A 72,089-nucleotide genomic window follows, 5' to 3' on the forward strand; every position below is an offset into this window, starting at 1 on the left:
AAGAGCCATTACTTCAAGAAAGAAAATACTACATTGAATTAGTAAGATTTTAGTTTTATAAATTCATTATGTAAGAATGAAGGAAATCCCAGTCTTCATGGCATCTTTCTTTCGAACTCCAGGTCTCTCTCTCTCTCTCTCTCTCTCTCTCTCTCTCTCTCTCTCTCTCTCTCTCTGCTCTCTCTCTCTCTCTCTCTCTCTCTCTCTTCCGACAAAGAAAATGAATAAAGTGAACCTTGTGAATATCCTAATTGATGCATTAGGAAAAAGAATGCCAAAAGCATGTAACTGTGTAAGGTGTGGTGTAGCATAGTAATCCACAAAACCTAATCAGAAAATGTGCTGCATGCAACATTCCGACCCATCCACAGTGTGCTGAGGTAATGCAAGATATGAGAAAAGAAACAAGAATTTTTTGCTCAACATGTCTACCATGGATAGACAGTGTTATTAAATCAGATTGAATGTACAAATAGTTGAGGATGAAGAAGAAGAAGAAGAGGAAGAAGAAGAAGAAAAGAAGAGGAAAACGTAAGAGAAGTAAACAAAACTGAAATGACAGAAAAAGATAAGGAAAACAAAGAACAAGATAAAAGTATGGATGCAGAGATACTCATTGATACTACATATGAGGCTATAAAGCAGCATACCTACGAAGAAATAAATTACGATATGACAACACAAAAGAAAATGCCGAAGAGGCTCTACCCAGATCTACACAATGACGGGAAGAGGAAAAAATATATACAAAAAAGACAAAGTCTGCAACCTTTTGAAAAGAGGGAATTGCAGATATGGAGAAAAATGTTACTACAAACATCCTAAGGTATGTCACAACTATGAAATATATGGTAAATGTGCATACCTAGATGGATATGAGGATGATTGCAGAGATCTACATCCAAAACATGCAAAAACCTAAAAGAAGGAAAAGGATGTAGTTCGACAAAAAATGTAAATATATGCACCCTGTAGCCCATGAAAAATAATCAAATAATAACCAATCAAGCAATAAAATCCAAATAAGAAAGATAATAAAGAGAAGAATGAAGAATATCAGGTAAAAGAAAAAAGCAAGCCATCAACGAGATATGCAGAGGTGTCAGCAAAAATTTCAATGCATCAGCTCCAAGATTCTACTCAAGAGATAATAACTGTTTTTATTATGCAAGAGGATATTGCAGATATGGAGAAAATTGCAGATTCAGACACAAAATGAATAATTATGATGAAGGAAGAACAAATATTATGGAAAAGTTGGATTTTGTAATGTCAGAATTTCTGGAAATGAAAAAAAAGAACAACATACCAGAACAGGAAAGAGACATGGGAAAATCCTTATTATTACCAATATTAAAATGAAGGAGAAAACACGCAAACCATCATAGTGATGAATGCGCAGGGTTTAGTTACGAGTAACTCAAAAAGAAAAATAGAGTACTTAGAAGAACTAACTCAAATTGAAAAGAAAATAGATATGTGAATATAAGTGAAACCTGGTATTCCCAGAGACTGGAATGATGATCAAATAAAAGGGTTTCAACTTATAGATCAGATAGAAAAAATAGGAATCAAGGGGGAACCGCAATATATGGGAAAGACAAAAAACAAGGAAAAATATATAGAAATATAGTAACTCAGAATGTGAACTAATAGCGGTAGAATTTGAATCTGAAAAATTAATGAACATAGTAATATATAGACCTCCTAATACTAAAGAGTTTGACTTAATAATAGAAAAATTGGATGATATATGTAGAAATCACAAGGACTGGACTATTCTCCTATCTGGAGACTTCAACTTTCCTTTCGTAGACTGGAAAGAACGAATAGGAGATTGTGGATGTAATTATACATATAAAAAAGAGAGTAATAGTAGTGCAGAAGATAAGAGGCAATTCGAAAAAGCTATTAGATATGCTACTAGAATACACATTCAACAATAAATCCCCTGCCAACAAGAAAGGAAATACTTTAGACCTAGTATTTGTGAACGAGATGAATTATGTTAAAGAAATAATAGTTTATAATGCGAGTATTTCAGACCATAATGTCATAGAATTAACAGTCCATTCCAAAGCAAGTGAAAACAAGAGATAGCAAGAAATGAAAAAGTGGGAAGGATATGGAAAAATACAACTTCTACAGTAAAAATATAAAATGGTCAGAAATAAATGAAGAATTAAACAAAGATTGGGATAACATTTTCGTAAGTGATGACATAAAGGTAAATACGGAGATATTATATAAAATATTAGAGAAAATAGTTGATAAATATATACCGAAGAAGAAAAGTAAACTCAGTCATGCATACCAAGAGACAGAAGGATCTTGTTCCAGAAAATCAGAAAGTGGAAAAAAGGTCTAGCAAAAAAAAAAAAATGCATGGAAAGTTATAGAACTAAAAAGTAAGATAGAAAATGCAGAACAAAAGATTATACAATCAAAAGAAAATGAAAAATGGGACTTGGAAGAAAAAACCCTATTAAATATCAAGCAAAATCCGAAACTATTATACTCATATGCGAAGAAGATGAATAAAAGAAGAATAGAAATAGGCCCTCTAAGAATTGAAGGGAGATTAACGAATGAAAAAAAGGAAAAATTTGCAACATACTGGCAGAACGATATAAGAGAGAATTCCACCCCTAGAATAGATAATGATATAGAAGTAAGGGATGAAAATAGTGAATATTTAGACTGACATAGATATTAATGAAGCTGATATTGTGCAGGCTATTAATGAAACTTAAAAATGGAGCTGCTGCAGGGCCTGATGGAATTCCTGCTATTTTGTTAAAGAAAGTAGTTCATTCTATCGCAAAGCCACATGCAATATTATTAAGACAAAGTGTAGATACAGGCAAGATTTATGATGAGCACAAATTATCATATATTACCCCTACTTTCAAAAGTTTTTGGGGGGGGGGGGGGGATCAAGACTAGAGGCAAGTAATTATAGGCCTGTGAGTCTAACATCACATATTATGAAAGTGTATGAAAGGGTAATGAAGAAAATATTATGAAACATTTAATAAAAAATAATTTGTTTAATAAAGGACAACATGGTTTCGTACCCGGAAAAAGTACACAAACCCAACTGTTAGTCCACCGTGAGAACATATTCAAAAATATGAAAAGCGGAAATGAAACAGATGTGGTTTATTTAGACTTTGCAAAAGCTTTTGACAAAGTAGACCATAATATATTAGCGAAGAAAATTAGAAAACACAATATCGTGGATAAAGTAGGAAGATGGTTAAAAGAATTTTTACACAACAGAAAACAGATAGTTATTGCAAACGACGAGAAATCGGATGAAGCCAAGGTAATATCCGGTGTGCCGCAAGGTACGGTGTTAGCTGCAATACTGTTTGTTATTATGATTGAAGACATAGACAATAATGTTAAGGATTCGGTAGTGAGTAGTTTCGCAGATGACACAAGAATAAGTAGAGAAATTACTTGTGATGAAGATAGGAACGCTCTACAAAGAGACCTTAACAAAGTATATGATTGGGCAGAGGTAAATAGGATGGTATTTAACTCTGATAAATTTGAATCAATAAATTATAGAGACAGAGAAAGAAAGCTATATGCATATAGGGGACCTAATAATGAGAGCAATCACAAATAAGGAAGCCAGTTAAAGACCTTGGTGTGATGATGAATAGGAACATGTTATGCAATGATCAAATAGCAATTCTGTTGGCAAAATGTAAAGCAAAATGGGAATGTTGTTACGGCGCTTCAAAACAAGAAAAGCTGAACACATGATTATGCTTTATAAACATATGTTCGTAGTCCACTTGAATATTGCAATATGATATGGTACCCACACTATCAAAAGGATATTGCACAAATAGAGTGTGTACAAAGGTCCTTTACAGCTAGAATAGAAGAAGTTAAAGACCTTGACTACTGGGAAAGACTACAATCCTTAAAATTATATAGTCTAGAAAGGAGAAGAGAATGCTACATGATAATTCAGGCATGGAAACAGATAGAAGGAATAGCAGAAAATATCATGGAACTAAAAATATCAGAAAGAGCAAGCAGAGGTAGATTAATAGTGCCCAAAACTATACCAGGAAAAATAAGGAAAGCACACAGGACATTAATCCACTACGCACCAGCATCGATAATGGATAATGCAGCGTCTATTCAATGCGTTTGCCAGCTCATCTGAGAATATATCAGGAGTGAGTGTAGATGTGTTTAAGAATAAGCTCGACAAATATCTAAACTGCATCCCAGACCATCCCAGATTGGAAGATGCAAAATATACCGGAAGATGTACTAGCAACTCTCTGGTAGACATTAGAGGTGCCTCACACTGAGGGACCTGGGGCAACCCGAACAAGATGTAAGGTCTGTAAGGTAAGGTCTCTCTCTACTGAGATGAGAGATTTTTATGGTACACTATGTATACTATGTTTATTAATATTTTCATATGATAATAATAATAATAATAATAATAATTGTAATTACAAAAATCATATGTGAAAGTATTCTACAAAAGCTACGATAATCTCTCTCTCTCTCTCTCTCTCTCTCTTACAGAGATGTATATTTTTTGGATGATGATTTACTAATTTTCAAAAATCAATATTAATGTAAACAGCATTAATATAAATTCATTAAAGAAAATACTAAAGTGAATTAGCAAGATTTTAGTTTATAAATATAAAATTATGTAAGAATGAAAGAAAATGCATTTTACCCCGCGTCTTTGATTTCCTGGGAGCCAAGCAGAGTTGGCTGGGGTCCAACAACTGTTGCCCTCTCGATGGTCACGTATTTTCTCTCTCTCTCTCTCTCTCTCTCTCTCTCTCTCTCTCTCTCTCTCTCTCTCTTTTACTGAGATGAGAATTTCTATGGTACATGTGTATGTTTATTAATATTTTCGCATAATGATAATAATAATAATATAATTAATTTCAAAATTCATATGTTATAGTATTTTATAGAAGTACAATAATCTATCCATTTCAGTCTTTTAAATAAGGATAACCCTCACCCCCCCCCCCCCTCTCTCTCTCTCTCTCTCTCTCTCTCTCTTTTGCCACACGAGATAGTGTGTCTTAGTGATCACTCTCGCCCTCTGTTTGGGCTGGAAATGTATGTAAAAGTGTATCTTTAAGGACATTACTACATTTTATGGTAAAATAATAATATACAGCACTAGTTTACAAATAATATTTAGTTTCGTGAGATTAAGCAGTAACAATACTATCTCTCTCTCTCTCTCTCTCTCTCTCTCTCTCTCTCTCTCTCTCTCTCTCTTACTTACGTATGTTTATTTGTTTTGTAGTATAAATAGATGATTTACCTTATAACTAATTTTCAAATATTAATAAGATTAATTAAAAAAAAGCTATTCCCAGTCTTTTTTATCCACTTGGAGGAACGTGGGCGGAGGAGTATATGACAGTTTGATATACGTATTGGCGAAGGGGAAGGAGTCGGAGTTTAGGAGTTATTCTCTCTCTCTCTATCTCTCTCTCTCTCATTATTAGTCTCTCTGTCTCAGAAATAATTCCTAATTCACTCTTGATGGTCAGATATATGATGTTGCCATTCACTGGTCTCTCTCTCTCTCTCTCTCTCTCTCTGTTATTGGCTGTAGGTATATATTTTTAATGGTAAAATGTTTAAGATGACTTTGAAATGATATTAATAATATAACTTCAAAGATTAATACAGTAATAAGTTAGCAATTTTAGGTATATTTGAAGTAGGATGTTATTAAAGGTATACATTTGGTATCTGAACTTTCAAGATAGGCAGTTATAAGCATTTTTAATGATGGTCCTAACTATTCGCCGGTTTTAACTATTCACAGGGGTGTCTGGTACACATCCCCCGCGATACGGGGGAACACTGTATATACACACACATATATATATATATATATATATATATATATATATATATATATACATACACATATATATATGAATAACTTGATCACGAAGTATATAAAACATGATGCTTTGTATAAATAAAGGTTTTTGCCATGAAGGAAAAAATGAAAAGCGAGATAGCCAAGCACTATCGGTCTAGTACGACCCTTTACTCAGGCACAACTGATCGTACAAAGGAAAAACATAGTCAAAGTAGGCTTAATATCCAAACTGACATTAAAAGATTTTTGCAAATTTCATGGTAATAATGTGTATATGCCTCCTTGCTTTTTCAAAATGTATTGTTTTCTGGACGAATCATCTGTTGACCGCGTATGGGCTCCTCCAAGGTGTGGCTGCTTAAAAATAGCTTATCCTGCCCTCAGGCGTTTCCTCGTTTCTGTAGACTGAACACGACCTTATTGCTAATCTTGTAATGTCAGTTTGGATATTAAGTCTACTTTGGCTATTTTTTTTCCTTTCCTTTGTGCGATCAGTTGTGCCTGAATAAAAGGGTCGCACTAGACCGAAAGTGCTTGGCTATCTCACTTTTCATTTTTTCCCTTGTGGCAAAAACTTTTATATATATATATATATATATATATATATATATATTATATATATATATATATATATATATATAAAAGTTATTCATATAAGTTATATATATATATATATATATATATATATATATATATATATATAAAAGTTATTCTATAAGTTATATATATATATATATATATATATATATATATATATATATATATATATATATATTATATATATAAAAGTTATATATAAGTTTTATATATATATATATATATATATATATATATATATATATATATATATATATGTATATTATATATATATATATATATATATATATATATATATATATATATATATATACACACACACACACACACACACACACACACACACACACACAGGCGGTCCCCGGGTTATGACGGGGGTTCCGTTGTTGAGACGCGTCGTAAGCCAAAAATCGTCGTAAGCTGGAACATCGTCAAAAATCCTAAGAAAACCTTACTTTTAATGCTTTGGTGAATTGAAAACTATGTAAACTGCATTCTTATGGCATTTTTCTTTCAAAAACCTTCAAATATTGATTATTTTGCATTTTTGGTGTCATATTCATATCCCAGATGAGCGTTGTAGGCGTGGTAACCTCGGAACGTCGTAAGCCGACACCGTCATAATCCGGGGACTGCCTGTGTATATATATATATATATATATATATATATATCTATATATATATATGTGTGTGTGTGTGTGTGTGTATAATATATATGTATATGTATATGTAAATGTGTGTGTGTGTGTGTATACACATATACACACACATACTATACATATATATAACCTTTACTTTTACTTCTTGCCATATCAACCTATGAATTTTCTTTTTTTTCTTGGGATTTTCTTGAAAAAATAATGCAGCTCTCTCTTTAGCCCATGAACAAAGAGTTTTCATCACTTTATCATTAAAATAAAAAATTATATGCATCCGCAGGCGTAAGGAAAAGTGCATCCCCAAGCACTTGATTTATCCCTGAAAAAACGTCCCAAAAGTCTGGCAACATCGTTGGACGATGATCCTCGAATATGTTGGTAACATGTTAACCCACCTTCCACCTCTCGTTCTTCCACTTCATTATCACTTATTGCATCACTTGAGAGCTCGTCACCACTCATACTTTTCCTCAGAAGGAACGTATTCTTCGGAAGAGATACCACTGTTCTCACTCATAGTTTTGCAGTAAAAATGCAAATAAAACGAAGAAAATTATCAGAATAAACAAAGAAAATCTTGAAAAAACATGTGCGAACTCAACCATAACTGTGCATCATCTGATAAGGAGGCTGTGATGTCATAGCCAAGAAGGTCCAGGATTGGCTGAAAAAAATGTAGGAGTAGCTTATTGTGTGTTAGTACAGCCTAAATGCCTGCTAAAACCGATAGGAGACATAACCCAACACTTCGAGCTTTCCTATTGTGCTATGAAGTTATGACGGCATATATACGTCACAGGGAGCATCACTCCACCCTCCATGACGTCATAGAAACGTCAAGGTCCCGAAGGGGTTAACGCTAAAGTACATGAAGTGAGAGCTGTAGCGACTTCTCTTGCTTTTAGGTATAATATGTCCTTAGAAGCTATTATGAACTCTACATTCTGAAAATGTAGATCAGTTTTTTCAGTTCATTTATCTTAAGGATATCAAAATAGTTTTTGAGAATTTTATTATGAAAATGTCATTTGCTTAGGACATGAAAATAAAGTTTCAGGTGTCTGTAATAAAGAAATTCCTGTAATTTCAATTACTTCTTACAGGTATCTTGCTGAGTTTGAAACCCCAGAAGTCTGTGGAGAAAATGCTATGGTTGTGTATCCAAGACTTGACCCTGCACTTCAAAAACAGTGGAATGGAGCTCTGACAGATAAACGCAATGGTGACTTAACTGAAAAGGTATTTAATATCAAGTTTTCTTTGTACCAAATGCATAATATATATATATATATATATATATATATATAATATATATATATATATATATATATATATTATATATATATATATATATATATATATATATATAAATATATATATATATATATATATATATATATATATATATTATATATATATATATATATATATATATAATATATATATATATATATATATATATATATAATATATATTATATATATATATATATACCATTTCATTTGCCACAAAATAATTTCCAGAGATACTTTCTCTAAAGAAAAAAAGAAAAGGATCATTCTCTGACAAGTAAATAGTGCATGTGTACTATTATACATTACAGTAAAATATGATGTATCAACCTAGTTCCTTTGTCAGTTTGTTTGTGTGCCCACTTCATCCCCAGCTTCTTAACAATATGTCAAGGATTGTCTTCTTTCATTTGCACTCATTTACATAGTACATATTTTTTACTGTTGATTGTCATATGGTACATTCTAGGGTGTACTGTTATCACTTGAAGAGTGTAAGGACAAGACTTTCCTCCAAAGGATAGTTTCATGTTGTGTTTTTGTTTATTTATTGTACTTCTTTTATAGTACAAGTTTTCTTTGTGATAAAACCCTTTCTAAAGTTAGCTTATATTAGTAAGGGTTCTGTTTTTTTTATTAACATTAATCATTGCCATTCAAGTTGTGCTAGTGAATGTGGTTTACTGATTCATATTTACCAGTTGTGTTAATGTATCTGTTATAATTTATTTTGTGTAAGGATTCTTCTTATTTATTTAAATTCTCGAGTGAGGTAATATATTTTGTTTAGCTCATGATGTTTAGCAGTTAGCTTTTGTTTTCCCTAAACATGCTAGTGTAAATGTTAGTGTCAGACATATGTCTGTTTTACATTTGATTAAGTCCAGAAAAGTTACCAGATATTAAACAGTATGGCAGAATTTTTTAGACAATATATATTGCCTTATATAGGAGGGTTGTACTACCAGTAATAATAATTATGGAAAAAATAAATCCTTCTTGAACAAGAAGGGAAATTAATGTTGACATTGAGGTAAGGATAGGTATTAAAATAGGTTTTTTATTCCAAGTTATATCTGGGTTTGTTTTACATTGTCCTAATTAAATTAGTATTCGCATCTGGTGTCGTAAAGTTCCCTACTTTGGTTCCTCAATCTCTAGTTTCTCACTGGCTGCATGCAGAGCTTTAAAACCTGAATGTAGATTTCATAAACCTTATATAGGATAGGCAAAAAATAAATCAAGAGTGGATTAGAGATTAATTTTTTGTTACACTTTAAAGTTGTACAAAGATAAAAATTGATTAGTTGCTACACTTATGCTTTCAAATTCTTTAAAGTAAAGCAATTTCTTTTTTATTTAAACTTAAATCCTATCAAATTTCTCATCAAAGCATGCACTTGTAGATGAATATTTGCATATAACGGTAACAAAATAATTTATTTCTCTAATGTATTTATGTATATTTATTTTCTTGCAGGGCTATTATAAGGAACTGGAGCATATTTTCACTTTGGCAGGTTTACTGCTACCATCCAGTATCAAGACATCTCTTATGGACAAGGCAAAAGTAGGTACTTTATTTGAATATTGTCTTTATTTTAATGAGTTCCAAACATTTTCTCTTTTTATTTCAGATAGAATGAGGTGAGTGATTATCCTTATGAAATTCATTTGCTATCCACCTTCAGAGATTCTTATTACACACTGGTGTGTCATGTGCATTTTCAGTTTCAGAGATTCTGATGCCACATTTGCTTCATCACCAATTCATTATAAATCATGTCAGTATGTCTTACATAACAAAAAAATCTCTGGGTAACCTGACAAGATGATTGTGTATGCAAGGGAGGTAGCGTGCTAGTGTATGAGTTACATGCACTACAGTATATATGTGGCTGCACACTATGATATCTTGCATTTCTTTTTGCATAATTGTCTTGTAATAAACCAGTCAGTCCTAGTAAGCCATATTTGCTGTGTTGAATTCCTGCGGACACATATCTTCTAATGTCTTGTAGACAGAAGAAGTAGAATAGCTAAAACCCTGCAGAAGACTAAGGCCCTTTTCACGTGGCGGAAGCCGCAGTGGAATCCGCGCCGATGCAAACAGTTGTGACCACACACATTATGGCAGTTATTCACGTGGCTCATTTGGTATTATGGATGTGGAAGAAAAACCGTGTATATGTTCAAAAGACTGTATCCAAAACTGAGAGAATATTAGCCAAGAATCATCATTTATTTCAGAATGATCATAAAATAATTTGAAAACTTACTTACACTGAATAAGGATAATAGTTCATCAAATAACATAATGCAGAGTGTATTCATTCATATGTACAGTTGTACCTCGTACTTCGAACTTAATCCGTTGTAGAAGGAAGTTCGAAATACGATTTGTTCGAAATATGAAACAAATTTCCCCATAAGAAATAAAGGGAATCAGGATAATTCGTTCCAGCCAACCCCCCAAAAAATCCCCTTTCTATTATTGATGTGTTCAAAAGTTAAATTAGGAGGGAGGAGAGATGGGAACCCTTTGAGCAAACCGAATTGGTTGCAGTTTGCAAAGGTTGATAACAAAATCAGTTTTATTCACCTATTAGGTACAAAGGTAATCTAAGGAATCGATAGTGTGTGTTGGATTGTGTTTCAGAGAGAGATCAGCGTGTTTACATTTGGATTTTAGGTGTACAAATGAGATTAATTATGCCACAGTACATCAACTTACTGTTGGCAAATGGCAGACTTTTAAAACAAACAGGAGGATTTTGTAAACAAATAAGTAATAAGTCAAGAATGCAACAAAAGGAAAGAGAGATAAAATAAATTTTCACAAAGAAGCTGTTTCAACAAACAATCGAAGGCCCGAAGCTGAAAGTGGAGCCAGTTTGTTTATTACAGAGCTGAGTTACTTTTACAGTTGTAAAAAATCGTAAAAAGCAATTGTCACTATATTGATATTTTACCGTAACAAAAGTAAAAGTGATTTGGGCAGATTGAGTGTAATTGAAAGAAATGGGTGAATTATCATCCCAGATCAGCTGATAAGTTAGTGGGAAGCAGAGCTGTTCTTTCTCTCTCTCTCTCTCTCTCTCTCTCTCTCTCTCTCTCTCTCTCTCTCTCTCTCTCTCTCTCTCTCTCTCTCTCTCTCACACTCAGCACACCGAACGCTTGACTCGAGCAAGCTTTATTTTTTTTTGATTGAATTCCATTTGTTTTCATGTTTTATCATCATGTTAAATTTATTGTGAAATAACATTTTATTTTTTGTGAATTGGTACTGCTTTTACGTGCATATTATAATAAAGATTTTACTGTTTCTTCTCTCCTCACAATACCACGATGCATGATAACTTAAAATCATTCATTCATATTCCTCAAAAATATAAATGCTCCCTCCTTCTACCTTAAGTTAGCTATGTATCACTGCAATGACGAATGATTTTGTTAATCATTTGAGCTAAATTTTATTGTGAAAAGCTTTCTTCTTTCATTTACTATTTTGTTAGTATTGTTCAACTAGACCGTCTCACTTGGCGCACCGAACACTGGTTCAGTTAAGACAATTTTTTTTTCTTTTTTTTCTGTATTGCATCTGATTGTTTTCATGTTTTATCATTGCGTTAAATTTATTGGGAAATTTCCTTTTTATGTGAATTGTTATTGCTTTTACATACATACAGTAATATTTTAACTCTGTTTTCCTTCTCTCCTCAACATATCAACGCTCTCTCGTTCAGTTTCAAGTCAGCTGATGATGTCACTGCAGTTACGTACGATTTTATATATCTTTTATGCTAAATGTTATATTGAAAGCTAAATTTTATATTAAATGATTTATACGTTTATTTATTTTGTCGAATATGGTTATCATTAAACTATACATTGTAAATGAAAAAAATATAATACAATTTAACCTGTAAGACCCAGTAGGCCGTCGTATACAAGTATAAACTAGATAATCAGTCAGTTCAAATTACGAGCATTTGCTCGACAAACGATACAAAATTTTCATGAACATTTTGTTCGGAAAACGGAAAGTTTGACATAAGAAACGTTCAACAATTATGAATACACACATCCACACACACACACACATATAATGTATATATTACAGTAGTACCTCGAGATACGAAAGGCTCTACTTACGAAAAACTCGAGATACGAAAGCCAATGCGAAAAATTTTACTGCTCTACATACGAAAAGTTTTCAAGATACGAAAGGTTGTTGCTGTAAAGTCCCGAGATTCGCCCGGACCACCGAGAACAATTTTAAAACTCCCGCGCCGCCAACTGAGTAAACTCGCCACCATCCTCCCGCTCTCCCATTGGTTCCTGATGCTAGTCACCCCATAAGGTCCTGCTCTCCTATTGGTTAGCATCTACCCCTTGTGCTTTAAGTATTCTATTGGTAAAAGGTTGCTGTAAATTGAAAAACTTATTCATGCAATACATTTAATAAAAAAAAACATTAGGTAAAGATAGAATAAAGAATAGAAATGAATGGTTATCATACTGTTTGGTAGTTTCAGTAGTTGAAGAGAGATAATGAAAATTTATGGCTTACTGTGTAAAAGTGATTGCTTGGCGATCGTTCGATACTAGTAAGTGCTGGATGTAAACAGACGTTTGGAAGTTTTTTTTTTTTGTTTTGTTTATTATAGTTAATGGTTACTTAATAATTATTTGAAATGAGTACATGCAATACATTTAATAAAAAAATTGTGAATTAGATATCAGATAATATAAAATAAATCAGTCTGCCAACAAATAGGTATTTTTTAGAATTCTTCTTCTGTTTTATTATTACGTTACGTATTACGTATGTTTCATTACAGCTGTCAGTAACTCGGTATCTCCATTAGGTAAAGATAGAATAAAGAATAGAAATGAATAGTTATTATACTGTTTGGTGGTTTCATTAGTTGAAGAGAGATATTAATGACAATTTATGGCTTACTGTGTGCTAGGAAAAATGATTGCTTGGCGCTCGTTCGATACTCGTAAGAATGTAAACAATCGATTGGAAGGTTTGTTTTTTCTTTGTTTGTGTATTATAGTTAATGATTAATTAATAATTATTTGAAATGAGTACATACTGATTATTTATACATTTTATTGGCATATTCTAAGCTTTTAGCTCTTAGGTTTAGATGTCAGAATCATAGACTAGGCTACAGTAGCAACCGCTAACATAGGCTAGGCTTATTGCTAGGGGACATATGCTAAAGCCCTAATATATGTAGTAAAAATGGGGTTGAACATTATATGCAGTTCAATATTACTCAAGTATGTACAGTATTTTGCCTTTTTGGAGACATATTTCTTCTGTCGTAACCCTAGAGCATGTGTTTTAGGCCTGGAAATAAAATTTACTGGGGTGTTTTTGGAGGGCTTGGAACGGATTAGCCATTTTACACATAAAATGTGTTCCAAGATACGAAAAACTCATAATACGAAGGCCGTCTCGGAACGGATTAATTTTGTATCTTGAGGTACCACTGTATATATAATATACAGTAATACCCCGAACTTACGTGATTCGAGTTGCACGAATTCACAATAGTGCAAATTTTTCATTGGAACCTAACTAATTATCATACGCGAGTTCTTCACAATAGTGCGAACATTTGTGAATCCTCCAAAAACACTGCAAACCCCTGCAAAAGTGCATATTTAATTTATTATGTAAATTTTTAAGTTTTAAAGCCTTTCTGTATAAAATCTTTATTAAAAATGTATTATTTTTATTTTTGTACACTCATAAAAAGGATTTTGACGTAAGGAAAAAATCTATTTCTGGGGGCGAGTTGGCTCGTGCGCTGCGCGAAATATCCTTTAATCTATTATTTCTAGGGTAAATGTACTAACAACATATACCAGAGAATAAATAAATAAAGAAAAAAGGTCAGTATAACTGACTCGCTCACCCTCCAAGAGGGTGTCGGTATGAACACTATGGCGAGTGAGACCACTACCACGAGCCAAATGCCAACAGAATTCTCCCACTACAAAATCCCTCCAAGAGGAGAGCCGACCCACAGAGTGGGCAGCAACTACTACTACTACTCCATCCCATGCTGCCGACTGCTGCGCCTCTGGTGGCCATCCTGAAGTTAGCAGACAATCTTGGGCGATGGGATGGGTAGGGCGGGATTTCGCTGGGCGACACGAGCCCAATCGCCCAGAAATAGATTTTCCTTACGTCAAAATCCCTTTTCTGGGCTCAGCTCGTGTCGCTGCGCGAAATCGTACCAGAGAAATAGCACAAGATTGTAAACACAAAATCAACAAATAAAAAGAGGTCTCAAATAAAATGTAAAATAAAATTAAAGAATATAATTGCTAATAAGGATACATATACACATGATACAAAATAGAAATATTGCTTAAATTACACTTAATTCTAATAATATTTCTTAACTTAAGGTAATTTACATATATACAGGGGTAATAAGGCATATGTACAAAAATGGTATCTGTGTAAAGCTATGTATCAGAAATCCAGAGCAATTAACATAATAAGTTGAACAAAACAAACTCAACAATAATAATATATAAAGGAATGTATATAACTTAATATACAAAACCCGTAACCTTTACAAATAAGATGTATCCCCTAGCATAAAAATAAGGGGATGACATCCAAGAGATCAATATCCATAATCAATTGTGAGTGCCCCTAGCAAAAAAATAAGGGACACCCCACTACATCATCATCAAAGCAGCTAAGACACAAGGTGACCGTAGATGAACAAGGCAGAATAGACGAACTGTTGGGTGAGGCAGGTAGAAAGGAGGACTGGTTCTTCTACTAAAGATTAGGTGAGTCAGGGGAACTATGTTACCCGCTGCTACTGCTGAAAATTTCAGAGCTTCCAAGGACTTTAAGTAATGAACGTTTGAACACTGTCGGCGATTTCCATCCAGTATACTTTTTCAACTCATCGAAGTTCATATGTTGGAAATAGTTAATTGAGGTGGCTACTGCCCTGACATCATGTGCTTTTGGGAAAGAGTCAGGATTGGCTTTGTTTAATGAAGTACAGGATTTGTTGCCTGATGCCTTTAATAGATAAAGTACCACCTTTTTCTCTCTTAAAGAGAGACCCGATGAGGATGAGGAGGTCCTAGACAGAAAGCTCGTAAGGTTGAAACTGGGCAAAGAGATACATCTTGTGGAAGGGGTAGAACCTTCCATGGTTCCCACCTCATCAAAGGATCTTCCAATTCTTACTCTAAAGCTACGTTCCGGAGAAAGTAGCACTTCCCCTGTGGGAAAGGAACTGAATATGATCCGGATCTCTGGATAAAGCCGACAGTTCTGAAATTCTAGCTCCTGAGGCCAAGCTTAATAAAAATATAGTTTTTCTTAAGAGCATTATAAACGAGCATGTGTCATTATTGGTTTCTGAAGCCAGCTTAGAACATCGTTTAAGAACCATGATACTGACGTAGGCCTTACAGAAGGTCTAAGTCTAGCACACGCCTTGGGAATAGACGAGAAGTAGGAATCTGTCAAGTCTATGTTGAAACCAAATTGAAAATCTTTTTCAAGGCTGACTTGTTTGTCGTAATTGTGCTAGATGCTAAGCCTTTTTGTTTCAAATAAGGATCTGAAAAAGGATATAGCTGAATTGGTTGTCATGATCCTAATATCTGATTCTCTCAGGAAGGTTGCTAACTTTTTGACAGCAGCATCATACTGTCTCAAAGTTGAATCTCTTTTATCGGATTCCAAGAAGAGAATATTTTGAGGGTCAATATTCGCATCCCTTTTCGCTGCAAACTTCATGAAATCCATAAAGTTAGGGTTTTGAGAATCCCTGAGGAAGCGAACACAGTCTTCGTTTGTACTGACTGGGAGAGCCTGGGATTGGGGATCCGAAGAGGGCGAAGACCCAGTTCCAGAATTAGAGGGTACCAATTGCTCTTCGGCCAGTCTGGGGCTACTAGAGCCACTTGACCCTTGAATGTCCTGAGTTTGTTTAACACCTTCATGAGAAGATTCACTGGAGGAAAGACATAAATCTTCTCCCAGTTGTTCCAGTCTAGAGCCAGGGCGTCCGTGGCATAGCCAGAGGGTCCAGGTTGGGGGCCACATAACATGGAGTTTGTGGTTCGCTTGAGATGCGAAGAGATCCACCTGTAGACCTGGAACTCTCTGAAGAATCCATTGAACGAAACTGTTGTCCAGTGACCATTCCGACTCTAGAGGTACTGATCGGGATAGAGCATCTGCTATGACGTTTCTCACTCCAGCTATATGAGTGGAGGAGAGATGCCAACTGAACTTGTCCGCCAGGGAGAAGATGGCTACCATGACATGATTTAGATGACGGTGATTTGGGAGCCTCCTCTGTTTATACAATGTACTACCACTGCGCTGTCCAGACTAGCTTTATGTGGGAGTACTTTGGCGGATGTAACCTTTTTAGAGTCAAGAACACTGCCATTGCTTCCAGTACGTTTATATGGAACTGACGGAACTGTGGTGACCACGTTCCTTGAACCTTCTTGAACTGGGAATATCCTCCCCAACCGCTTAATGAAGCGTCCGTGTGGATGGTGATCCCTGGTGGAGGAAACTGAAGGGGCACTGACACCGATAAGTTCTTGACTTTCGCCCACGGCCGGAGTCGATTCTTTAGAATCAGAGGGACTGAGGATAATTTGTCCCTGGACCTGACATTTGCTCGTGAGCGCCAGATTCTGGTTAGGTCTTTCAGTTTGGCTTTCATTAGGATGTTCGTCACTGATGCAAACTGGAGTGAACCCAGGATCCTTTCCTGAGTTCTTCTTGACGCCAGTTTGTGACTCAGAAATTGCTTGACTGACTTCGCTATTTCCTTCCTCTTGGTTGATGGAATCGACAGAGTATGGGAGGATAGATTCCATTGAATGCCTAGCCACTGAAAGTTTGACTCTGGAGTGAGTCTTGACTTGGTCCTGTTTATCTTGAAGCCTAGATACCTTCCAGGAACTGAATCACTTTCAGTGTTGCTCTGTTGCATTCCTCGACTGTTGAAGCCCAGATCAACCAATCGTCGAGATACGCTACTACCATAACCCCTTGCGATCTTAGTTGTTGAACTACTACTTCCGCCAGCTTCGTAAACACCCTGGGTGCTACGTTGAGCCCGAAAGGAGCTACCTTGAAGGAGAATGTCTGGTCTCCTATCTTGAAGCCCAGATACGGACGGAAGTGTCTGAAATAGGGATATGATAGTAAGCGTCGGTAAGATCGATAGAGGTGGTGACAGCCCCACGGGGAAGTAAGGTCGCACCTGCGAGATCGTGAGCATCTTGAACTTGTCGCAGCGAATGGCTAAGTTTAAAGCGGGACAAGTCTAGATTACCCTTCTTTTTTGTGAGCCTTTCTTTGGCACGCTGAACAAGCGTCCTTGAAATTTTAACCTTTTTGACTCTCGCTATAGCTCCTTTCTGAAGGAGATCCTCCGCATACTCCGTCAATTCCTTGGAAGGAAGTTGGCGGAAAGGTCTGGATGGGGGTGGGTTCGCTAACCAGCTCCACCCAGGCCTTTTGACACAATGCTCTGAGCCCACTTGCTGAAGTTCCACCGGTGGCGAAAGTGAAACAGCCTCCTCCTACCTGAAGTTCCTCATTGGTTCTGTAGCCTCCTCGGCCTCCCCTGAAATGTTTTCCCTATTAAAGGGACCTCCCGATCCTCTCCCACGAAAGGATCGCTTACCTCTGCCTCCCCTACCCGAGCGGTCATACTTCTGTGAAGCTTGACCCTCGAAGACCTGGTTGTAGCTGGAGAGAGGGCGTAAGAGGTGGAGGGCTGAGGCTGAGGGAGATAACATAAATCGGCTGCGACTGAGCCTTTGAGGTGGAAGGTTGGGCTGTTTGCACCAAGGGTAACAGCCGGAACTTGCTGAGAAAAGCGTGGCTGCTTCTTCTGGTAGGGCTGGAAATGTCTAGGTTTCCTTGAGCCTTACCCTTACCGGCTTGATCCTGTCGTCTCTTGGCCGTAAGACCCCAACGGTCTTTAAGGCTCTGGTTCAATCTCGTAGCCTCTGACTGAACCTCCTTCACCATCGCTTCTGGGAAGAGGTCTGCTCCCCAGATGCTTGACGTAAGCAACAATTATTCGGCTCGTGTCGAATTGTCCGCTTCTTGTAGGACATGTTTCCTACAATTCGTCCTGGCAGTGGCGAACTCAAACATATCCGACTGCACCGTTTGAGTCAAAGATTTGGTAAGAAGCTTGAAGAGTGGCTCCGACCCATAGGCAATGGTAGCCACCTCGGTCATAGCATGGAATTAATAGACCTGGCTAACCGTGATTTGGCATCGAATTCTGCCTGAATAAGGCTATCTGGAAGCCTAGGTAGCTTCTCACCAAACTGCTCCATAGCACAGTCTGGTTTGAGTTTGCCAGCTGAGAAGGGTGTTAGGTAAATCTTCCCACAATTCACCGGCTGAAGGAAGTAAAGGAGATTGTAGGATTCTGCTTCCTTCAGTTGAGGCATGGAATCCCCCTTCTGGGCTGCTGGAATAGTAGTTGTCGCGATCTTGTCAAGAAAGGGAGCGGGGTACTCTCTTCCATCGTAAAGATCGTAAACAGACTCTTAAAAGGTTGGATTTTCGTGTTGGAACAATCCATGTCCTCTAGACACCTGAGCCATTCTCTGTGACCTGGTCACGTGATTAGAGGACTGTCTCCTTTGGTACTTTATCATCCGAGTCATGGCTGAGGCGGGTGAGCCTGGCGTAGCCGATGAACGGAGGCTGAAGGTCTTCCGGGTAGAACTCGAAGTCCTCAATCCTCCGAGTTCCACATTCCAGGATAGAGATAAGCCCGTCCTGGAAGGGGGCGTATGACGCTACTCTCCAAGGGTTGTTCATTGAGAACGGAGGTAGAGAGTCATACGGGGGTAGCTGAGCTCCACCTGTGTTGAAAGGTGGAGGAGAGGCTAGAGGAGCTTGGCTCAGTCCGGCTATAATGTTGTCCTGAGAGGTAATCCTATCAGACAACCGAGAGATCATTTGTTCCATGCTATTTTTCAGAGACCCAACCAGATCGCCCACTTGTTGTAACAGACCAGCGTTGGATTCCAAAGCCGGAGCTGCTGCGGAGGTGGAAGGGTGGCTCTGAATCGGAACCAAGGGTAGCGGAACTGACGACTCCGCTGGAGTGTGAGATCTCTCCCTGGAGGATCTACTCCTCGAGGACTTAGAGCCGGACCCAGAAGCTTTAGATCTCTCTGCTCCGGGGTTTCTAGCCGGAGACTTACGAGAAGAAGATGACGCCGAAGCCGTCTTCTTAGACGACGACGACGTCTTCGTCAAGGTTTTCACTGTTTGACCCTTGACCTTGGGTCTACTGAAGCGTCAGGAGAAGTATATAGTTCATTACCAGTAAAGCCTTGGAATGATGGAGAGGTTGCAGGGGTAGAAGAACCAGTTGCACCCAAGGGCTATCCCTTGGGTGTCAACGTAACTACCTCGACCAACAGGTCGTCTACACCTACCATAGGTTCCACATTGATATCAAGCGTCGCGACTTCCGAGGAGATGTCCTGGCCTTGGTCCGTCAACGAGGCAGCCAGCTGTTGCTGGATGAAAGCGATAGTCGGGGCCGGCCTCTGCTGCGGTCGACGTAGCCTGTAGCCTTGCCTCCGGGGAAGATTAGTACCGCCAACCTCTTCTCAAGGATGTAGGGCATACCCTTGGCGGCATTCTTCCCAAAACCGCCGACCCAGGCCCGCAGGGTTGCCAGTGCGGTATCCCTCACAGCCGGAGCCTGAAGAGAGGGTATTGATTAGATTTTAAGAATAACTTAAAACTAAAACCAATTTAAAGCTTAACTTAAAAATTTATAGGGGCTATAAGACCCCCTGAATTTTATCTTAAGTTAGGGTGATTAATGTAAAAACTTAAGCACTATAACAAATGAGGACCAGTTACCGGAGTTGGAATACTTACCCCGTCTAAGAGCTGGCTCACCAGATCGTAACAGATGGTACACGTCTCGTGGATACCAGACCTGGATGTCCCCCGTGCGGAGTCGCGCTATGGAGCATGGGACCGGCAAACTTCGTGTCCACATGGGTCCTGAATTGTGGTCGGCGCATCCCTGATGCTCACAGTTGGTGGTCTGTAAGTGAAAAGACACATGAGTATCTTAAAGACTATCACTTACAGGCTAAAGGACAGAAGAACTCCGTTGCATGTCGGAGCTCGGAAAAAATTTGGGCAATAACCCCTCCTTATTGCTGAATAGGCTATAACCCCGGAGAGATCCGGTGAGACAGTAAGGGAGGGGTGGGGGTGGTAAGGTACTTAAGATAAACTTACTAGTTTAACATAAACGATCTTAAACCTAAAAACTCGGACGTACCGGACTAAGTCCCGTGCGTGGCGGAGTGTTGTAACTCAGCGAGACGGAGTGGTTAGAAGGGACCAACTGTATGCTCCGGTCCACCCTGCTGGGTGGACTAGTACCTTTCCGCTGGATGCCAGTCTCCGGTGGTAAAGGAGCCCCTAGTAAGGTGGGAAAGAGCGAGAGGACATACAGACCTGGGCTAGTAACGGAGCGACGGGGTAGCAACGGAGGGGGGGGAGGAAAGGCCATTCCCCCCCCCACGTTACCATCCGGCCGGACCGAGAAGCCGGAGAGGTCGAGTCCAGTCCCCTGGGTCTGTCCCGTCCCTCTACTCCCTCCGCCTGGGGGAGAAAGGGAGGCAGGCTTGGGTATGCGGAGCGAGCATGGGCAGACCGACCCACCCCCCCGACTCTATAGAAGAGCGGGAGGGGGGGAAGGTGACTGGACAGGCGTCTGGCTGCCTCGTGATCACGTAGTGACCACGGGGCGGTAAGAACAAAACAATAGACAACTAAGCCTAGAAAACATAACCAACTGATCAGAGAGATGCTATCGGGAAGCAACCGAACTGAAAAGAGCGGTAGCATATAGGCCCCATGGCCATAACCTAGGCTAAGCAAGCCAGACGCCTAAACTAACCTAAACAAATATCAAATAAATAAATCAAATGAATAATAATGAAAGAAAGAAAACAACGTAGTAGGAGAAAAAATCCAGGAGTGTACGACTAACCCGAAGGCTAGTCTACCACTCAAAGCTAGCCGAGGCCGATACTAAGAGCCATGGCTAGGGTCTGGATGGAAGGAGCCTACATAAGGTAAAAGACAGCATGCATGACAAAACCGTGTAGACCGTACCCTAAACAAAGCGGATAATAGAAATAGAGCGTACTTAAGTAAGGGGATGTTCTGGGTATGGGCGACCAAGAAGAACCCACCACGAGGCAGAACCATGCTGCCATGCTTCCGACCTAGAGTTCGTATTTATACCTAAAAAACGGCAAATACGGGCTCAGGGCCGGAAAAAAACCAATAGCAATAAACACTGAGTACTTAACTTAGCTGCTGCGATGGCTGCACGCTCCATGGTAAATAAATCCAAAGAAAAGGGCACAAAAAACACGAGTAAAAAAGGGCACGTGTGTATCGTGTGCGCTAACTGAAAAGGATGGCCACCGAGGCGCAGCAGTCGGCAGCATGGGATGGAGTAGTAGTAGTAGTTGCTGCCCACTCTGGGGTGGGTCGGCTCTCCTCTTGGAGGATTTTGTAGTGGGAGAATTCTGTTGGCATTTGGCTCGTGGTAGTGGTCTCACTCGCCATAGTGTTCATACCGACACCCTCTTGGAGGGTGAGCGAGTCAGTTATACTGACCTTTTTTCTTTATTTATTTATTCTCTGGTATGTGTTAGTACATTTACCCTAGAAATAATAGATTAAAGGATATTTCGCGCAGCGACACGAGCTGAGCCCAGAAAAAGGATTTTGACGTAGGAAAAATCTATTTCTGGGTGATTGGCTCGTGTCGGCCTATGAAAGGATCCTTAATATCATTCTTTCTAGGCAAAATTAATCTAAAATTACCAGAGAAAAACAAAATTAAGAAAATGTCAGTAAAACTGACTCGCTCACTCTATAAAAGAAGGTCGGTATGAGAATAGGGGCGAGTGGGATCACTACCACGAGACATCACCATTTAGACCTTCCAATCAAAATCCCCCACTAGAGAGAGCTGATACTAACGGGTGATGCGGCCGCTACTACTACTACTACTAGGGACGCCACGGACAGCAGCGACCCTAGCGGTCATCCTTAATCTATGAACATCTTGTCCTGCAGGAGGGCAAACAAATACAGGGTGGGTTTCATAGGGCGACACAAGCCAATCACCCAGAAATAGATTTTTCCTACTCAAAATCCTTTTTCAAAATCCTTTTTTGGGCTCAGCTCGTATCGGCCTATGAAAGAGTACCAGAGAAACAGACAAGATGGGAAAAAGGACAAATGAAAAATCAGTTGTTAAAAAGAGAGATATAATATAAGTGAATCAGATATATTACAGAATACAAAACTAAGTACTTAAAGCTAACTTATTCTAAACAATGACATAAAAGAAAGCCAATAATATAAAAGTACTTAAAATTAACTTATATTAAACATAGTAATATACAATAATGCAATGCAATTAAACAAAATAGATTCACTTAAATATAAGGTATTTACATAATATACAAACACATTGTGTCCTACCCTAGCATAAAAATAAGGGTAGGTACACTGAAGTACATTATAAGTACATAGTGTGGATGTCCCTAGCAAAAAAATAAGGGACAATCCACCAATATGATCTCAGCGGCTAAGGCTAGAGTATCTGAGTAGCATGGCGATAGGGTGAGGCATGTTGGACGAGGTAGGTAGAAAGGAGACCTGGATCTATACTATGACTACTATGCAGTATCAGGAGAAACAATGTTTCCGCTGCTACTGCAGAAAATTTTAAAGATTCCAAGGACTTTAGGTAGTGACGTTTAAAGACTGTCGGAGATTTCCATCCAGTATACTTTTTAAGATCCTCGAAGTTCATATGTTGAAAGTAGTTAATTGAGGTGGCTACTCCTCTGATGTCATGTGCTTTTGGAAATAAATCAGGATTGGCTGTTTAATGAAGTAAAGGATCTGTTGTCTAATTCCTTTTACTGATAAAGTACCACCTTTTTCTCTCTATGAAGAGAGAACCTGATCTCTTGAGGATGTGCGAGATAGAAAGGCTCTTAAAGTTGATACTGGGCAGAGAGAAGGATCTTGTGGAAGTGGGATGACTTTCCAAGGAGCCCACCTTGCAAGAGGATCCTCATTTTTAGCCAAAAAAAACTACGATCCGGAGCAAGCAGAACTTCTCCTGAGGAGGAATTCCACATGACCCGCATCTCTGGATAGAGCCGACAGTTCTGAAATTCTGGCTCCTGAAGCTAGACTTAATAAGAATAACATCTTCCTAAGAAGCATTATGGAATGTACAAGACGAGTTGTCAGTAATCTGATTGCTAGTTTGAGGACATCATTTAAGAACCACGAGACTGCAGTAGGCCTTTGAGAAGGTCTAAGTCTAGCACAGGCTTTAGGGATAGACGTAAAGTAAGATTCAGTTAGGTCTATCTGGAAACCCAAACTGGAAGATCTTCTTCAAAGCCGATTTATGAGTAGTAATAGTGCTAGCTGCTAAACCTTTTTTTCAAACAGGATCTGAAAAAGGAGTATAGCTAAGTTAACTGTCATGGTTGTAGTGTTTGATTCTTTCAGGAAGGATGCTAATTTTTTAACAGCTGAGTCATATTGTCTAATAGTTGACTCTCTCTTATCTGATTCTAGGAAGAGGATGTTTTTGTAGATCAATGTTAGCATCTTTGTTAGCCGCAAACTTCATGAAGTCCATAAAGTTAGGGTCTGAAGAATTCCTGAGGAAGCGAACACAGTCCTCATTTGTACTGATTGAGACAGCTTGGGATTGGGAATCCGTTGAGGTCGGAGACCCAATTCCAGAAGCAGAGGATACCAGTTGCTCTTGGGCCAGTCTGGAGCAATCAGGGCTACTAGTCCCTTGAAAGTCTCAGCTTAATCAAGACTTTCAGAGAAGATTCACTGGAGGAAAGACTTAAATTTTTCTCCACTGATTCCAATCTAACGACAGGGCGTCCGTGGCATAAGCCAGAGGGTCCAGGTTGGGGGCCACATAGCAAGGGAGCTTGTGGTTTGCTTGTGAAGCGAAGAGATCTACTTGGAGATCTGGGACTCTCCGGCATATCCACTGGAATGACCTGTCGTCCAGGGACCATTCTGATTCCAGAGGGACCGACCGGGACAAAGCGTCTGCTATCACATTTCTTACCCCCGCCAGGTGAGTGGCGGACAGATGCCATTTGTGTTTTGTCTGCTAGTGCAAAGATGGCTATCATGACAGGTTCACATGTTTGGATTTTGGACCCTCCTTTGTTGATGCAATGAACTACCACTGCACTGTCCAAAACTAGTCTTAGAATGAAGACTTTTTCGGGGAAGAAGTCTCTTCAGGGTAAGAATACTGCCATTGCCTTCCAAGACGTTTATGTGGAGCTGGCGGAACTGAACTGACCAAGTCCCCTGAACTTGTTTGAATTGAGAATATGCCCCCCACCCGGACTGGGGAGGCATCCGTGTGAATGGTTAACACTGGAAGGGGATATTGAAGGTACTAGTTTGGCCAGGTTCTTCACTTTTGTCCATGGACGGAGCTGATTGCGAAGGATCTGTGAAATTACTGACAACTTGTCCTCGAGATTTGGCGTTTGCTCTCGACGCCAAACTCGGTTTATATCTTTCAGCCTTGCTTTCAGGAGGATGTCTGTCACCGAGGCAGACTGAAGAGAACCTAGGATTCTTTCCTGGCTTCTCATTGATGTTTGTTTGCATTTGAGAAATTGTTTCACAGACTTGGCTATTTTCTTTCCGTTTGACCACTGGAATTGACAGATTGTGGGAAGACAAATCCCATTTGGATTCCTAGCCACTGAAAACGAGACTCTGGAGTAAGTCTGGATTTCGTTTCTTGTTTATCTGGAACCCCAGATGTTCCAGAAATTGAACTACCTTTTTCGTGGCTTTGAGACATTCCTCGACTGGTTGGTGCCCAGATCAACATATCGTCCAGGTATACTGCTACATTATCCCCTGAGTTCTCAATTGTTGAACCACCACTTCTGCTATTTTCGTGAATACCCTGGGGGCTACATTCAGACCGAAGGGCATCACTTTGAATGAGAACGTCTGATTTCCTAGTTTGAAGCCTAGGAATGGGCGGAAGTGCCTGGCTATAGGGATATGATAGTATGCGTCTGTAAGATCGATGGAGCATGTGACGGCTCCACGAGGAAGTAAGGTCCTTACCTGCGAGATGGTAAGCATTTTGAACTTGTCGCAACGAATGAAAGAGTTTAGCTTTGGACAAGTCTAAGATTACTTCTTTTGTTGAGCCTTTCTTTGGCACGCTGAATAAGCGACCTGAAATTTTAGATGCTTGACTCTCGCAATAGCTCCTTTCTGAAGGAGTTCGCTCGCAAATAATCTGTCATTCCTTTGAAGGTTCCTGATAAAAGGTATTTGATTGGAGGGGGATCTTTGATCCAACTCCAACCCAATCCCTTGGACACATATGCTCTGTGCCCAATTGCTGAACCCCCACCTGTGACGGAAGAGGAACAACCTCCCTCCTACCTGGGGAGCCTCACTGTTGTGGGCGGGTTGACCTCCACGCCCTCCTCTGAACTGCCTACCCCTTGTCGCTCTTCCTGTGCCACGCTGGCGAAAGTGGCCTCTCGCTCTGCTACCTCTCGACTGCCTATTAAAGGGAGGGTAAGCCTGACCTTCATACATAGGGTTGAAGGCCGGCGAGAGTGCGTAGGAGGTCGAGGGTTGCAACTGGGGAGACAACAGGAGGATGGGTTGGGTCTGTTTTGAGGTTGAAGGTTGTCCCTGTTGGGTAACTGGGACGGCCTGAACGAACTGCTGTTGCTGCTGATGTTTTTGGTAAGGCTGGAACCTTTTACCAGACTTCTTTAGTTTCTTACCAGCAGCGGGGGCGGGATTCTTGTTTCCTCATCTCAGAGAGATAACCCCACTACTCTAAGGCTCTGGTGAGCCTAGCAGCCTCATGGTGCACCTCATTCACAGCGGACTCTGGGAAGAGGTCCGCCCCCCACATGCTGGAAGCCAGGAGTCTATTAGGTTAGTGCCTAATAGTGCATTCCTGCAGAACTGCTTTCGGCAGTTCCTCCTAGCTTGGAAGAAGTCTAAAGCATCCGTCTGAACTGTTTTGAAGCTGAGACTTGGCCAGAATCTTAAATAGAGGTTCTGTGCCATACGATAGAGCAAGCCATCTCAGTGATAATTAGAGAGTTGAGGGATCTTCCAAACCTAGTTCGGGCGTCGAACTCTGCCTGGATCAAGGTATCAGGCAGCCTTGGAAGCTTTTTCGCCAAACTGGTCCATTGCACGTCCGGTTTGAGCTTACCAAGCGTGAATGTGGCAGGCAAGTTCTCCCACAATTCTCCGAAGGCTGGAAAGAGCGGAGAAGTAGAATCCGCTTCCTCAGCTGTGGCATGGGCTCATCCTTGAGGACTGCCTGAAGAGTCGCTTCCACTATTTTTGGTAGCGAACGGAAGAGAAGCCTCCTCCTCCGTCGCAAAAATAGTGAAAGGACTCTTGAAAGGCTGGAGCTTAGTGTTGGTACACTCCCAGTCCTCAAGGCAGTGAACCCATTCCCGCTGAGCGTGCTCTCTACTATAAAGCACGTTCTCTCTGGAGATCTTGTCCTCCCTAGTGAGGGCCGCCACGGTCAGCCTAGCATATCCAATGAAAGGCTGAGTCAATCCCGGAGGATAAAACTCGAAGTCCTCAATCCTTCGAGTTCCACACTGCGGGTGGACAGAGATCATACCGTCCTTGAATGGAGCGTAAGCGGCCACTCTCCATGGGTTATCCATGGAGAAGGCTGGTAGCACTCATAAGGAGGTAGCTGGAGAATGCCAGCACCTGCTACTGGGGAGACTGGATGAGGAGCCTGAGCAAGCCCAGCTACTCGGTCCTCATTCTCTCTAACTCTGTTAGAAAGATCTTGGATGGACTGGCCCGACTGAACTAAGGGTGCTCGACAGCTGTGCAAACATCTGTTCGAACTTGGTTCCGAGGGCGGAGACCTGCGAGCCTACCATCTCTCCTACCTGTTGCATCACCACTGCTGAAAAGGCAGTGGGATCAAAGGTGCTCGGTCCCGCTACTCCAACCGGCGTTGCCGGAGTGGATGCGGTGGAGGCCGGAGAAGGCATTGGCTCAGCAGGAGCGCGAGCCTTCTCCTTAGAAGCCTTGCTTCTAGAGCTCTTGGAGTATGAAGAGCTCGGCTTAGCCTTCACCGCGTCAGCATAGGAAGTCGATTACTTCTTAACTGAAGAGACGACGACGACTTTTTAGAAGTCGTCTTATGGAGGGTCTCTGTTCTCTCTGTCCCTTCACCTTTGGGGGTACAGAGAGAGCGGGAGAGCGGGGGGGGGGGGGCAGGGATCTCAGATCCGTAAAGCCTTGGAAAGAAGCAGTAGAAGGACAGGAGAGAAGATCCAGGAGCGCCCAAGGAAAGACCTTGGGCGCCCGACACACCTACCTCAACCAACAAATCCTCCGCACCTACCGCCATAGGCTCAATATTTAGGTCCAAGGTTGCGACGTCTGGGACCGGCTCTTGCGTGGCCACGGCCCCGAATGACTGCCTGACACCTCTTGCTGGAGGTGGAGGCGATGAGAGGGGCTGCAGAGATAGGGTCAACGTATCCTGTTGATTTGCCGCCGGGGGGGGAAGATCTGGACGGCAAGCTTCTTATCCAAGATGTATGGCTGGCCCTTGGCGGCGTTCTTCCCGAAGCTGCCCACCCAAGCCTTCAGGGTTGCTAGGGCGACTTCCCTCACGGCGGCAGCCTGAAAGAGAAGGCGAAATGAAGCTTCTAGTGGCGGGGACGGGGTTTAACAAGCTTATGACTAAGTGTTGTTAGTAATACGATAAAGAAGTCTAAAATCGACTTACCCCCCCCACCAGCTGACTGACAAGGTCATAACAGATGGCGCAGACTTCCGGGTGCCAGACGATCATGGCGTTGTGGGTCGTAGCACACGCGGCGTGAGTCCTGTACTCATCGTGGGCGCAGGGGTCGTACAGAGTCGCATTGCACCCTAGGACCTGACAGTTGGTAGCCTGTAAGTGGAAAGATACATAAGCATCAGGAGAACACTTACAGCCTAACAATTGCTCCGCTGCATGCCGGAGCAAGGGAGTTAGATTAAACCAGAGCCCCGCCATAATACGTGTGGTAACAAGATGGTTGGAGTTTGTCCAAGGCTACGCCGGAGACAAGAGAAAGAATCCAACCAGGTGTGGTGGTGAGAGATGAAACCACAACGAAAACGACGGAGATGGTATACACACAGTTATATATACTAAAATTCACCGTAAAATTAGGGTATATCCTTCTATATATAACGAAATAATATCAATCTTTTTCCCCGTCTACTAGAAGAGTGCCCGGTAAGAAGCAAGCTCTCCTCCGGTAGCGGGAAAAAAGGGAAGGATATAGTAGGCAAGCAATAGACCACTAGTAGTGACACCCTGCCCGCTGGCGGAGCCAGACGAACTATAACCAAGGTGCCCCGGCTGCGGCGGAAGGCTCCCGTTCGTTATAGTAGGGGAAAGGTGGGACTGAGCAATGGGGGGGGGGGGGGGTTCCCGGCGTAACGCGGCGGGAGAGAGAGGGGGGGGGGGTGGCCTACTCCCCTCCCCCGTCCCAACAACTACCCGCTCGGTGACCCGGTACCCGAAAACAAGTGGTCGCCCTATACCCCAGCTGGGAAGAACCCCTGGCCTCCTCAGAGAAGGAGGAGGAAGGCTACTGAGGTTGTCATGGCAACCAAGGGGTCCCCCAGACCCTCCCTATACCTGGTAGGGAGGGAAGGGGAAGGGTAAGGTGCGATGGAACACGTGACCGCAAGTGGCCTAAGCCGCGATAGCAACACAACCGTGGGAGGGCCACGTGAACCAGGCTGTACCAATACATGGGACATGCACCTAGGCTAGCCTAACACCCTAAATAGAACTAAAATACATCGTAAAAGGTGGAAAAAGACACTTTTAGTAAAAGAAAAAGAAGACCCAGGAGGAGGCAAACTGTTCCGAGGAACAGTAGACTACTCGGAGCCAGCGATAGCCGATGAAGAGCAAGAGCCGGGATGCTGGGCAGACAGAATAGCCCTAAATACCAAACTAAGAGAAATGGTAAACGGGCTAACCTAGCTAAAAAGGCGATGTAAAAAACGATGAACGTGATATAGTAAGCCCATAAGTACAAGAAGTCCCAGTATGGAAGACCGGGAATTCTTAACATGAGGCAGCATGGCGCCGCCACGAGTCGACCGGGAAAGTATATGACCTATTAGAAGGAAAATACTGGTCCCTGGAAGACTAAAATACGGTAAAATACTACTTATGAGGCACTTAACGTAGCCGATGCGATGGCAGCACGTTCCATGATAGATAAGGAGGTAAATCCAAAGATATACAGCACAGGTGAAAAAATGCGTACAACGCGTACTGTCTAATAATTAAGGATGACCGCTAGGGGCGCTGCTGTCCGTGGCGTCCCTAGTAGTAGTAGTAGCGTCCGCATCACCCGTTAGTATCAGCTCTCTCTTGTGGGGATTTTGATTGGAAGGTCTAAATGGTGAATGTCTCGTGGTAGTGATCCCACTCGCCCCTATTCTCATACCGACACTTCTTTTATAGAGTGAGCGAGTCAGTTTTACTGACATTTTCTTAATTTGTTTTTTTCTCTGGTAATTTAGATTAATTGTGCCTAGAAAGAATGATATTAAGGATCCTTTCATAGGCCGACACGAGCTGAGCCCAGAAATATGATACAAAGGTAATTACAGCACCTACAGTTAGGGCATATACATACTTTTAGAAGATGCAATACCCATTCTTAAAGTTACTGCACTTTTCAAAGATGATATCCCTTCAGAAACTTTGTTTAATCTCTGAAGTACGTACTACAGTGATACCTAGACCACTTGAAAAATTCGAGTTATGAAAGCAAATACGAAGATTTTTTTGGCTCTACAAATGAAAATAGTTCAGGATACGAAAGGTTGTTGCTGTAAAGTCCCGAGATTTGCCCGGACCACCGGTAACAATTTAAAAACTCGCGCGCCGCCAACTGAGTAGACTTGCCACCATCCTCCCGCTCTCCCATTGGTTCCTGATGCTAGTCACCGCCATAAGATCCTGCTCTCCTATTGGTTAGCATCTCTCCCATAATGCATCTACGTAGCGGCATGCTTTTTCGGCCACTCGGTAGCAGCATCGTTTCTATATGCATGCTGAATTCATTCGTTCTTTACGATTTCGTTTATTAATGTAAATTCGTTAGTGATTTCGTTGTAGTACTACTTTATTGTGTTGTGTGAGAACTTTAGTACGTACATACATATACAGTAGTACCTCGAGATACGAAAGGCTCTACTTACGGAAAACTCGAGATACGAAAGCCAATGCGAAAAATTTTACTGCTCTACATACAAAAAGTTTTCAAGATATGAAAGGTGTTGCTGTAGAGTCCCAAACCCCGAGATTCGCCCGGACCACCGAGAACAATTTTAAAACCTCCCGCGCCGCCAACTGAGTAAACTCGCCACCATCCTCCCGCTCTCCCATTGGTTCCTGATGCTAGTCACCCCATAAGGTCCTGCTCTCCTATTGGTCAGCATCTACCCCTTGTGCTTTAAGTATTCTATTGGTAAAAGGTTGCTGTAAATTGAAAAACTTATTCATGCAATATATTTAATAAAAAAAAAACATTAGGTAAAGATAGAATAAAGAATAGAAATGAATGGTTTATCATACTGTTTGGTAGTTTCGGTAGTTGAAGAGAGATATGAAAAATTTATGGCTTACTGTGTAAAAGTGATTGCTTGGCGATCGTTCAATATAGTAAGTGCTGGATGTAAACAGACGTTTTGGAAGCTTTTTTTTTTTTGTTTGTTTGTTTTTTATTATAGTTAATGGTTTACTTAATAATTATTTGAAATGAGTACATGCAATACATTTAATAAAAAAATTGTGAATTAGATATCAGAAAATATAAAATAAATCAGTCTGCCAACAAATAGGTATTTTTTAGAATTCTTCTTCTGTTTTATTACGTTACGTATTACGTATGTTTCATTACAGCTGTCAGTAACTCGGTATCTCCATTAGGTAAAGATAGAATAAAGAATATAAATGAATGGTTATTATACTGTTTGGTGGTTTCATTAGTTGAAGAGAGATATTAATGACAATTTATGGCTTACTGTGTGCTAGGAAAAATGATTGCTTGGCGCTCGTTCGATACTCGTAAGAATGTAAACAATCGATTGGAAGGTTTGTTTTTTCTTTGTTTGTGTATTATAGTTAATGATTAATTAATAATTATTTGAAATGATTACATACTGATTATTTATACATTTTATTGGCATATTCTAAGCTTTTAGCTCTTAGGTTTAGATGTCAGAATCATAGACTAGGCTACAGTAGCAACCGCTAACATAGGCTAGGCTTATTGCTATGGGACATATGCTAAAGTCCTAATATATGCAGTAAAAATGGGGTTGAACATTACATGCAGTTCAATATTACTCAAGTATGTACAGTATTTTGCCTTTTTGGAGACATATTTCTTCTGTCATAACCCTAGAACATGTGTTTTAGGCCTGGAAATATAACTTACTGGGGTGTTTTTGGAGGGCTTGGAACGGATTAGCCATTTTACATGTAAAATGTGTTCCAAGATACGAAAAACTCATAATACGAAGGCCGTCTCGGAACGGATTAATTTCGTATCTCGAGGTACCACTGTACTACATAACTTAATTACGTACAGTATATATGTAGTCATGGGTCCCAAGTAAGTTGAAGTTCACGAAAAGAAGAGGATGCTTTCTTTGGAGGCAAAGATGGAGATAATTAATCCTTTAACGCCGATTGGAATATTTTCATATAAATAACGATAAGTGGCAAAATTTCAACCTTCGGTCAACTTTGACTCGACTGAAATGGTAAAAAAACGCAATTGTAAGCTAAAACTATTACATTCTAGTAATATTCAAATATTTACCTTTATTTTGCAACAAATTGGAAGTCTCTAACACAATATTTCGATTTATGGTGAATTTATGAAATAAACTTTTTCCTTACGTCCGCGCAGTAACTCTTCTGAAAAAATCGTAAATTTTTTCGTCCGATTGTCGTAATGTTTGCACCATTTTAAATTAGCCGTTACATAAAGTTTTATATTTGAAAATATGCGCAATTTCATGTAGAATACAACAAAAAACAACCCATGGTTGTAGCTTTTATCAGTTTTGAAATTTTTCATATAAATAACGATAAATAGAAAAAATTCGTCCTTTGGTCAACTTTAAGTCGACCGAAATGGTCGAAAAATGCAAATGTAAGCTACAACACTTACAGTCTAGTAATATTCAATCAATTACCTTCATTTTGCAACAAACGGGAAGTCTCTAGCACTATTTCGATTTATGGTGAATTTTTGAAAACTTTTTTTGTTCCGATACGTAATACAAACCCTCGGTCCTTTAACAATAGGAAGTAGCTAGCGGCAGCTGGAACGGTCGTAAGCTTCGAACAAGGGGAGAACGGTAGTTAACTGCTTGTCCGATCGTCGCGCGCCGCGCGACTGGGAGGTAAACAAATCACTTTTGCTTTCGGCCGTGTGTGGGAAGGACGTGTTCGCCATCGCTCTGCCCGCTTGTCGTTTGCTTTGAGTTTGAGTATTTGCCTCTCTTTCTGTATAAATCAGGAGTGACTGTAAGTACTTTTACAATTCTTATTGATCTTGCAATGAGTGAATTGGAAGAAATGGAGATATCGCCGCGCCCTCCAGTCGCCCGTAGAGTGTGTCCCGGGCTGGAGGGGCGTAGATGTGGAGGTTTCAGGTCATTTGTTGACGTGGACCCCCACGAGTTTTGGTTTGTACTCGTTGTCGGGGGCGAGAGTGCTCCCGCAACGAACCCTGTGTCACATGTATGAATTGGTCCGAGGCGCAGTGGGTGCTGTACGAGGGCAGGAAGAGACTTAGGCCGCCCAAGAAGTCATCGGAAAGTCCAGTGACTCCTTTGGTAACGGTTACACTTCGTCCTCTTTTCCTGCCCCCCGCCCGGCCACGCCCCACGTTTCGCCGCCTTCCCCTGCGGGGGGGGGGTAGCGGAGTCCTTTTCCTCTCTCGATCCGTCGAGTGTGGATGAGGGCGCCCGCTACCCGGACGTACAACTGTACTCGGGGTCTTCCGTCCGCTCTGGGGGGGGTGTTTCTTCCCCCAGGCGCGAGGAAGCCCCTCCAACTAACCCGACTGTTGCTTCCGCAGGTGTGCCATCAGCGAAGGACGACTTGGGACAGGTGTGGGAGTCGCTGGGACTGCAGGGAGTGCCCAGCATCCAGGGGTTGCTTCAGCGGTTGGCGGGGTCGGCAGTGGTCACTCATGGTGCGGTGACCACTACTACTACCACAGTAACGACACCAGCATATGAGATGCCACCGCATCTGGTGTATACGCCCCATAATAATGTCGGTGACACCCACGGTGCTATACAAAAAACCCATTGCTGCCGTGCCAAAGAGGACGGTGCCACCACCACCTGGATTTTTTCCTTTGCCGATCCCGGACTTCCGCTGCCCAAAAGTACCCCCTGGACCTGCCGCCAGTGCCATGGATGACGGTGACTGCCGACAGGACGCCTGGCTCTCCCGTGGTACCTGCCGTGCCTGCCGTACCTGTTGCCGTTCCAGCTACTCTTTCCCTTTCAGATCGGCCTCTGCACATTCTCTTTCAGATGTTCCTGCCGTTCCTGCTGTTCCGGGACCTGTTCCTGTTGTTCCTGCTGCTGGTGGTGCTGTCACAGTCTCAGGTCTTTCCGGACAGGTGCAGTCGGGCCCTGTTGCTTCGGCAACTGCCCCGGCTCCCTCCTGGATGGAAGACTTGACGTCTGTTCTGCGGAGCCTGGCGAAGAAGAAGAGGAAGAGGAAGAAGGTGTCGTCGTCGTCTTCATCGTCTTCTTCGTCGTCTGCTGCCTCTCCTTCCCCTTCGACTTCTAAGGCTAAACAGCCGAAGAAGAAGAAGGGTGCCTCCTCCCCCCCTAAAGAAGACTCCTTCGGGATCTTCTAAGGGCCCGGCTCGCACAGGCGAGCTGGGGAGCTCTTCTGCTGGTCCTCCTGTTCCTTCGGGAACGGGGCCCGTCGCTTCTTCTGCAAAGAAGAAGTCGACGGGGACAGAGGTGCACCAGCTTCGGCTGGTGCGTCCTCACCTGGTGCTAGCGGTTCTGCCGCTAAACCAGGTTCCGTCTCGGCCGCTTCTCGTTCGCGAGAAGCACCGAGTGGACGCTCTTCCAAAGAGGACCGTCCAGCCAAAGTTTTGACGCCCGAGCTCGCTCGCCGTCAAGACAGCGGCCGCGGAGCAGAAGACTGGCGAGAGTCGTGCACACGACTCTCGCCAGGCCACAAGTGGGACGCTCTCGACAGCGATCAACTGGCTGCTCGGGCTGACGTGACGGTCGCTGACCAGCCACGGGTTGAGGGCGAGGAAGGAAGGTCCCCGGCGGCGCCGGTACCAGCCACGGCTGGTACCAGCGGCTCGACGCGCCGACCGAGGACGCTGGCCGGTCTCGACGCGACAGAGAGCCTAGCAGGTCACCCGTCCGCCGCTCCCGATGGGACCGGGCGGAGACGGTGACCAGCGGCAGCTCGCCTGACGCTAGAGATCGGTCTCGACGTTCTCAGCCGAGCCAATCGCCCCAGGCGAGCGGCAAGGCTAGGCCTGCAATGCTCGACCGTCACCGCGGGTTGTTGTTACGATCAGCAGCAGCCCTCCACGCACGCTGGTCCTGCCAGCGAGCGAGGGGGGAGCGTCAGGTCTGCCTCTCCCGTACCTTCAACCTCCTCGGGCTATACCGGGAGGCGCGAGGTACCGAGGAGCGATCACGAGAGGTGCGCCGCTCGTGACCCAGCTATGACGCCGTACGGCTCAGGCACGGTCTTAGGACCGACCAGAACGTACGCGCAAAGTAGTTGGAGGCGACCGTCAGGGGTCTGTCGCTGTTCCTCCTTCTTGAAGGAGGAGTATCGAGGGATATGCTCTTGCTGGAGGGACTGGACGGTCCTCTCCACAAGACGCTGTAACACCTGAGATACAGAGGAACTTCGCAGAGGTCATTAAGCTGATGCGTCTGCATAATGGCCTTGCGGAAGGATCGTCGCTACCACCAGCAGAGCCCACGTCCCGGCTCGAATCATTTTGGGGTCCCAAGAGGGAGCCCAAAATGATGGTTGGGTTGCCACGATCAAGCTTGCGGACTCGGTCCTGGATCAGGTGGAGTATCTCGTCTCAGGACGGGAGACTCGCTAAAATCCGGACGGTCCTCTAAGCTGCTTCCTCCTCCTCTACAGCGACAGAGGCGATTTTACGTGCCTTCGGAAGACCCGATACTGCCGAAACAGGTTAACCCGGAGTTAGCGAGGCTGACTCCAGGTGTGTCCCTGCAGCAGCTCCTGTCGGAGAACCTATGGTTCTCGCAGCAGGAGGCACTTGCCCTGGAATCTACCGCTATGGCAGCATTCCAGGCAGTTTCCTGGTTGGATTTGTGGTCCCTCACAATATCCAAAGTAGGCGGCCGACTCTGGGAGTAGTTCTGCTCTCGAAGACGACGCTTCTTTCAGGAGACTGTGCCAGTCTGGAGGAAGAGCAATCTCTTACCTCGCCCATCACGACTGCTAACCTGTGGGCCAACTTGGTTCTTCGACGTAGGGACGCAGTCCTTACCCGAGTGACCAAGGGGGCCGGGCGTGAGGCGGCACTCGGGCTACGAAATGGACCTCTTAGGAGTTCCCCAGCTCTCTTTCCTGGAGAGATGGTGGACGCTGCGGTGGAACGGCGGCGCACTGACGAGAGTGACCGCTTAGTCCACCAGGCAGTCTCGAAGGTTTCTGGGCAATCTCGAGTAACTGCGGCCAAACCAAAGAGCTTGGCTAGCGCTTCCACGGCGGCGAAGACGGTTGCACTGTCCAAACCCCGTGTGAAGACTCCAGCTGTTTCAACTTCTGCTAGAGGAGGCCGCAACCAGCCCTCCTCCCAGCCCTCCTTTCCCCGAGGAGGTGCTGGAAAGAAGTCGAAACGAGGAGGGAAACGCTAGGGACGGCGTTCCCCCTCACCTGCTGCCGGAAGTGGGGGGGGTGCCTAGCGAGCCATTGGGCGACTTGGCAGCGCTACGGCGCCGATGAACTGGATAGTAGACGTCCTTCGGGAGGGATATCTACTACCCTTCGAGTCTCGGCCCCCCCTCATCTCCAATCCGGTTCCATCTACAGACCTATGTCCGGGGATCAGCAAAGGACAACGCTCTTCGACAGGAGATCAAGACCATGCTGGCGAAACGAGCTGTAGAAATCGTGGAGGACCAGTCACCGGGCTTTTACAGCCGCCTCTTCCTAGTGGAGAAGGCATCGGGGGGCTGGCGTCCGGTGATAGACCTCTCTCCCCCTGAACCGCTTCGTTCGCACGACGCGGTTCACGGATGGAGTCGGCACGCTCAGTGCTCGACTCGATCAGGGGGAACGATTTCATGCTTTCAGTGGACCTGAAGGACGCGTATTTTCAAATAACCCATCCATCAGTCCTCCAGAAAGTACCTCCGCTTCATCTTCGACGGGACGGTGTACCAATTCAGGGCACTTTGTTCGGTCTTCTCAACCGCCCCACAGGTGTTCACGCGAGTGTTCACTCTAGTGTCGGCTTGGGCCCATTCGAACGGGATACGTCTTCTGAGGTATCTCGACGATTGGCTAGTCTGGCGAGATCCTGCTCGCAGTTGCACAGGACAGAGATCGACTCCTTAAGTTTTGTCGCGATCTGGGGATCGTGATAAACTACGAGAAGTCCGACCTCGAACCCAAGCAGAAGATGAAGTACCTGGGTATGCTGATAGATACGGTAGCAGGGCAAGTCTTTCCGCAGACTTGGCGTATCAGCAAATTCAAGGAGGCAGCCGGCCGGTTCCTGTCGCGGCAGGAACAGGCAGCACAGCAATGGCAAGTCGTGATCGGCCATCTGTCGTCACTCGAGAAGTTAGTCCCTCACGGGCGTCGTTCACCTGCGGTCTCTCCAGTGGAGACTAAGGAGAGTTGGTCTCAGGCCAAGGATCCTCCTTACTTTCCCGTGGCTATCACGGACAAGGTGAGGCAGGACCTAGCCTGGTGGCTCGACGACAAGAACCTCTTAAGAGGAGTGCCCATACGCACTCCCCCCCCCGGAGATGCTTCTGTTCTCAGACGCATCGACCGAGGGATGGGGCGCACACCTGGAGGAGTTGCTGACTGCAGGTGTGTGGGACCATCACGAGAAGCACCTTCACATCAATGTCCTGGAACTCAAGGCGGCGTTCAACGCTCTCCAAGAGTTTCAGGACCGCTTGGTGGGACACTCAGTGGTGTTGATGTGCGACAACACCACAGTAGTGGCATATGTCAACAAGCAGGGGGGGCTAGGTGTCTTCCCGCTCCATCAGTTGACGGTGCAGGGTGCACGAGTGGGCCACGGCTCACTCGATAGAGCTGTCAGCACGCTACATTCCAGCAAGAGGAATGTAGTAGCAGACAAGCTCAGCCGTCGGGATCAGGTGATAGGGACCGAATGGTCTCTACACCAAGACGTGGCGGAAAGGCTCTTCAACCTGTGGGGGCGACCGGTCGTAGACCTGTTCGCCACCCGGCACAACACCGAAAACTTCAGGTTTTTCCTTTTCAGCTGTGCCGGACCCATGGGCAGCTGCAGAGGACGCTCTCCAACACCCCTGGGACAACCTCTTCGCCTACGCCTTTCCTCCCTCTGTCTGATTCGGAAAGTGATCAGTCGAGCGCTGGTCACTCCCAATCTCAGAATGATCCTGGTGGCTCCCAAACGACCACAAGCCGTTTGGTATCTGGACCTGCTGGCTCTTCTTGCGGACGCACCGAGAGAGCTACCCACTTGGCACAACCTTCTAGCCCAGCCACACGTAGAACGGTACCACCAAGCAGTCCAGTCCCTTCAAACTTCACGGCTGGCTGTTATCCACCATCTCTTGCGAACGAGAGGCTTTTCTCGTAGCGCAGCAACAGAGATGGCTGGACACGTCCGACAGTCCCTCTGCAGCTGTGTACCAGGGGAAGTGGGCCGTCTTCTGTGGTTGGTGTCGTAGACAGGGTCTGTCTCCTCTCAGAGCACTCTTCATCAGGTAGCGGATTTCCTCGTGTTTCTTCGCCGAGAGAAGCTCCTCTCAGTACCCACAGTTAAGGGATATAGAGCCGCCCTGGCTCTCGTCCTAAAACTGAGGGGACTGGACATCTCGAATTCGTTCGAGATATCCTTGCTAATGAGGAGCTTCGAAAGGTCTTGCCCACCCAGGGAACTCAGGCCCCCTGCGTGGGATTGACTCTCGTACTTAGGAGTTTGACTCGAAGACCCTTCGAGCCACTCCGAGAGTCGTCAGACAGGGATCTGACCCTCAAGACCCTCTTCTTGCTGGCCCTGGCATCGGCGAAGAGAGTAGGGGAACTACATGGCCTTTCTTATGATGTTAAACATACCAGTGCTGGGGATCTGTGACGCTCGATTTCGTCCCGAACTTCGTAGCTAAGACTCAGAATCCGTCGATCCCTGACGACAGGTTCGAGTCTTTCACGATCCCCTCCCTCCTTGGACTTCACCGATAATGATGCGGATGAGATGCTGCTTTGTCCTGTGAGGGCGCTACGGCGCTATCTGAAGAGAACTCGACATCTCAGGCCTGAGTGTCGACGCCTCTTCGTTAGCACTGGGGTTACCAAGAAAGAAGTCTCCAAGAACACGCTTTCTTTCTGGCTGCGTGAGGTGATCAGGAGAGGGTACGAAGCTGATGGTAGCGACGACATCCGTACGCTCCGTCCGAGAGCCCACGAAGTCAGAGGTGATCGGACCCTCTTAGCGTTCCGTAAGAACTTCTCCGTGGCGCAGGTCCTGAAGGCAGGTGGTCTGGGCCAACCACCCAGACACCTTCACGTCCTTCTACCTTCGGGATATTGCCCACAAGTCCTTGGATACTTTTTCCTTGGGACCTGTGGTGGCTGCTCAACACGTTGTGTAAGCTTACCCAGCACCCGAGCAGGCAGAACAGCATCGATTCCTGGTATGACTGGAAGAATGAATGCGTGAATGAGAGAGTGAGTGGCTTCTCTTCACCATCTTTCTCTACCTCTACCTGTGGGCAGAGGGATACGGTCGTTACCTTGCTGGAAGGGAGTCAGATGCAGGTAAGCTATTCAACAGAGCTCCATCCTACCTCTTTAACTAGAGATAGGAGTAAATATCCACCACTTTCTCCAACAAGGGGGAGAAAAGTGGATGCCGACATGAGACAAACCCATTACTTTACATTTGCTCATGTAAAAGAAAAAGTTCTTACAATGCTGGTACAAAGAGATACGCTTGCCTCTCTCTTAGTACTCGGCCCAGAGGTCTGACCATTGATCTGCGGTGCACACCCCGATCAATCGGACAGAGGCTTGGATCCCTCCCTCGCTCTTACGACCAGGGAGGCATTCCAGGGATGGACGAACACCAGTCTGTTCATCAAAAAGACTCAGATTCCTCCCACCAAGAAGTGAGTCTTCCTATTGTTAAAGGACCGAGGGTTTGTATTACGTATCGGAACAAATGACAATTTGTCGAAAATTGCATTTTTCCTAACTATACAAACCTGAGGTCCTTTACATATATCCGCCTCCTCATGCCACCCCTCACTCTGCGTATTTTGCATGGGCCAAAGCAAAAGTGATTTGTTTACCTCCCAGTGACGATCGGACAAGCAGTTAACCTACCGTTCCCATCCCCCTTGTTCGAAGCTTACGGAAAAATACGACCGTTTCCAGCTGCCGCTAGCTACTTCCTATTGTTAAAGGACCCTCAGGTTTGTTTTATAGTTTAGGAAAAATGCAATTTTCGACAAATTGTCATTTTTTTTTTTTTTTTTTTTTTATGTCCGCACGTTATGAATTCATGCATCATTTTGTGATAATATTTTCTCTGTGTTGCCTTGATCGTTTTACAATGTGTTATATACTAAAATGATTGCAATTTAATGTACAATACAACGAAAAATATCAACTCGTTAGCCTTAACCGTTTTGCTCACAGCGCGATTTGTATACAATTATATATGAAATTTTTTTCATGCTGTCATATATCCCAATATTTATATATGATAATGATATTTTTTTTCATTTCTGATGGTTGCATATTAAACTTCAGGCAATGACAAAAAAAGGAGCCAAAAATGAACTCTTAATCTTGAAAATAAGCGTGCTGTGATTTAAAAAAAAAAAACATTTTTTCCGCTTTGGCGCTCACTCGTGAACGCCGCCGACATACGGGAGACGATTTTTAAAATACCGCTTCGGCGTTTAAGGGTAAAAAAGTATGAAGCTGGCATGTGATTGAGTGTGATCGCCAAGGAATATGGCCGAAATTCGTTGACAATAGGCACCATCCTTAAGCAGAAGGAAGCCATCAAAGCAGCTACACCTTTCAAGGGTGTGACTATTTTGTCTAGCAAGATGAGCCACGTGCACGACGAGATGGAAAGGATGCTTCTTGTCTGGATAAAAGACAAAGAAATCACTGGCGATACGATAACCGAGACGGCAATCTGCCACAAGGCCAGTGCTATTTTCGGCGATTTGATTGTCCAGGCCGAAGACGACGGAGGAGAAGGGACATCGACGCCAACCCCAGACTTCAAGGCTTTTCATTGGTGGTTCAGAAAATTCCGTAAACGGACTGGCATCCATTCAGTGGTGCGGCATGGGGAGGCTGCCAGCTCGGACACAAAAGCGGCCGAAGCCTTTATTAAGACGTTCGACGAGATGACGATCAAGGAAGGCTACAGTTCTCAGCAAGTCCTCAACTGTGATGAGACTGGCCTTTTTTGGAAAAAAAAAGTCTCATTTGACGCACATCATGGAGGAAGAGAAGAAGCTACACGGGCATAAGCCTATGAAAGACAGGCTTACGCTCGCACTTTGTTCGAACGCCAGTGGGGATTGCAAGGTGAAGCCCCTACTTGTTCCGACACGAATACAAACCCTCGGTCCTTTAACAATAGGAAGTAGCTAGCGGCAGCTGGAACGGTCTTAAGCTTCGAACAAGGGGAGAACGGTAGTTAACTGCTTGTCCGACAGTGCGCGCACCCGCGTGCCTGAGAGGTGAAGAATCACTTTTGCTTTCGGCCGCGGGTGTGAAGGACGTGTTCGTCATCGCTCTCTGCCCGCTTCATCGTCGTATGCTTTGTTTATATTGTGTTTTCTACTAATGGTTTTGTTTGACTTGAAAATGAAACTGTAAGTACTCGTTTTAATTTTTCATTACTTAATTATGAGCCAACATGGAGCTATCGCCGTAGATGCGGCAATTTCCGCTCTTTTCATGAAATTGATACCCTTGAATTATGTCTCGGTGTCGAGGGCAGGCGCGCTCGCGCCGAGTCATGTATTTTGGGCGAAAGTGTTTAATTGAAAAATGTAAGTACTCTTTTCATTATATTTTTGCCCTGTGCGTTCGTTGCCGAGAGCGTGATTGCGCTCGGCACGAGCCTCTTATTTTGTATGAATATAGAATGCAATGAAAGTGGATTCGCAATTGCAGTATTCTTTTCATTTTCATTTATTTAATTGCATCAATTTTAATTTTGGATCAATTTCCGCTCTTACCCGGGAATTGATCCTTACGATTTATTTTCTGTGAAAGTGAAATCGCAAGTGCAGTATTCTGTTTCATTTTCATATATATATGATAGCATCATATTATTATGGATCAAGTTTCCGCTCTTACCCGAATTAATGATCTTTTCCCCCTTTAAGTTCTATGAAGTGAATCGCAAGTGCAGTATTCTGTTTAATTTTCATATTACTTTTCACTGCTGTGCGGGGGTGGGGGGGGGGGGGGGGGGGGGGGTAGGGGAAGCGAAGGTCTGCCAGGAAGTCGTCGGAAAGCTCTCCCGCGACTCCCTTGGTATCCGATTCTTCGTCTTCTTTTCTGGCCCCCCGCTCAGCTTCCTCGTTGTATTTTGTATTTGGGGTCTTCCTTGCGTTCGGGGTGGGGCATGTCTCCCCCCCGTGCGTGAGGGAACCCCTCTTACTAATCTGTCTGTGCTACCGCAGGTGCTACATCTATGGGAGACGACCTTGGACAGGTATGGACCACTGCGGCGCAGGGCGTGCCTAGCATCCACGGGCTGCTGCAGCATCTAGCGAGGTCTGGGGCGGTCTCCACTACTACCTCCACGGCCGCTTATGCTGCTCCCCCCCGCCTGGTCTACACTCCCCATGCTGTGTCGGTGACGCCGTCTGCCGCTATTAGGGCTGGTCGCCGCCGTACCGAGGGGGGTTATGCCGCCGCTGCCTGTGTTCTTCGTGTTGCCTGCCCCAGACTTCCGCTGTTCCAGCAGCTCGCCTCTGGACCGGCCGCCAGTACCCAGGTTCCCGCTGGCTGCCGATGATTCTACGAGGCGATGGCTGGGCCTGCCGTACCTTGCCGCTGATGTGGTTCCCGCTGCTGCTTGGCTGTCCCTTCTGGGTCCTCCGCTGCCGCTGTTCCTGCCGCTCCTGAGCTGGTTGCTGTACCTGTCGCTCCTCGTTCCTGCGCCTGTCCATGCTGGTCCTGCCCACGGTGTATCTTCCCCAGTCCCAGGTCCTTCCAGACAGGTGCAGTCGGGCCGTGTTGCTTCGGCAATAGCCCCGGCTCCGGCCTGGATAGAGGACCTGACGACTGTCCTGCGTGAGCTGACGAGGAAGAGGAAGAAGAAGAGGAAGGTGTCATCTTCGTCTTCATCGTCTGCTGCTGCCTCTTCCCCTTCGACTTCTAAGGCCCATAAGCCAAAGAAGAAGAAGGCTGCCTCCCCCCTAAGAAGTCTCCTTCGGGAACTTCTAAGGGCCCGTCCCACCCTGGTGGGACGGGGGGTCCTTCTGCTGGTCCTCCTGCTCCTTCAGGAGCGGGGCCCGTCTCCCCTTCCGTAAGGAAGAGATAGACGGGGACCAGAGGAGTACCGGTTAGCACTGGTACTTCCTCGCCTGGTGCTAGCGGCGATGCCGCTACGCCAGGTTCCGTCTCGGTCTCTTGTTCGCGAGAGATCCCGAGTGTACGCTGTCCCTCGGGAGACCGTGCAGCCAAAGTTTCAGCGCCAGAGTTCGCTCGGCGCCAAGACCGCGGCACGGAGCAGAAGGCTGGTGAGAGCCGCTCAGGTGACTCTCGCCAGGCCAGCGGCTGCTCTCGCAGCGACCAGCTGGTAACCCGGGTTTCCCCCCTAAGAAGGCTCCTTCGGGAACTTCTAAGGGCTCGTTCCACTCCCGTGGGACGGGGGGGTTCTTCTGCCGGTCCTCCTGCTCTTTAGGGAACAGGGCCCGTCTCCCCTTCCGCAAGGAAGAAGAAGACGGGGACCAGAGGCGTACCGACTACCACCGGTACTTCCTTGCCTGGTGTTTGCGGCGCTGCTGATACGCCAGGTTCCGGCTCGGTCTCTCGTTCGCGAGAAGTTCCGAGTATACGATCTCCCGCGGGAGAGCGTATAGCCAAATTTTGGCGCCAGAGTTCGCTCGGCGCCAGGACAGTGGCACAGAGCAGAAGCTGGTGAGAGCCGCTCATGTGATTCTCGCCAGGCCAGCGGCCACTCTCGCAGCGACCAGCTGGTAACCCTGGTAGACGTGACTGTCTGACCAGCCACGGGCTGAGGCTGGGAAGAGGTTCCCCCCTCCCGATCGTTGGTGCCAGCCTTGGCTGGTACCAGCGGTATGACGCGCCGCGAGGACACGCACCGGTCTCACCGCGACAGTGGTCTCTGCAGGTCTCCTGACTGCTGCTCCCACAGGGACCGGGTGGATAGGGGGACCAGCAGCAGCTCCTCTGCACACGAGATCGGGGCCGCTGTTCTCGGTCCAGCCGTTTCCCTTGGAAACGGCTCGACTAGGCCTGCAAGTTGGTGATCGCCTGCAGCCCTCCAAGCCCGCTGGTTCTGCCAGTGAGTGAAAGAGGAGCGTCATGTCTTCCTCTCCCGTGCCTGCAACTTCCTCGGTTTGCACCAGGAAGAACGAGGCACAGCGGGGTGATCGTGAGGGGCATGCCCCGTACGATCCCGTCACGACGCCGTAAGTACCAGGTACGATCTTCGGACCGACCAGGACGTACGCGCAAGTGGCAGGAGGAATCCGAGAGGGGTCTATCGCAGTTCCTCCTCCTTAAGGGGGAGGTTCTCGGAATGCTCTTGTTCGAGGGGCTTGACGGTCCTGCTCTGCAAGATGCTATGACTTCCGAGATCCAGAGGAACTTTGTCGAGGTTATGGCGCTGATTCGTCAGCGCAAAGACCTCGGGGAAGGATCGCCGCTCCCACCAGCAGAGCCCACGTCTCGGCTCGAGTCGTTTTGGGGCCCGAGAGGGAACCCAAACCGACGGTGGGTCTGCCGCAATCAGAGCTTGCCGATTCTGTCTTGAACCAGAGTCTCTCCTCTCCGGATAAGAAGGCTCTCTCAGATCTGGCCGGTCGAACAAGCTACTTCCACCTCCTCTACTGCGACAGCGGCGTTTCTACGTGTCTTTGGACACCGTATTTAAATACCCCTTCAGTCCTCCTGAGAGGTTTCGACCTCGATGAGGACTGGAATGAGTCGGAGGACGGTATCGGCTCTCTCCTGTCAGGTGTCGATCAGCCCCACCCAGACGGCGTTCACAGTGGCGGCAGACCCTTACCTACAGGGCGAGTTCGTAACCCTCCTCGGGAAAACGTTTTCTCTAAGGCGATGGCTGTTCCTACTCTTCTCCAACTGCTAGTTCCACTGGGAAGGCGAGAGAGTATTCAATTCCTCCCCCATTCCCTCTTTCCTTACGGTTACGCGGGAAATGGGAGGGATCCTACAGAGGTTTTTCTGTAGGATCCCACGTTGGGGACTGCGCTACCGGGGGGACCTTCGGGTCCTACCTGACGTAAGCCCCGGTCGTTGAGGAGGGATCCTGCCCCATCCTAGATTTCAACGGGAATCGAGAGGACCACCAGCCGATATCGTTTGACGAATTCGGTGGGGGTTTCGCAGAGTGCTTAGAATTCTACGGAATTTCTAGCGCATTCAGAGTGTTCAAGTTTTTTATGATCTCCAAACACTTAGGCGAGACCACGGTCCAAAGTGAGCGAGACGAGAATCCCCGATAATTGTTACGCGATAATCGGGATCCTCGCCTATGCTCGAATTCCTGGAATTTCTAGCATTGGGAAGAAGACTGCTGCTGAAAGAAGAGTATCTCACAGTAGGCGACCAACCTGGAATAGAGAAGAACGGACGGGAACATCCAGTTTGGCTTGAACTATCGTCTTCGGTATTCTGTTCACCATTGAAGCTTTCCTTCGAGGAGAAGACTTCTCCTTCACTCTCTTTGATAGAGATCGAAGGTGGTCGATCTCCAATCCTTATTTTGTTTTCTTGAAGGAAAAGAATTTAGGATGGAGATCGTTGTTCAGAATCCTACAAATATACTACGTATATTAACCTCGCGACATGATTCTGCTAAGCAGTTGAATTGTCCGAGGGGTAGGCACATATCCTAGTTACTCTACGGATTGCGACTTAGACGAGGAGTATTCTAATTGAACTGCAACTCGGGGTTGCCTGCAACCTCCCAGGAGTTTCCAGTTTCAATTTTATATACTTATGGTTTTGTCATGACAACACCATTTCAGCTTTTGTATTTACCGAAATTCGTTTCGCCTAAAATATAATTGCTCGAGCATATTTTTTATGCTCGGTGGTTCTAGCCGAACGCATTCCTTCGTGGAAGGGATTATTTGGCAACTCAGGATGATGAGTCAGCGACAGCTACTGCGTATTGAATTGCCTGAGGCAACTCCGTACCAGCTGCCGCTTCGAGGTGCACGGTTGGTTATGTCTTTCTCCCCTGCTTTGATTGAATACCAACCGTATCTCTGCCCAACAATCACGGACTTAAGTCTCTGATTAACGGGGATTCTCGCATACATGAATGACCATCTACTGCTGTGACGCTCGAATTCATCGCCTTCAGTATTACGAGAATTTACAACAGAGATATCTCTTCGACTTTCATCTTTCTGTTTACCGCACGGTAACAGAATTCTGTAATAGTCTCTTGCTGCATCGCACTGCAATAATGCGAATGATTTTTGCAGAATCTGAGTTTGTCCTCAAAATATCTCGTATTCGGAGGTGTGCAATTATTCATTGTTCACCCGGGATTAGCAGATGTATTGAAAGACATCGCCTACTCCCACACCTGCCAGCTCTACTTCCAAACGTTCAGCCCATGAGAAGCAGTTCTTCAGGCGGCTCTCCCCTGTGTTTTCATTACTGAAGAACGCCCCGCTTTCATTGCAACTACGACTTCTCACCGGACAGTAATGAAATAGCAGTTAGCGTTTTCAGTCATTTGTAAGCACAGGTTCAGAATCTTGAGATTCCTTCTCTCGATTCAGCTGGAAGACGTAGGTTGCATTCATTGCCTACCTTCGTCTTCAACGTCACATAGTGTTGGTTCTCCTTAGCTGAGATTCAACTACTATGAGAGTGTCTTGCCTTCAGGGACCTAGGTCTCTTGACGTCAATTGACTTTCGCCTTTTGAGCATATGCCTTAAGAGAATCATCACCTCGCCGTCCAGCATTGGTGACAAACAAATACATTATTTGTTTGGTCTCGGCATAACCCTTTAAAAGGCGAAGGTCACGTGACTTACTCGGATGCTTGGACAACTTGCCTCACTTCCGATACCGAACCAGTCAGTCGGTAGCTGTCAGAGCGCCCGAGTCAGTTACGAACTAGCTACGTGGGGACTTAGTTTCGGTTGTTTACGGAGCATTCATTACTTCGTCTTAATAGCTTGTCACAGTACCCATACCATCGACACCCACCATGGAGTGTCGGTGTCCTATCCCACTACCGAGAACTTCGCTGCATAGGGATAGGAGGATGCGAGACTCTTCGTGGCAAATGGACAGACCAGTATGGGTACTGGACATCACCGAAGTCGAGAAGAGGGATAGGTCATGCGACTATTCCCTTCTTTTCCTCTGAGGAAACTGCATGACTTTTCCTGCGAAGTCAAGCATCCAGGGGATGGGGATCCATGACGCTCGATTTCCTACCGAATTTCGTAGCGAAGACTCAGAACCCTTCGGTCCCTGACGATTGGTTCGAGTCGTTCACAATCCCCTCCCTAATGGACTTCACCGCCTTCGATGCGAAGGAGATGCTGCTTTGTCCGCAAGAACTTCTCCGTGGCGCAGGTACTGAAGGCAGGGGTCTGGTCCAACCAGACCACATGCACCTCCTTCTACCTTCGGGATATTGCCCACAGGTCCTTGGATCTTTTTCCTTGGGACCCGTGGTGGCTGCTCAACACGTTGTGTAGCGAACCCAGACCCTCGCAGGCTGAACAGCATCGGTAGTCCTGGTGTGGACCGTAAGATGGATGAGTGAATGAGAGTGTGACTGGCTCCTCTTCCCATCTTTTTCTTCCCCTCTACCTGTGGGTAGAGGGACACGGTCGTCACCCTGCTGGATAAGGACGAGATGCAGGTGAGCTACTCAACAGAGCCCCATCCTATCCCTTTCACTAGGGATAGGAGCGTATATCCACCACTTCCTCCAACAAGGGGGAGGAAGTGGATGCCAGCTTGAGACAAACCCATACTTTATGTTGCCTCTTGCAAACAGGAACAAGTTCTTGCTTGCTGGTACGAAGAGATATGCTTGCCTCTCTCTTAGTACTTGGCCCAGAGGTCTGACCATTGATTCTGCGGTGCACACCCCGATCAATCGGACAGAGTCTTGGACCCCTCCCTCGCTCTTACGACCAGGGAGGCTTTCCAAGGTTGGACGAACACCAGTCTGTTCACCAAAAAGACTCAGATTCCTCCCACCAAGAAGTGAGTCTTCCTATTGTTAAAGGACCGATGGTTTGTATTCGTGTCGGAACAAATGGCAATTTGTCGAAAATTGCATTTTTCCTAACTATACAAACCTGAGGTCCTTTACATATAGCCCCACCTCATGCCACCCCTCACTCTGCATTTTTTTGCATGGGCCTAAAGCAAAAGTGATTCTTCACCTCTCAGGGCGCGCGGGCGGCGCGCCACTGTCGGACAAGCAGTTAACTACCGTTCTCCTTCGTTCGAAGCTTACGACCGTTCCAGCTGCCGCTAGCTACTTCCTATTGTTAAAGGACCTCAGGTTTGTATAGTTAGGAAAAATGCATTCGACAAATTGCCATTTTTGTATCATTCGGAGACTTCTCGAGCCTTCAAGGCCCACAAAGTGCTAAGGATAAGCTTCCAGTGATGTGGAGGGCTAATGCAAAAACCTGGGTAACGAGACTTTTGTTCACCGCGTGGGTAAATCTGTGTTTCAGCCCGACAGTGAAGAAATTCTTGGAAGAGAAGTGCCTCCCTCTGAAATGTCTGCTGTTGTTGGACAATGCCCCTGCTCACCCTCCTGGCCTTGAGGAAGATATCCTAGCGGAGTATTCTTTTATCAAGGTTCTTTATCTTCTGCCTAACACCACCCCTCTCCTCCAGCCCATGGACCAGCAAGTGATATCGAATTTCAAGAAGCTGTATACAAAACATCTTTTCAAGAGATGTTTCGACATCACCGATACCACAAACCTCACCTTGCGTGAATTTTGGAAGGAGCATTTCGATGTTGAGATTGTGATATGCATCCGACTCATCGATCAAGCTTGGCAGGCGGTTTTGAGGCGAACTTTGAATTCTTCGTGGAGGAAACTCTGGCCTGATGCCGTATCTGCCCAAGACTTCGAGGGATTCGATGTGGGGGAAGCTGGTGCAGATTCAGAAACAGTTGACGATCCTGAAACTGTTTCGCAACCAGATCTTGACGAGATCGTTGCACTCGGCAAGTGCATGGGGTTGGTCATCGACGAGGACGACCTTCTCGAGGAGCACCAAGAGGAGCTTACGACGGATGACCTGAAGGAGTTGGAGGCCATGCAACATAACGTCGTTCAAGAAGAGTTCTCTAGCAGCGGCGAGGAGGACGACGACCCTATGACAACAGCAGAAATTAAGGATGCTCTAGCTGCTTTTCATAAGGTGCAATCATTTGTAGAAAAGAGACACCCCGAAAAGGCTTATACAGGTCGTATGCTTGCGCAGTTCGATGACGTTTGCCCGAGTCGTTTCAGGAACATTGGGAAAAGTAGGCAGAAGCAATCTTCCTTGGATAGTTATTTTTTAAAGAGGCCTTTAGTAGGAGTAAGCAAAAAGGAAGATCCAATTGATACTACAAAAAACCAGAAAGTTGAAAGTGGGTGAAGAAATTGAAATTTTGTAAAAACAAAAAAATAAAAATGTAAAGTATAAAAAAGTAAAAAAAATGCAAAAATCAAAAAAAGACAAAAAAGTTAATTTAAAGTTTTTTGTAAAGTTAAGTGTTACGGTTTTGTTAATGTGTTTCGTAAAGTTTTGTTTATGTTTCCTGACATTTTTAATGTGTTTCGTTAAGTATATGTACATACTTTGTAACAAATTTTCTGCCGTTTGTCCTCCTCCTCTGTCGCCACTTTCGCAGGTAGCCTCACTCAAAAGGTAAGGTTCCACATTTTCATACAATCAACTTACCTGTCAGATATATACATAGCTAAGACTCCGTCGTCCCCGACAGAAATTCAAATTTCGCGCCACTCGCTACAGGTAGGTCAGGTGATCTACCGGCCTGCCCTGGGCGGCAGGACTAGGAACCATTCCCGTTTTCTACTCATATATTTTCTGTCGCCGGTGGTATCAACATCGTTGCTGCCACCTCTTGACTGGAATTCGCTTTTCTAGACAATTGATCATCTTTTTGTGGACTTTTGGTGACGTACCTGGATCGTTGTTTTGGCATTCGCTACTGTGGACTGGATTTGGGACTTGCTTTTGATTTTTCTTCAAGATGTCTGATTCAAGTGGTTGTGTGAGAATGTGTGTGAATGTAGGCTGCAAGGTGAGGATACCGAAAGCTTCGGTTGATCCTCACACTGTATGTCGCAAATGTAAGGGTTTTGATTGTTCTATTTCTAACACCTGTCATGAGTGTGAGAGGTTGAATGTTGAGGAATGGAAGACTCTAACTTCTTACTTGAAGAAGTTAGAAAGGGATAGAGTCAGAAGGGCTGCATCTAAGATTGCGGGTAGTAGTACAAGGCCTATTGAGCCTTTGGATGATTCTAACTCTTCTTCTTTATTTTGATTCTAATTCTGTATCAGGGCCCTCACTGGCTTTACATTCAGATTCGGCCTCGGAAATTTGCTGAACTGAAAGCTACTCTTCACAGGATGAGATCCAAAACAAAATGGCTACCATGAAAGGTAGGACTGTGAAAGTGATTATAGTGAAGTGAGTGTCCCCAGTGTTGTGGGGGAGGGGAGGGGGCGTCTGACCGTCTCTGCGACGCTCCCAGGCCTAGACCTCTTCCAAGCTCCCAAGCCCAGAGGAGGAAGGAAAGTCGAAAGCCGTACGGAGGTTGTGGAGAATTCCCCCGGTCAGGCGTCCCTTCAGCAGGCTCTGTAAATAGACAGACTGCTCAGGACCGCTATAATATAACGTGATGCCCCGAAAGTGGGAGACTACTCTTTGTCGTCTCCGAATTGGTCACACTCGGATGACACATGAGTTTTTGCTAGCTGGCCAACACCAACCATATTGTGACGGACTGTTTTGATACCCTTGACCGTGAAGCATTTGTTTGACTGAATGCCCCACTTATAGCACGGAAAGAAATAGATATCTGTTTGAGGCTCGAGTGAGGATGGCAGGTTCATCCTTGCCAAGATTCTTGGACATGATGTGTCATACAATGCAAGTGGCATTTTTAGATTTATTTCAGAAGCAGGTCTTCTGAAAGCTATTTAACTTTTACAATGATATTTGCTTTTATGGTTTAATTGCATATAATTTTATTCTTTATTTATAATAAACGATATCGGCGTCAATGACCTTCGATGTCAGGATGCCAGAGAACTAACAATCATTCATTCATTCATTCGAGGTCTCCTCTCCCGTTCAAGAAGACGCAGGAGAGGCTTCCAAAGAGGATCATTTTGGCGGTGCAGGAACAGTTATCCGCCTTGGTAGGAGTCCCTTTCGAAGGATCCCCCTCGTAAGAAAGACGTGAGACTTCCGGTCAAGAAGACTCGTCTTCCTTCTCCCGCCAGGAGTGAGGCTCCTGGGGGACGTGAGTCGTTTGAGATCTACTCGGATAGAGACTCTTTGGACGATTTGATTCGCAGACAAGAAAGCGACGCGCCAGTCAAGCGCGAGGCTTCCTACAGACGAGAAGCGTCTTCTAGGATTAGAGCGTCAGACAGCGAGAAACGCTTTACAGGCGCGAGGATATTCCCAGATGGGATACGTCTGCCAGACCAGCAGCTTCAGCCGAGCGTGAGGTAACAACCAGGCGTGAGGATTCAGCCAAGCGCGAGGCGCCAGACAAGCCATCATACATACAAGGATGTGGCACCAGAAAGGCGCGAGGCGCCAACCAGGCGCGAGGCGTCAGTCAGGCGCGAGAGTTTAGAGAGGCGCGAGGCATCAGTCAGGCGCGAGGCGCCAGCCAAGCGCGAGGAGTCAGCCAGGCGCGAGGCGCCAGCCAGGCGCGAGGATCCTGCCAGGCGCGAGGCAACGCCAGGCGTACCGAGGCGCCAGCCAAACGCGAGGCGCCAGCCAAGCGCGAGGCGCCAGCCAAGCGCGAGGAGCCAGCCAAGTCAGCAGGAGCCAGTCAAAGCATAGGCTCTATACACTCTCTTAGCCCCTCTCCTATTAGGAGTTTTGTCTCCCGTAGAGAGAGTTTTTTGGACAGGAGACCCGGAACGGGAAGTGGCTTCTCCTTCTGATCCGATTTTTAGAAGGAGGACTCAGAGGACGAGACTCACGGCAGAGAAGGGCTGTCTAACTACAAAGTTTTGACAGCTCTCCTCCTCCAGGAATACGGAGATGCTTTGATCCCTGCCGCTCCTCCTTCGCCTCGTTCTCTTTTCTCTTGCTCTAAGACGCTGAAGTCGTCGGCTTTCTTGAAGATGAGACCGACGATTTCTATGAAGAGAGCTCTTCAGTCTCTGGATAGCTGGATGCTAACCAAGAAAGAGCTAGTAAGGACAGTGTTTTGTATGCCTCCCGCTAGAGAGGGATTTGGTACCGGACTGGGGAGAATATGGGTCTCACTCTCCCAGCTTCGGCTGAAGCTGACTTTTCCAGTCTGGTAGATGCATCCAGGAGACATAGCTTCATACTGCGAAGATTACTTGGGGTCTTTTCAGAGTTGGATCATCTCCTCAAGGGACTTTTTCACATTCTAGAAGTCTTCAACTTCCTAGATTGGTCCCTTGGGGTGATGTCCAAGAAGGCTCATGCCCCTGAAGGGCTAGATCCGGACGTACTCCTTGCAATTTTGTCCTGTATTGACAAGGCGGTACAGGACGGCTCAGGGGAAGTTTCTTCCTTATTTGGAGCAGGTCTCTTGAAGAAGAGATCTGTTTTTAGCGCTTTCTTGACGAAAGCAGTATCCCATTCGCAAAGAGCAGCCTTGTTATTCGCCCCTAGGTCTGACTTTCTGTTCCCTTCACAGTTGGTGAGGGATATTTCCCGATCTCTGACGGAGAAAGCAAACACAGGATCTTCTCCTGCAATTTCCTTGGAAGAAGAGACCATTGATGGTGGGAGAAAAGAAAGGTGTGTCTACTCCTGTTCGGCCCTTTCGAGGAGGCCCTCCCGCTAGAGTTACCGCTAAAAGGAAAACGACCGAGAAGAGAGGTAGAGCCTCGTTCCGTCCCTTTAAAATGGGAAAGTGAAGTGGCGCTCCTCCAAACACCAGTAGGTGCCAGGCTCCGGGGATTTGCGGAAGCCTGGACTCTCATAGACACAGACGCTTGGTCGATGTCTGTGCTTCAGAAGGGATACCTCATTCCTTTCCTGGACAATCCTCCCCTGACGTCAACTCCGCGGGAATTGTCCGCCAATTACAAGGACCCTGTGTTGAAAGATACTCTTCAACAAATGGTGGATCAGATGTGGGACAAGAGAGCTATAGAACTAGTGCTGGATCAAAGCTCCCAGGGTTTTACAATCGTCTTTTTCTTGGTTGCGAAAGCCTCGGGGGGCTGGAGACCAGTTCTGGATGTCAGCGCTCTGAACAAGTTTGTTCAGAAACAGAAGTTCTCCATGGAAACCTCTGCTTCAGTCCTTGCGGCTCTTCGCCAAGGGGATTGGATGGTGTCTCTGGATCTCCAGGACGCCTATTTTTCACGTCCCGATCCATCCTTCGTCGAAGAAGTACCTCCGTTTCATGACGGGGGGAAGGATCTTCCAATTCAGAGCCTTGTGTTTCGGCCTGTCTAACGGCGCCTCAGGTTTCACGAGCCTTATGAAAAATGTGGCGAGATGGCTTCATCTGAAAGGAATCAGTATATCTCTGTACCTAGAACGACTGGCTTATCAGAGCAAAGTCAGAGAAACATGTTTGGAGGACCTGACTGTGACACTAAACCTGTTAAAGACCTTAGGATTACTCGTGAACCTCGAGAATCCCAACTGATCCCCAGCCAGAACTTGGTCTATCTGGGGATTCGGATGGATTCTCGGGGTTTTCGAGTATTTCCTTCTCAAGAGAGACTAACGAGAGGTTTAGAAAAAAGTCCTCTCTCTTCCTAAGGAAGGAACGTACTTCGGCAAGGGAAGGGTGTTTGAGCCTATTAGGGACCCTTTCCCTTCCTCGCTCGAACAGTTCTTTCCTCTAGGAAAGACTTCATCTCCGTCCTCTTCAGTTCTTCCTCAGAAGGTCGTGGAACATGAAGACAGGACTTCTCTCGGACAGTTTTCCCATTCCAGTTCTGATGAAACGCCATTTAGAATGGTGGTTACTCCCACTGAGGGAAAACAAGGGTACTTCCCTGGAAATACAGAGCCCAAACCTTGTATTGTTTTCCGACGCGTCGGAAAAAGGTTGGGGAGCAACCTTGGGAAAGAGAGAGGTGTCAGGCACTTGGAATGCTCTTCAAGTGTCCTGGCACATAAACTGCAAAGAGCTGTTTGCTGTACACCTAGCTCTAAAGAGTTCTTCGAACCGTTAGTGAGCAACAAATAGTACAAGTGAATGCGGACAATACAACCGCCCTTGCATACATTCGGAAGCAAGGAGGTACTCACTCGTATGCCCCTTTACGAACTCGCAAGAGACCTGCTGTTGTGGACATCGCAAAGGAACATCTCTCTATTGACGAGGTTCGTTCAGGGAGTAAGGAACGTGAGAGCGGACAGGCTGAGCAGGAGGAACCAGGTCCTTCATACCGAATGGACCCTCCACTCAGACGTTTGCCGGAATCTCTGGTCTCTTTGGGGGACTCCTCATGTCGACCTCTTTGCCACGTTCCTCTCGAAGAGACTGGAAGTCTTCTGTTCAGTAGTGGAAGACCCCAGAGCTCTAGCAGTAGAAAACGCCTTCCTGCTAGATTGGTCTCAGGTAGACGTTTACGCATTTCCCCATTCAAGATTCTGGGGCAAGTGCTCAGGAAAGTTTGTGACTTCAAAGGGGACAAGAATGACCCTGATAGCCCCCTTTTGGCCAGCTCAAGAGTGTTCCCATTAGGTGCTGGAGTGGATAGTAGACTTCCCCAGATGCCCTTCCTCCACAAAGGAAGGATCTTCTCAGACAACCACACTTCGAGAGGTTTCATCAAAACCTCCCCGCTCCTCTCGCTCTGACTGCCTTTCGACTATCGAAAGACTTTGTCAGAGCGAGAGGCTTTTCTAGCAAAGCAGCAAGCTCGATCGCTAGAGCCTGGAGAACTTCCACTATCCGGGTTTTACCAATCCAAGTGGGAAGTTTTTAGAAGGTGGTGTAAGTCGAAGAAGTTGTCCTCCTCCAGTACCTCTGTAACAGAAATAGCTGATTTTCTGTTATTTTTGAGAGAAGAATCGCGTCTCTCCGTAGCCACGATAAAGGGCTATAGGAGTATGCTATCGGCCGTCTTTAGGAATAGAGGCCTAGATTTGGGAAAACGATAAAGATCTACATGATCTGATTAGGTCTTTTGAGACCAAGAAGTCTAAGATTACTTCTCCCCCTAACTGGAATCTAGACGTAGTGCTTAAGTTCTTGTCTTCAGAGAGATTTGAACCCCTACATTTGGCCTCGTTTCGTGATATAACGAGAAAATGTTTATTTCTTTTTGTCACTGGCGACGGCGAAAAGAGTTAGTGAACTGCACTTGCCCTTAGTGACAAAGTCGGGTTCAATATATATTCAGCCATCTGTTCCTTCAAGGAATTATTCTTGGCGAAGAATGAAAATCCTTCGAATCCCTGGGCCGAGAAACTTCGAGGTAAAAGGCTTATCGGGTCTCGTCGGCAGGGAACCGGAGAGGTCTCTTTGCCCGTAAGGGCGTTAAAGTTTTACTTACGAGAAGAAACAGTTGGGAGGTTCTAGACAAGGTCTTTGGTGCTCGGTGAAGGATCCATCAAGACCTATGTCTAAGAATGCTTTAGCCTTTTTTGTCAGGAACGTAATTACGGACGCTCATAAGGCTTGCACGGATGATTCTTTCAAACTCCTGAGAGTAAGAGCTCATGAAGTGAGAGCAGTGGCGACGTCTCTCTCTTTTCAGAGAAATATGTCACTTAAGAATATCTTGGAAGCGACATATTGGAGATGTAATTCTGTGTTTGCTTCTCACTATTTGAAGGACGGTGCGTGTGACCTATGAAAAATGTTTTTCCTTAGGTCCTTTTGTGTCTGCGGGCACAATCCTGGGTACAGGAGCTAACAACAATCCTTAATTTTTACTACTTAAGTCTAATAGATATGTTCTAGACTTTCTGCTGAACAATGCAGATACTGCACAGGCGGCCAGTCACTTCCGTTCAGTAAGGAACTCTTGTGATATCTTTTAGTAGATGAGTATCATTTTTTTTTGGAAAATTATTGTGTGCGTGTGCAATTTGGTTTGAGTTACGGTTGTTGCGAAGAGTTTGGGGATAACTCGGAGCAATTTTTAATACTAACATGGTGGTTAGGATCAGGTGGTCGGGATTGGTTGTGTGCTCCTTAATAAGGTGTGTTGTCATATAAGTGGATCAGCACCCATTGACAAAGTCATTTCCAGCTCTGCCGAGTAAGTGGATAAGACCCCTTCGGCAGTTCCACAAGAATTCTTGGCCATAGATCACATATCTCGCTAAAGTTTCTTGAGGTGATGCAGACTACGGGGCAAACACCCACGAAGTCTACCACCTATCAGGTAGGAACCAAGGTTTTTATTTATACCTACAACAGATGTTGTTTACCTGTCTATTCCAGTAGTAGCTGTCTCTTACCCTCCACCGAAGGGTGCCAATCAGCTATGTATATATCTGACAGGTAAGTTGATTGTATGAAAATGATATTGTTATAATACAATAAAGTTTCATACATACTTACCTGGCAGATATATATGATTAGGGCCCGGCCCACCCGCCTCCCCGCAAGGAGACAGGTGGAAGAGAAAATATATGAGTAGAAAACGGGAATGGTTCCTAGTCCTGCCGCCCAGGGCAGGCCGGTAGATCACCTGACCTACCTGTAGCGAGTGGCGCGAAATTTGAATTTCTGTCGGGGACGACGGAGTCTTAGCTATGTATATATCTGCCAGGTAAGTATGTATGAAACTTTATTGTATTATAACAATATCATTTTACTACATACGTACATATGTACGTACAGTATTTCTTGTATACCATGTACACTAATACACTTTATTTACAGGTACATATTAGAAGTATGTATTAAGTTAGGTATTGAATGGTCCAAATTGTTGTATTTCATTGTTTATTGGTCAATTTAGCTTTATTATAAAATTTACTGGGGTGTTTTTGTAGGGCTTGGAACGAATTAGGCAATTTACATGTAAAATGCGGTTCAAGATACGAAAAGCTCAGGTACCACAGTACTAGTATACTAATTAAGTTTCCATACTTTTATGTGTAAAATCAGTAAGGAGATTCTGTGTATGCTGTTTATATTTTTGAAAATATATACAAAGGCAGTACATAATTCACAGTGTTTGTCACTATATAAGGCCTTCATGATCAACTAGTAAAACATATCAGACACATAACAGAGTTGTCATTCTGTAAAAATTACTATCTTAACCTCAAAGAAAAGTACTGGTACAATCTGTATGTATACTATGTTATGTAATTACAGCACATACAGTTAATGTACTTTCAGAAGATGTGATCCCATTCGCACTTTTTATAGATGATAATCCCCCAGAGTTTTACCTCACATGATGTATGTATTTCTCTCTCTCTCTTTCTCATAGTTAGCCCTCACACTAGTACATGATTTTAAATTGATTGAATTTTACCTTTACCCTCTGCAGACATTATGTATGTACATACATGTTTTCTTATTTCATTGAATTGTGTACCTACCTTTGTTATAACAGTCTCATGAAGTTTACCTAATGATTCAAAGAAAATCTCTTTTACTTTGAGGGAAAAAGAAAATGGCATCCCATGAATTAGGGGTAACATTAGTATACGTACAAAAATGGATAATTATGTACGCAATAGTTCCTGTAACTATTTTTACGCCAACCAGTTATTTCTTTTTTAAGGGTAATGTATTAAACTAACTTTTAAATCAAATTACAGTAACTTCAATTTCATTTAGAAGTTAGCTTAATACTTAGGGAGCATGATTTGGGTCATATTTAGTGTTCAAACTCTAGAAGTAAGCATTTATAAGTGCCAAACTTATGCCAAACTTCCCCTTACGCGAATGGGTCTGGAACCTAACCTTGCATAAGTTCGGGATATTACTGTATTCTTGTCAAATTAAGCAGTGAAATGTTAAAATAAGACAGTTATAAGCATATCTCATCCACAGCATATCTTTAGGTTTTATTGCATTTATTACTATAGTTTCAAAATATTCCATGTATATATTGGCTAAAAGAGGACTTAAGGGCTACCCATGATACACCCAAATTTTTGCTTATGGAATGACCCTCTGAATAAAAAGCTGTTATTAGATACACATAATTCAATTTATTACTTTGTCTGGGGCCAGTGAGAAATGATCTGGATAGGGGCCCAATTTTTCCTTCAAAAACTGTAGAACGTCCTGTACTGGTACTTTTGTGAATAGGGAATCTACATCATGGCTTAAAAGTTTTATGTTATGTGTGTACACCCCTGTGCTCTGTCATTGACTTTGCATTCGTGCCAATGCAACCGCCTTGTGTGAACAGGGTCTAAAGCGTAAATGTAAAATGTAGATCTTTATGTTAGTAAACATTAAAATTGTATTTAAATTTTTTCATCTGTTGTTTTTAAAGTAAGTGCTGAAGGGGAAACAAGTATCATAAACATTTACATACATTTGAAATATTCTGTTACTATCATGCTTGTAATTTATCACTAATTTATATACTGTTCAATCTATACTTGAGAGCTTTAGTCTCTATTACACTGTTTTGCAAGACTAATTTTAATTTTAAAATCTTCTGCCTCTGAGAAGTCCTGGTCTTAAGATTTAGATAATCACTATAAAATTCAAGGAAATGTTTAGCACAGTTCCATATTTTTTAGGAGGAATCTGGCAGCTTTCAAAACTGTAACACCAAGCTTGAAGAAGCAAATATGAGGATAATTGAACTTGAAGAGGAGATAAGGATAAAGGAAGAAGTAATAATGGAACTGCAAGAAGGAAAAAGAGAACTATAGTTAACATGTATGTATTTTTATGTAACCACGGTACATATTTGATTGTTTTATCACAAGGAGATTTTTTTTTTTATTGAAATGGTGTCTACGTAGTTTTATTTTGTCTGATGTATCTTATAGTATGTCCAACTATACTTTTGTAATGCCAATTTTCCTATTGTATAGTTTATAAAATACAATTGTGTTCTCATAATAAGTTGTTGCATTCCATAAGGTCTACCAATACTGTTCTTAGACATATCTTATTTGATTATCTTAGTTTCTGTTTCTTAGAAATATTGTTATTGCTTGGAATATTTTATACACTAACCTAGTCACTCCATCAGGTTGTTTGAGGGGGAATATGACATGGCTAAATTAATTTATAGGTAAAATTTATACAGAGAATTAATTATTCTTTTTAACTGATGAAGTTTTCTTTCTTTTATCTAATGGATGAAGGGAGGTGTTTCTTTATAAAAAATATTAAATTATGGTTATCATCATTATTGTTAACACTGAAATCTTTATTGGTATAATAGGTTTTTCAGTTTTCAATTTTGTACAAGTAACTTACCCAGCAGATATATACTTAGCTATAGACTCGGTCGTCCCGACAGAATTTCAAAACTCGCGGCACGCTCGACGAGGTAGGTCAGGTGATCCACCATTCCCAGCCGCTGGGTGGCGGGGTCTGGAACTATTCCCGTTTTCTAAGCCATAATTTCTCATGTCGGTTGAACGAACACACCTATTGTTCGTTCCTCCATCTTGGATTTCAACTCGTTTGCCGAGAATTTGGATTGGTTTTTTGGTGACGTATTCTGTTTTTTTCTCTGGCTTGGCATACGCTTATTGTGGACTGTTTTTCGACTTTGGTTTTGACTACTCTTTCACGATGTCTGACGCTAAGGCTTCACCTATGTTTAGAGTTTGCAGTAGGGAAGATTGTAAGGTTAGGCTGCCTAAATCGGCATTAGATCCTCATAGTATTTGCGCTAAATGCAGGGAGAATGAATGTTCTTTTATTAACACCTGTGTTGAATGCGAGAACCTTACGGAGCTTGAATGGAAGGAATTATCATCATATGTTAGGAAGCTTGAGAGAGATAGAGTGAGAAAGGCTTCAGCTAGGTCATCTAGTAGATCTTGCTCCTTAGAACAAGAAATTAACTCTCCTAACAATTTTCCCTTAGCCTCAGCTGCTTCTCCCTGTTCTGAATCCAAAGATTCTTCGTCAGAGAGGGAAAATGTAAAAGCTTTCAATTAAGAAACTTCAAGCTCAGCTACGAGCTCTAAACCAAGGTAAGAGTGGTGATAGTGACTTGTGCAGTGTCCCCAGTGCAGTGGAGGGGGTGTCTGACCGGTTCCTCATTGCTCCTAGGCCTAGACCGCTTCCAAACTCCCAGGACCAGGGGAGGAGGAATGTCGAAAGCCGCAGGGAGGATGCAGAACATCCCCAACGGTCAGGCGTCCCTTCGGCAGATCCTGTTGTTAATGTCCCAGGCTGCCTCGGATTGCCGCAGAAAAGGCGTCCTAAGTAGTGTTTTTCGGCCTCAGAACTCTTCCCTCTCCTAAACGAGGATGGAGTTCGGCCTCTCTTTCGCGCCCTTTGAAGAGAGCCTGGAAGGCCCCTAAGTAAAGGAACGCGGCTGACTCCAGCCCAGAGCGTTTTCCCGAGGATTGGCCTTCGGGACCTAAGAAGACTAGACAATGGGAGCCTTCTCTTCAGGATCCTACAAAAAAGAAGTTTTTGGTTAATCTGCAAGAGCAGTTAGCTTCTCTCGTAGGCTTCTTTTGCTAAGGACTCTACAAGGAGGAAGGATGTCTCGCTCCCTGTTAAGAGTTCCGCTAAGCGCCCCGCTTCGTATAGGAGAGAACCCTCACGATCTCCAGGGTTCGTTTATCGCCTGTCGTCGAGAGACTCGTCTGATAGGAGTTGTTCTCCTGAATAGAAGATCCCTTTCGCCCTATAGGCTGTCTTCCCGAAGCGCCCTCTGAGACGTCGCGAATCGAGCAGAAGTCTCGATCGGTTTAGGTGCAAGGAACCGGAAAACCGATTTAGGTTATCAGGAGCCCTTGGGTCTGCAGGACCAGGAGCCAGACAGGCACAAAGAGGCAGCAAGACGCAAGAAAGGGCGTCAAGAGCCTCTTAGAACACAGGATTCAGGACGTCAGGATTCTGCTAGGAAGGCAGGAATCAGGACGCTATGAGCCAGGACGCCAGAGTCAGGGCGCCAGGAGTCAGGGTGCCAGAGTCAGGGCGCCAGGAGTCAGGGCGCCAGAGTTAGGACGCCAGAAGGCAGGACGTCAGGAGTACGTTAGGCGTCAAGTGTTAGGGCGCCAAGAGCCTGTTAAGCGTCAGGAATCAGGACGCGGGGATCTTTTTCAAGCGCCCTGAATCAGGACGCCTGAGGAGCCTAGCAAGCGCCACGAACCTGACGAACCTAGACAACAAGAGTCTAGTAGGCACAAGAGTGTTTCCGACAGGCAGGAGCCTCACTCTTCGTATAGAAGTGCTAATGTTCCGCGCTCCCCTTTCTCGGGAAAGGAGTTCTTCTCCCGGGAAGAGCCAGATCACTCCAAAACGATCTCCTTCTGTGGATCAGTTGGACCAGGTATCGGAAGACGAAGAGCCAGTAGATGTAGCAGTTTCTGACTACAAGAGACTTTCTCTTTTGCTGCTAAAGGAGTTCGGAGACTCCCTTCATCCTGCGGACCCTCCTTCACCAGGATCGTTGATGTCCAGCACTAAAGCTCTCAAGTCGTCTTCCTTCGTCAAGATGCGCCCCGCTCTTTGTATGAAAAAGGCATTAAAGAGACTTTTTCAGAGTGGTTGACTTCCAGAAGGGAAGCGGGCAAGACAGTTTTTTCCTGCCCTCCTTCCAAGTTAACAGGCAAACCAGGAAGGTGGTACGAGACCAAAGAACCTATGGGGTTAGGTCTGCCTTCTTCCCGCAGATGCGGATTTTGCTTCCTTAGTGGACTCTTCTAGGAGGAAGTCGTTGCTGTCTGCTAAGGCGACTTGGGGCATGTGTGAGCTAGACCACCTTCTAAAGGGCCTATTTAAAACCCTAGAAGTCTTCAACTTTTATGGACTGGTCTTTGGGAGCGTTAGCGAAGAGAGCTCAGGACACTGACTTTGTTTCCATGGAGGAACTTTCGAGCGTCCAGGCTTGCCTGGACAGAGCGGTCATGGACGGTTCTGTGGAAGTTGCCTCTCTTTTTGGTTTGGAACGGGGAGTATTAAAGAAGAGATCTGTCTTTAGCTCTTTCTTAGCAAGAGCAGTATCACCTTTGCAAAGGACATCTCTTCTTTTTGCACCGTTATCCCCGCACCTTTTTCCACAAGAGACTGTTAGAGAGGTTTCTAAATCTCTTACGGAGAAGGCAACTCAGGATCTCCTCACGCACTCAGCCAAGAAGTTTAGGCCGGCAGTGCCTATAGAGAAAAAAGAGAGACCCTCTTTTGTTCAGCCCTTCGAGGTGCCTCCTCTTCTAGAGCCCCTCTTAGAGGTCGCAGACCAGAGAGAAGGAGTAGACCATCTAGAAGGTCCTTCGGGAAGTCTAGATGAGCAGAAAAAGGAATTGTCCTCCAGACGAAAGTAGGCGCCAGGCTACTCCACTTTGCCAAAGTCTGGGCGCAGAAGGGAGCGGACTCCTGGTCCCTCTCTATCCTGAAAAAAGGATACTTGATCCCCTTCAGGGAAAATCCTCCCTTGACGACAACTCCAAGGGAGTTGACCGCAAGATACTCGGATCCGTCCGAAAGCTTGCTATTTGTTGCAAGCAGTGGAACAGATGATTTCCAAGGAAGCGGTAGAACTGTTTCAAAGATCTCCAGTCTCCAGGATTCTACAATCGGCTATTCCTGTACCGAAAGCATCGGGGGGATGGAGACCGGTTCTAGACGTCAGTGCCCTGAATTCTTGTATTGAAGAAGAAATTTTCAATGGAGACGTCTTCCTCTGTTCTATCTGCTCTTCGTCCAGGGGACTGGATGGTGTCCCTGGACCTTCAGGATGCGTATTTCCATGTGCCAATTCATCCGGCAGCAAGGAAGTATCTGAGGTTCATGTTCCAAGGGAAAGTGTTCCAGTTTCCGAGCGATGTGCTTCGGACTTTCGACTGCCCCTCAAGTCTTTACGGACATCATGAAGAATGTAGCTTATTGCTACATCTGGAAGGGAATCAGGATCTCGTTATATCTGGACGATTGGCTAATAAGAGCCCAATCGGAGGAAAAATGTCTGGAGGACCTATTAGTTACTCTAAAAGTTGACAAAGTCATTAGGACTTTTAGTAAATCACGAGAAATCCATGCTGAACTCCAGCAGAGTATTGTCTATCTGGGGATTCAGATGGATTTCTCGGATTTTCTAGCGTATCCTTCGCAGGAAGGAGAGAACGCTGCTTAGAAAAGGTGTCAGTCTTCTTAAGGAAAGAACATTGTTCCGCGAGGGAATGGATGAGCTTACTGGGGACCCTCTCCTCGATGGAACAGTTCGTTTTCCTTAGGAAGACTTCACCTACGACCCTTCATTTTATCTGAAGGAGAAGTGGGATTGGAAGTCCAACAAATCTAGAGATACATTTCCAATCTCGAAAGGGATCAAGGAGAATATCCGTTGGTGTTAGATCCACAGAAAACTAAGCAAGGGAATCTCCCTTCGCTTACAGAACCCTCGCCTAGCGTTGTTTGCAGACGCCTCAGATTCAGGGTGGGGAGCGACCCTAGGTTCGCAAGAAGTGTCAGGCACTGGAAGGAGAACAAGTGTCCTTGGCACATAAACAAGAAAGAGCTAACAGCCATTCATTCTAGCTTTGGTTCATTTCGAGGAAACAGGTCTCAGTCTGGGGGGATTTCAGATTCACTCGGACAACACAACAGCCCTCGCTTATATAAAGAACAAGGGGGGACGCATTCCTTTTCCCTGTACGAATCAGCAAAGGATCTGCTGATTTGGGCAACAAGAAAGGAAGATCTCTCCTCCTCACAAGGTTTGTGCAGGGAGAGAAAAATGTCCGGGCAGATCTGTTAAGCAGAAAAGAACAAGTCCTACCACGGAAATGGATCTCAATCCTCAGATTTGCCAACAACTTTGGCATCTGTGGGGAAGGCCCAATATAGACCTGTTCGCGACCAACAAGAATCACAGATTAGAAACCTATTGCTCCCCGATCTCGGATCCTCAAAGCAGTAGCAGTAGACAGCTTTCTGCTAGATTGGACGGGCTTGGAACTCATACGCCTTCCCTCCTTTCAAGATAGTAGGAGAAGTATTGAGGAAGTTCGCTTGCTCGGAAGGAACAAGAATGACCCTCATCGCTCCCTTCTGGCCGGCTCTCGATTGGTTCACAGAGGTGCTGGCAGTGGTTAGTGGATTTTCCAAGATCGCTTCCACTAAGGAACGATCTCTCAAACAACCCCACTTCGACAGGTTTCACAAAAACCTCCCCGCTCTAAGTCTGACCGCCTTCAGACTGTCGAAGGACTTGTCAGAGCAAGGGGCTTTTCACGAGAAGTGGCGAAGGCTATTGCAAGAGCCAGAAGAGTCTCCACTTCTAAAGTATATCAGTCGAAGTGGGAGTTGTTTAGAAGATGGTGTAAGGGAAAGAAAATATCCTCCTCCAGTACCTCTGTAACTGAAATCGCAGATTTTCTCCTATATTTGAGAAAAGACTGTAACCTGGCAGTTTCAAACAGTGAAGGGTTACAGAAGTATGCTGGCCTCAGTTTTTCGACATAGAGGAATAGATCTGACAAATAATAAAGATCTTCATGACCTTATAAGGTCTTTTGAGACCACGAAAGAACATGTAATCAAGAAGCCTAGCTGGAACTTGGATGTGGTCCTCAAGTTCCTAATGTCGGAAAAATTTGTACCGTCTCACGCAGCTTGGGCGTTTAGAGACTTAACGAGAAAGTCATTATTCCTTTTTGCGTTAGCAACAGCCAAGAGAATTAGCGAGTTGCAAGCTTTGGAAGGTAAAGTGGGGTTTAAGAAGGATTCAGCAATTTGCTCCTTTAAACCATTTTTTTTTTATGCGAAAAATGAATCCCTCAAAGCTTGGCCAAGAAGCTTTGAGATAAAAGGACTATCTTCATTAACAGGGAGAGAACTAGAAAGGACTTTGTGTCCAGTCAGGGCACTCAAGTTCTACCTGGAGAAGAAGTTGCTGAAAGGTACAGAAGAAAGTCTTTGGTGCTCTGTAAGAGATCCGAAAAGAGCGATTTCTAAGAACGCCCTTACATACTTCATAAAAGATGTAATAAGGAAGCTCACCTTAAGTGCGAAGAAGAGCATCTCAAGGTTCTCAGAGTGAGAGCTCATGAAGTGAGAGCCATAGCTACGTCTATGGCATTTCACAAAACATGGTCGCTTCAGGTCTTATAGAGTCGACATTTGGAGATGTAATTCGGTGTTCGCCTCGAATTACCTAAGAGACATTAAAATTTCGTACGAAAAGTGCTTTGCTCTGGGAGCGTATGTTTCGGCGAATTCAGTGCTGGGAGAAGGGGCTGAGGCTAATCCTTCCTATTTAGTTTAAGGCTTAATTTACTGTTTATTGGTGGTTGTTTTTATTGGTTAATTGTCAGAGGGAATAGGGACCCTCTTACAATTCATAGATTGTAACAATACTAACATGGTCAGGTGATCGGGATTGGCTTCAGTGCTCTTTGTGATTTGTTTAATAACCTTAACTCTGTCATGTAAGAGGGCGAGTCTCCATTGATATGACAAAAGGTCAAGGCTCTACCATGTAAGTGGGTCAGCCCCCATTGGTACGATCCAGTATAGGCTCTGTCGCGTAAGCGGGCTAGCCCCCATTAACACGATCCAAAGAGTTATTCACCATAGGTTCATTCCTCGTTGAAACTCTTGAGGCAAACAGACTCATCGACAGTAGTCATGAAGTCTTCAGCCCAATAAGGTAGGAACTATGGATTATGTTATCCAAGAACATAGGTTGTTTTTTCCCTGTTTTTTAATGTATTTAGTTTAAGTATTATTTTGTTTTTAGCTGTCTCTTGCCCTGGCCACCAAGGGTGCCAAATCAGCTAAGTATATTATCTGCTGGGTAAGTTACTTGTACAAAAAATGATATTGTTAAGATACAATAAAGTTTTGTACATACTTACCTGGCAGATATATACGATTAATGGCCCACCCAGCCTCCCCTCAGGAGACAGGTGGAAGAGAAATTATGGCTTAGAAAACGGGAATAGTTCCAGACCCCGCCACCCAGCGGCGGAATGGTGATCACCTGACCTACCTGTCGCGTGTGCCGCGAGTTTTGAAATTCTGTCAGGACGACGAGTCTATAGCTAAGTATATATCTGCCAGGTAAGTATGTACAAAACTTTATTGTATCTTAACAATATCATTTTTAACATTATCTTTTGCATAATGTTCTCCATTATTATTAGTATTAATTATTGCTATTTATTGTAAGTGGAGGAACTATGATGAAAAAGATATGTTAAAATATGTAACTCAAAATTTAAAAAAAAAATGAACGGCCTTGTAATTATGATTGATAACAAACTTCCTTCATGAAAACGGAAGGATATACGATTGTTGGAGGGTCAAGAAAACTATAAATACAGTGTTGTGATTGTTTCAAATCAAACCCATTACAGTACTACTTATAATTTAGCCCAAATTTGTGATCAGTGATATTCCAGGTATATTATTTCAGTCCTTATTTAAAAAAATATATATATATTGTCTAGCCAGCGCTTTGCATGTGTGCCTCAGGGATTCTTGTGTTCCCTTCAAGTAACAGATTCACCTGTCCTCCCAGTAAAACTTATCTGATTTCTTTATCTAATTTCTCTAACTGTAGCAGATTGATTTTAGAAAATTAACTTTTTTTATCACACAAATTTTAGCTGAAAAGATCATCACAATGGAGAAGTTTCTTTTGAATATCCTGGCCATGGTGTTCTGGAAGGAATGAGTTATACAGTAGTAGCCATCAGGTTTACTGCTTTCTGAGGGAGCTAAGTCAAGGAAGGACATTTCTAAGGTCAAAGGAATATTGAAGTCACATTGCATAATCTCCACTCTTCTTTTATGGAAAGAGTTTTACATTTAGGTCAATATTTTTATGAAGAAGTTGGACTTGGGAATCAGGGATCCCTCTGATACTCCTATCAAATTTGGTCACCAAGATTCTTAAGGTCTCCAGACCTTTTAACTCATTCCTATTCCACAAGGACTTCACATGGAATAGGGGAACCAAAGGGAATGGGGATGGTATTACCCCATTCATTGTATTTTCACTGGTGGGAGCCTGTCTTTAGATTCTGAAGATTGTGGTAGTTGTCAACATTGGGTGGTGAAGGTCATCAAATGTGCTTACCAACTTCCTCCTTTGGAGACCAGCTCCCACTTGTGTTATATCCATTAAGTTTTAACATTTACAGATGTCACTGAAAGGTTCCAGGTAGACAGCAAATAGAGGTCGATGTTGCAGCTCTTGTATTTTACAATAAATTCCTTTTAGTCCAGAAGGAGAAAGAGGATGGTAGCCAGTAATTTAACTCTGCCCCACTGAACAAGTTTGTGTAGCAAAAACCTTTTAAGATAGATACCGTGGTTTTGGTTCATCGTTCCATCAGGAAAGGTGCATTCTGGCATCCCTATATTGTAAGAATCTGTACTTTCATGTCCCAATGCTTGTGGCTTTGTGGCAGTTCGTTCACTTTGTTTTGGGCTGAATTATAAGTAATGGTTTATGGGTTGATATGAAAAAAATGTTGTGAAGTTTACTTGAATTGGAATAAAGGATTCCGTTGCACTGAAAGCAAGGCTGTTTTATGTATAAATCTGGAAGCACCATTATATATGATAATGATAATGCCGTAAAATGTTATTGGCTTTATATCCAGTTGTTTCTAATTTCAAGTAAAGACGTACCCTCACCATTCATACTGTATCATTTTCCTTATAGCTAATTATATTTGTCATTCTTATTTACAACATTTTGCAGACATTTGGCTAAGAGGTAAACACCTTTCTTATCTTCGTTGCCAAAGTGATTTAATGGTTAGTATGAAATTGACAGGAGGAAAACTGTAAGCTAAATAGTTGTGAAGTAAGTTTAGAGTACTACATTCAACTTGTAATAGCTTATTACATTGCACTGACTGTAGTTCTTTTGTAGTACTATTTGTCCTTAGGTAGTTTGCCCTTGTAGACAAAGCCAGTGATGGAAATGTGGGAGTACTTGGGGATAAAATGTTTATGCACTCCATACTTCTCATTTCCAGGTTTTTCTAGGTTTGATATTTATTGTTTGATGAACCCTTACTAATGAGAATACATTTTTTTATAGTAGTAATGGATTCATAGGTTATTCAGTTCTCATAACAAAATACAAAATAGAATTATATTTGTAATATCCTATATTATACAGCAAGAGGGTTTAACATTCTGGCTAGGCTTTTAGGTTGAAGATTAGGGGATAGGAGTGGTCACTAGTTACTTTGGGAATTTCTATGGAGTAGAAGGGCTTGGATATGGAAAAGTTACTTTTTTGGGGAGAATGTTATCATACGCATAGAATAAATATCTACTATTAAGGGACTTGATCTATTTCATCACTTTTATTAGTATTTCTTTACCATTAAGTGCCATGATAACATATTGAGTAATGAGTTGCAAGTCCACTAATCAGCATATTCATTGTTGTTTGAGAATCTGAGAAAAATCTTACAATCAGCAACTGTTTGATCTTTTGAATCATGAAGCAAGAGGATGCTGTAAATTCAGGAAGGAAAAGCTTTACATGTTAGAAATCCTGGGAGATGGGTTTAGAGAATTTACATTATGGAGTAAGTTGACGATCTGTATTCTGTACCAATCAAATGCTCTTCTGTTGAAAATATGAAGGAAAAGTATGTGATGAACATTATTTCGAATGGTTTGATATTGCATGGTACAAAGTCTGTTTGGTTGAGCTAACTTGCCTGGGTGATTATAGGTTAACTAACTTGATCTATTATTATTTTTACTGTGGATGTAATTGATGTTACAGTGATAGTTGTAACACAATTTACAAAAGCTTTCCTCAAGCATTTTCGTGAGACTTCTGTGATGATGTGTATTACTGTACTTAGTGTGAATGTATTCCCTTTGCTATAATTTTCTCTCTCTCTCTCTCTCTCTCTCTCTCTCTCTCTCTCTCTCTCTCTCTCTTCTCTCTCTCTCTCTCTCTCTCTTAGCATAAATCCTGAATACTACAGCCTTAGTGTAGCTAGTCTCAAACATAATTTCCATTGCTATTTTGGGAATAAAATGCATGTATTGTATGTATAGAAAACGTAAGCAAAATATTCATTAAAGACTTCAAAATAGTACAGAAATCATCAGAAGTACAATATTCTTTGACATGTAGCCTTTTCAGAAACTTCTAGATTAGCTTGGCTTGCTATGCTACTGTACGTACTGTTTTTATAGAATACCCAATAGTTCCTTATACTAGTTTGAGGACAAAGCCCACAGCATGGTGTTGGGATTGACCATTAGCATTAAGAACTACCAGTCTGCAACTGAATTATTGAAGGAGAGATATGCAGACAGGTACAAATTGCAATCTTGTCTTTGTCAGCAACACATAAACTATCTCCTTTGCCTGAACTACAAGCAGATGAGTGAGTTTTACGTATTTTAGGTGACTCCATTTGATTTTGCAGTATACAAAGCTGCCATATTATCTATAATAACCAGTACACCTGCAATTCCTGCATAGAAGAATTGAATAATGGGCTGCATTTTGTTTATCAGGCATTGGAAACAAGTATCAAAGAAGGTTCTTGGTTGAATTCAAATCACTAAGACAGCCTGCCATAGGAACCACCACTCTCACTTATTAAATTGGTGGGTGATAAAGCCTTAGTACCTCATCAAAGAACAGTGACCAACAGTTGTTCTAATGGTTCCCGTGCAGTCACTTCATCCTTGAGCTCCCTACACAGCCACAAAATAGTTCCCAGTTATCAGAACCCTGTTCAACATCTTTCTCAATGTTTTGTCATGGGTAACATAATAGCAAAGTCAGCCCTACTTATTCTACATATGAGGCAAGAAGTGCATTGATTAAAGAATTGATCCTGTAATGTGCATACCTAAAGACAGGCCATTGTGTATCAGATCACATAGGGCATAATACTTGTGCCTTAATTGTGGTGCCAGACACCATATTTTTCTTTGCTTGATGTCCTATTAAATGCTACTAGCATGAATGCTGCTAAAGTGGCTGTGCAACTTAAGAGATATCCTAGTAAAATTAAATTCAACCCCCTCCCATAGTATACACTGCCTGCAATGTCATTGCAACAAGATATGAAAGATCCTTCACGCTATCTTTCTGAGGAACACAATTAGATAGTTAAACATGCACACACTCCTCGATTATGTATCAGTGCATATTTGTGTGTTCCTATGCATTTTTCACAAATTTGGGACTACATTTGAAGTCTCTCTCTCTCTCTCTCTCTCTCTCTCTCTCTCTCTCTCTCTCTCTCTCTCTCTCTCTCTCTCTCTCTCTCTCTGTTTGGATATTTTTTATTAAATAGAATTAATTTGTTTTTGGATATTTATTCTGAAATAGAATTAATTATTGACCCATCCCAAATATTTCTGTAGTATTTATTTATTTCTGTTTTGAACAAGGACTTAGATTATTGTTTCATCAGCTTTTCGTATTATCCAAACAGTATTAGCATTCCATGTGGCTTTCATATAAATAGTTTGTGCTCAGTGTGTTTACTTTAAATAAATATAAAGAAATTATATGTTGGATTAAAGAAGCCATATAAAACATATGGTTATGATGTTAGCACTGTAATAGTTTATTTAAAAAACATGAAGCTTTCTCAGCAAAAAAGAAAAGTATATACGTAGTTCCTCAGGTTACGAAATTAATCCGTTTTAAAGCGGCCTTTGTAACCTGATTTTTTTCTTATCTAGAACTACGTTTTACATGTAAATAGCCATATTCATTCCAAGCCCCACAAAATCACCACAGTAAATTTTATAATAAAGCTAAATTGACCAATAAACAATGAAATACAACAATTTGGACCATTCAATACCTAACCTAACCGGGACTGTACCTGTAAATAAAGTGTATTAGTGTACAGGGTACAAGGAATACTGTACGTACATGTACGTACGTATGTAGTAAAATTTGGAACCTTACCTTTCGAGTGAGGCGATGTCCAAAGGTGGCAACAGAGGAGGAGGACAAATGGCAGAAAATATGAACACTTAACTTTACGAAACACATTAAAAAATAGCAGAAAACATTAACACTAAACTTTATGAAACGTATTAACAAATGACAGAAAACATTAACACTTCTTGATTATCTTCATCTTCGTCTCCATACAAAGCATCCTCTTCTTTCCGTGAACTTCAGCAACATTCTAGGGACCCATGGCTAATAACGTAAGTAATTAAGTTCACACACAACACGATAAAGTAACTTACAGTACAATGAAAGCGAAATCACTAACATGAATTTACGTTAACAAACGAAATGTGTGATCGAACCAATTCCTGGTGTGTACGATAATGCTGCCGAAACGAAATGGTCGAGGAACACCTTTACGAACATAGATGCATGATGGGACAGATACTGACCAATAGGAGAGCAGGATCTTACAGCAGTGACTAGCATCAGGAACCATTTGGAGAGCTGGAGGATGGTGGCTAGTCTACTGAGTTGGCGGCGCGCGAGTTTTAAAATTGTTCTTGGCGGCCCAGGAAAATCTCGGACTTTACAGTACATACACCCTTTCGCAACCTGAATTATTTTCGTACACAG

General features: G+C 43.8%; 1 protein-coding gene across 1 annotated transcript; it reads left to right on the forward strand.

Moving 5' to 3' along the window:
• Nucleotides 1-8,246: 8,246 nt before the first annotated feature.
• LOC135212894 (uncharacterized) lies at nucleotides 8,247-59,870 on the forward strand. Its single transcript, XM_064246646.1, has 3 exons — nucleotides 8,247-8,403; nucleotides 9,937-10,026; nucleotides 59,137-59,870. Exons 1-3 carry the CDS (start codon nucleotides 8,314-8,316, stop codon nucleotides 59,269-59,271), a joined length of 315 nt encoding a protein of 104 aa, XP_064102716.1. The 5' UTR covers nucleotides 8,247-8,313; the 3' UTR covers nucleotides 59,272-59,870.
• Nucleotides 59,871-72,089: the final 12,219 nt, after the last annotated feature.

This window comes from Macrobrachium nipponense, chromosome 41, assembly GCF_015104395.2.
Source record: "Macrobrachium nipponense isolate FS-2020 chromosome 41, ASM1510439v2, whole genome shotgun sequence".
Lineage (NCBI taxonomy): Eukaryota > Metazoa > Arthropoda > Malacostraca > Decapoda > Palaemonidae > Macrobrachium > Macrobrachium nipponense.

What these genes read in the sequence shown, in the direction of transcription:
- LOC135212894 (XM_064246646.1), top strand. Translation starts at nt 8,314, where the DNA reads ATGGTTGTGTATCCAAGACTTGACCCTGCACTTCAAAAACAGTGGAAT. An exon ending in ATGGTGACTTAACTGAAAAG is followed by an intron (nt 8,404 to 9,936) that starts GTATTTAATATC and finishes ATTTTCTTGCAG; the next exon opens with GGCTATTATAAGGAACTGGA. An exon ending in CTCTTATGGACAAGGCAAAA is followed by an intron (nt 10,027 to 59,136) that starts GTAGGTACTTTA and finishes CATATTTTTTAG; the next exon opens with GAGGAATCTGGCAGCTTTCA.